The 69,932-nt window shown below is 29.5% G+C and overlaps 2 protein-coding genes across 3 annotated transcripts; both read right to left on the bottom strand.

Annotated features, from left to right (window-relative positions):
* Positions 1-14,895: 14,895 nt before the first annotated feature.
* Positions 14,896-60,670, bottom strand: LOC112683017 (inhibitory POU protein). The gene is made up of 4 exons (XM_025553853.1): positions 59,809-60,670; positions 29,730-29,789; positions 22,090-22,368; positions 14,896-17,566 (listed from the first exon to the last, which is right to left on the bottom strand). The coding sequence occupies exons 1-4, from the start codon at positions 59,956-59,958 to the stop codon at positions 16,787-16,789; spliced, it is 1,269 nt and encodes a 422-aa protein (XP_025409638.1). The 5' UTR covers positions 59,959-60,670; the 3' UTR covers positions 14,896-16,786.
* On the bottom strand, positions 31,297-32,913 carry LOC112683018 (THAP domain-containing protein 1-like). 2 transcript variants are annotated; one of them, XM_025553855.1, is made up of 3 exons: positions 32,566-32,913; positions 31,863-32,476; positions 31,297-31,403 (listed from the first exon to the last, which is right to left on the bottom strand). In XM_025553855.1, the coding sequence occupies exons 1-3, from the start codon at positions 32,716-32,718 to the stop codon at positions 31,376-31,378; spliced, it is 795 nt and encodes a 264-aa protein (XP_025409640.1). In that variant the 5' UTR covers positions 32,719-32,913; the 3' UTR covers positions 31,297-31,375. The 2 variants fall into 2 exon arrangements, with proteins under 2 accessions (XP_025409640.1, XP_025409639.1); XM_025553854.1 differs by having other exon boundaries at positions 31,858-32,476.
* Positions 60,671-69,932: the final 9,262 nt, after the last annotated feature.

The following is a 69,932-nucleotide window of genomic DNA, read 5'->3' on the forward strand; positions in this document are numbered from 1 at the left end:
TATATAATTGAATTTCAAAAAATGTATGCTGATAATACAAAATATGTTGATATAATAGTTTTAATAATTTGAAATCTAAAAAATGTAATTGTATAATATAAGTATATATTATACATAATTATACATCCTATAATATATAGTCACATAAATTGTTAACTCATGTTGTCAAGGCCATCGTACGATCAATTTAAAAAAAATTAATAATGAAAAATTGTTTGATGTTAACTTTTTATTTATCATTTACGAGTATATATTTACATCTGATATTCAGTGAGCTTTTCAACTAGGATTAATTTTGTCCATAGTGAAAACTAGCTTAATGACTCATGGTTGCACATCTTTTGTGAACTTGTGATATTTACACATTCTACGATTATACGATACAGATCAGTAAAACTTCAACGGATAATGGAGGTCTTGATTTTTTTTTAAAAATATTATCAGTAACTGTAATTTTCTCCGTGCACCCCTACGACACTTCAGTTACTTAAGAGATATGGTCGCATAGAAGTGCACTAGGGTAAAAATATCTATGTGGACCAACTATTAAGAGCCATAGTTTTCACTGCAGGACTTGTGTTGGTTCTATTGTTGAATTTTAAGATACAAAGTTCTCGCAATTCCCGTGTTTTATAATAATTTAAATTGTTCTACCAAAATAGTAAAAAATATTTAACATAAATTTACTAAAAAAAAATGTTGAATTCGTATAATATTTGTGTGATTTGAAAATGTTCTCTATTACAACAAAAATAGTTATATACATAGGTACTTCTTATTTTTTAGTTTTAGAAAGTTGGTATCAAATTGGTAATACGTATTTCATCTTTTGTATTTATAAAAAAAAAAAAAACAATTAATCACGTTACTGTCGAAAAAAATGTTATTAAACCGAACAGCTATCAAGAAGACTAAAATATCATATTTTCAGTAGATGTTTTGCGGAGGGAAAGGTTCAGGGGCTCTGGAACTTCCCCCTAGATACCGAGTTCAGGCTGTGGTATATTATTCGCTTTAAGACGATTGGATATAAAATGTTATATTATGTTTTTTAGTTTTTATAAGAATTACATTTTAAGTAAAAAAATTAAGTAACAAGTAAATTAAGTAACAAAATTTTTGTTTCTTAATATAATATAAGATAATATTAAAGGGCTTCCCCAGAAAACATTCTAAGAACTACCACTACATATTATTTATAATTAATTAAATTAATTGAATGGTCATTATTATATATAATGGCCCGTTTATTATACATAAATAAAGTAATAATAGTTTATTTTCAAAAATTTTTAACATAACCTAAGCTTAATTTAATTATTGGATTTTCAGTAGAGCAATTTTTTGTACATTTGTGTTGTATTTTTTTTCAATTTTATTCATCTCCAATTCAAATGATCAACCATCAGATAATAATAATAATAATAGTTATGCACTATTTTGATAGACATTTTGAAAAAATATTTCGATTACTTAAAAATTTGTATTAAAGTACTACGATTGATTAAATAGTATAGATAGCTCACTGCAATACAAAATATGCTGCGTAAGAAACTTTTGCCGATAGAGGGCGATAAGGAATTTTGTCAATTATAATGGAATAAAATAATATTATTTTTAATCGTTGCTAAACGTCGGCGGTCGGTCCTCGGTGAGACGTAAATAGTACTATTTATAATCAATGGTATTGACATTGGTTATAAATAGTGAGGACCCGCATTGTTTTGTCACTGTCGTAACACACTGTACAAACGTAATAACACGTTGTAACCAGTTTTAATTAAAGGTGTGTTGATAGTTTTGATATTAAATTAAATTTAAATATTAATATTCTACATACTCATAACTAGTCATAACTACTTACTATTTCGAAATATACTTATATTATCATGAAAACATAATTAAATAAATATTAAAACATTTAAAACATTTTTTTTTTTTTTAGTATCACAATATATTACAATTAATTATTTGTTTTGTAGTATTCTCAATTTAGGCTGTTGTTTTGTAGATTTACAAGTTTTTTGTACACATTTTTTTTTGAAAAAATACAAGGCAGTAAACGGTTATCGAATTAAATATACACAAATTCAACCATTAGCCGATGACTGTTGAGTATTGGCTGTATTAATCATTTATTTTGTACCAAGACAAACATTAAATACCTTAAAAATAGTTACAAAATATTTCAATTCGTTTAAAAATAAACTACGACAATGATCTTGGTGGTCGAGAGGGGCATTGAGAAAACTACACACATTAGCCAAACAATAAAATAAATTGGTAAATCCATATTCCCTTTATTTTTCAATATAGTTTGTACCATTGATTATAAATAGTATTTATTTAAATATTATTTACAATCTATGTGAGTACCTATTTATATTGTATTTAAAATAATTAATATGTTAATGTGAATATGTGATTACTATATGGCTAATTTATATAATATAATATTACATCGCTTATTTGTATTTTAAAATGTAACATGCTTATAATAGTCATAACCTTTTTCCAATGAAAACTTAATAGTATGACCTGTATAGGTATATTATAGACAATTTTTATTATATTTAGGTATTAAACATAAAATAGGCCTATCTATTATTAAAATGGGAGCAACCAAATGGCAGTCCCCACTTTTGTAAACTACTAGCGATTATAACGACACCCGCCAAAACTAATAACTGCGCGGAGCGCCTCGTAGCGACACCCGCCATTTAACCACGTATTTTGTATTGCAGTGAGCTATCTATACTATTTATAATCAATGGTACTACTCAAGTACCATTATCAGAAATATATAATAATAATCAAATAATGTTAAAAACTATTTCAAATTTCTTCAGTTAGGTACTTTAAAAAATTGGTTTATATTATGAACAATTAACTAATATTAATACCATGGTAGTATACTACAATAGTATACAATCTGGTGTAACCAATTATATCAGTTTTACGTTTTACATAATTTTTTATTTACACTATTAATTCTTTTTTTTTTTTACTGTAATTTAAATATTTTCAATAAGCCCTTAAACGGTATTTATGTACAAAAAAAAAAAATGTAGTATAAGTATTCAGAACTGAAAAAAAGGATTTGAAAAACATCATTAAATATTAAGGAATTAAAGTATTTGAATAACAGTACTCGAATACTTTAACTCAAATACACTACAACACTGCAGTTATGTAAAAGATGTTTAAAGTTCACATAGCCGATGTAATAGTATAATTTTGACAGTACCTTCCGAAGAATTTTTCATAAGGAGTCAACGTTTCTTGCATGAAGCTACTAAGGTCTGTTTGCAATTAATTAATAAATCAATGTCTACCGCACTATGATATAACGATACTACGAAATATGCTTCGATGATAATTTTTTGAATGACTCGTCTCTGAACTATGTCATTGTAATAATTTATTTGAAAATATGATGATCGATAAGATAACTATTGGAATGTCAGCTAGGAATTTGTTAACACAATTATTAGGGTGTACAGCGATCGGTTTGGTTGATAAATGTTTTCTGAGAAATTTTATAGCATGCTACGATTTATTAATTTATTGCTTCTGTTAAAGTTTAATAAAATAATAGCTATCGATAATAGTCATCTTTGGGTAATAGTTATTAACTAATTTCTGCTAAACATGTTTGCTTTGAACTCTTAGTAACCAAAAAGTCATTGTGGCTGTTTAACGACATCGATTGGTCGAAATGTTTAATTTAAATAATAATTGCGTTAAAAATGTATATTCATAATTTTCCTTCGATCTTAAAGATATTAAAGTTAAAAACTGTTTTAAAACTCATTTATGTATATTAAATAATTACTAATAATCTGACAACGTCATTTATGTATGAGTATCAAAAATATTGTTTACTGTTAATAATAGTTGATTTAATAAAAAAAGTTAAGGAATATTTAATAAAGTATCAATTAATCAATTACATTTTTATATTTTTTATAGCTAATTGTAGTGTATTTATGCATATAAATTAGCTTCTAGTATATTACTTTTTTTAAACATCATGATTTTGACTAACTAATTATACCATTTTTTTTCTAAATTTCTTTCTCTAAAAAGATTCTAAAATTAAGTGAAATAATAAATTCTGAGTAATAATTATATAATAACTATAGAGTGAACTTTACTGAGAAATTTAGTTTTATATCGATGGCTTCATTTGGAAAATTAAATTTTCCATAGAAAGCTCGAGTGACTTAAAATACTCTAAACTTTGATTCTGGAAAACGCTAAATTACAAAGAAAAATAAATTCATGTCTCCAATCAACTTTATACTTTACATAACTAATGAGACAACACCTGAGTAAAGCTTTAATTGTCACTGAAACAAGTTGGATTTAGATTTTAACGTTTTATTCTTTACCCTTAGAATGTCATGGAAAAGTTTTACCTGACAAACTCTTGTTTGACATTTTCAGGCATTGAATTCAAATTTCAGCTAATAAACCAATGTAAAATAAAAAGTATGTATAATATTAAATGTTCATCGTTTTATATAATTGTGTGGCATAGTTATTAATTATTTAATTTTTCGATTGTGAACACAGAAGGGAGTTATTAGAAAATATTTTTTCTATATTAATTTTGCCAATAAATTTTTAAAAATAAATAAAACATTCGTTTTACCTTGAAAATGAATTTATTTTCCGCTACAAAATTTTAAAGTTGCCAAATTTAGTTACCACGATTTGAAACGTTAATGGAAGATGCCAATCATATGTTAATATAATTTTAACTAAGGTTAAAAAAGTGAAAACTGTGTACTTCTTCAATCATTATTTTTTTTGTATTAGTTTTTTTTATTTGAATAGTATCTCTGCTTGGAATAATTTTTTCAACGTATTAAGTGCTCAATATATTAAAAATAAAAATGTTGAAATTGTTTGTAGGTTAAGTCGAATTTTATAGTAATATAAAACTATGAATTAGATAATTTTCAGAAAATGGCCTCATTTATGTGAATAATTATGAATTAAACAATAAATGGAATGAATAAATGGTAATACGAGTAATTTCATGTATAAATTTATATTATTGTTATTCTTATAAATTATTACTAATAACTTTCAAAATAATGTTTTTATTTGTATGATAGAAAATGTATTTAAAAATCATTCTTAAATAACCATTGCTTACTGTTATTGATTTTTTTTAATCATCAAAAACTTAAACGAAAATGTTTTTTTCTTGTCGATGAGTTGAGTGGTCCGTAACCCTAGTTCGTATAGATCGGAAAGTGCAGCGCCTAAAAAAAAAAACAGCTTTTTTAAATCGACGACCTAAACCCTTTCTGTGTCCATTGTGCGTACTTAAACAAACCGTCTATACTTCTACTGACATGGCAACAATAGACAAAGTCGAGCGTTGTGCACACAAAAACAGCTGTACAATACGAACACTCAAAAGTGTCGTACGGCGAATATGGTGGATTTTATAGTCGCGCGCAACAGACAATATCCACTGTACATTCTATTTTTTCGAGTGTTTCATTAAGCAAAACCTATAGTTTTAATGACGCGCTTTATCTTTAAAACATATTTTTTTTCTTTGCGAAAAACCGACAACCGCTTTAAAAGCCTATTTATAAACATATACCATATATATAATACATTCAATTTTGTTGTACAGAAATACATATTTCTAATCGTTGGATAACAATAATTATATTTTAATTACAAGTTATTCATGTCACAAAATATATTCAATATTTTTACATATTATTTATGTATTCATTATTAACTATATTTTACTGTTGAAATTAATATTTTAATTTTTTTTGTTGAGAAAAAAAACTTATTATATAGTAACTTCAAATATAATTGTTGTACTTTTACTCAACAATATCAATTTTAGTAGGTATACCACTATTTAATACAGTTTTACTCAGTATATTAAGAAATAAAAATGTGCATATTTTGTAAAATTTCATTCAGCTAAAGTTATATTACTTTAATGACTTTTAAGTAATATTCATCTCAAAATACTAAATAGACATAATATCAAATATACCTTGTTTTAACATCTTATACTCTGTTAACTACGATACTGATATTATAAAAAAAATCTACTTCTAGTAATAAATAATAGTAACATATATTATATAATAGTTGCTAGGAGATATATCATTATGTTTTTCATAATGTTTTTAATAAGATATAAGAAAATTCAGAATGAAATTTCACACACTGTATACAATGTATACTATACATCATACTTTTGGGCATAACAACTTATATTATGCTGAATTTCTCACACCTCCATCAAAATATTATAAACTAATTCAATTGTATTTTACTTTGAAATTTAGTTATTATTGTCATTTAAAGTGTATTAAATTAATAAAAATCAATAAAACTTATAATGTACTCTTATATTCAATTTTATAGCATTAAATTGTAATATTGTTTTAGATTTGGTCTTTCATATGAGTATTTAAAATTACAAATTTTTAAGATTTATTACAACAATTTTAAATTCAAAGCCTAAAAAACTTTAAAAAGAAATAATGAGAACTTTAACCTTGAAAAATAATACATTATCAGTTGGTGTTTAGCAGTGCTCAAAATACATTCTCTTTAGTAATAAAATAAATAAAATGACGTACTACTAACCATAATTTGTATGGATACATATTACTATGGCTAGGAAAAAAGTGAAAACATGAAAAACAAGCCTATACAGTTTTTAATTTATAGAAGTATATTATATATAATATGCTACCTTGAAATAAACATCGAGTAAAATAAATATGTAATCATTATGAGTGTTCAGATAAATATTACGCAGTTCTCAGTTTTTCTATTCATTACGTATATTATTCTTTAAATGAAAATTACATATATTTTTTATTATTTTTAGAAATTTAATATTTCTTTCGTATTATTATAATGTAAAAAAAAATAAAAATTCTGTACATTAAATGTATATAATAATTTTTAGGCAGGCATAAAAATATGTTTTTCGAGTAATTAAACAAGACATTTGCAAATTTTTGTGCTTTTCCTGGTACAACTTCTTCATGTCCCCCAGGAGGGCTGAAGTACCTAACGTTAGACTCGGTAAAAAACCACCCGATCCCCGGCATCTCCTTTTAATCCCTTTGGAAGAAGGGTTGAACCGGTAGAGTGGGCTGCGGATTGGCCTCCGGTTCTACTACTGAATCCCTATTCGCCAATTCCGGACATCCGCTCAATAATTAACAACTCCACCCTCTTTCACCTCACCGTATGTATCAACCCAGGTCGGGGCTGTTTTAACGCATAGTTATGCCAAAGGGTTATATCATTGCATTATCATCGTTTTGCCTTGGTTATTACCGTTGTAATTATTATTATTACAAGTTGTTTTAATTTAAAATGAAAATTCGTTCTCTTGTACTCCATTATTTTTTACGCCTCTCGTTTTAATAAACATAAAAGATTTTTACCACGTTGAATAAAAATAAAAACAAGCCTAAATATCTAATTCTCGTAACCATTGAATTTAATTTCCAGTCAGAAATAGAAGATAATTATTTTTATTGCAGTTCTTACATAAGTTTTCATATAGTGAATTATAAATTATGATTAAAATAATTCAATATAATTTATGACGTATAAACTTTTGAAAACCAACTTAAAAAGAAATAAAACTATAAAATTATAATGAACATTTCAATTAAACAATTATTTTTAAATTTCACATTTGATTTGCTAAATGAAGAAAATGGTATAAAATTACGCGTCAAATAATAGGATTGGTCGGTAGATAGAAAATGTCTAATGTTATAGATTTTGAGCAGACTTGTTTAGTTTTATCAATAAAAAGTATGTTTAAACAAAATAACAATTCAACATTTTATTAATTATGTGTTTATTTAATATTTTAAAAATATTTTCTTTCTAATAGCAAAATTTTTAACTAAATAGGAATGATTTTGAACAATATATATAAATTTAGGATTTCAGAAGAACAAATGGTAGTTATGTATATAAATGTAGGTATTATAATAAAATCTGATATTTTACTTATCATTACTATACTTATATACTTTAATGATATATATATATATGTTACCGGTAATATGGATAATCCGGTAAATGCCATAAATCACTTGGCAATATACATAATACGAGCTTTGCCTAGATATTATGTATAATGCCAATCGTGGAGTAGGCAATATGAAGAAAAACAAAATTGGGCATCGCCTATTATTAACGACTTTACTTATCGTTTATCATAAATGTGCTTTCATAATTTAACGCAATAAAGATTAATATTCTTTTACTACTACAATAATAGTTCTGAGATATAATATTGAACGTACTAATAATTTTATTAAGATATCGTATTTTTTCTCGTCATTTTCGTGTCTCGTTTTGGTGTTGCAACTATGCATATGATTTATACGAAGTCAAATTTTTATAACAATCTACAAAATTTTTTTAAAAATTTGGCCATTAATACTAGTTTGTTATCTGATGAACAATATAATGAGTTGATAAAAATTCAATCCACAAGAACTGGCCAAGAATTTTTAAAATGTGATTGTAAGTCCAAGTGTCAAAATAAAAAGTGTATTTGCCTTAAAAATAACATTTTGTGCTCATCAAAATGTCACTTTTCTACAACATCTTATAATAAGTAAATAGTAGTTTAAGAAAAATATTTATATAATAGTAATAATATAATACATAAAAATTAAATTTTGTCTGTAATATGAATAATAACGTATAATATTTATAAGAATCTTAGTGTAATATAACATATAATAAAATGTTTTGTACTTTGCCTGAAAAAAAAATTGGCATTTTGCATAATGCCTAGGTATTTTATAAAATACCTAGGTTATATGTAAAATAATGTTGAAAATCATGTTTTATTTATATTGCCTAAAATGGGTCGGCAATTAGCATAATGCCTAGGCATTTTGCAAAATACCTGAATTATCCATATTGCCTGTAATATATACAAATCTTATGCATATCTATTTTTATAATCTTAGTTATTCTATAGCTGTAAATAAGAAATTTGTTTTTGCGACCATTTATATCTACGATCTTGAATACTAACAACATGCATATTGACAGAGCTATTTTTTTTGCTTTTTATTTTTTTTTTTATTTAATTTTTATTGCTTAGCTACATTAAAAATAATTTTTAAAATGTAATGATATATTATTTTAAAATATATAGCAATAACCTTATATCTATATACCCAACTTGTAGTTTGCACTTGAAAGAGCGAAGCAGAACATATTTATCATTTATATAGAGAATAAAAGTCTAATTTTACTCTAAATGGTGTTTTTCTAGAAAATTTCGAAATATGTCAAAGAAAAAAAAACATTTATTCTAGAATAAGGACTTGAGAATATTTAGCATATCTAAAATAACCTTGGATTTTATTTTGGATGTGATAATATTTACGATTAAATTCAATAATAACAAGTCAAGGTAACGTCATAATATCAATATGGAGGAAATACGATGTAGCGGAGAATGAGCTATATTCAATTCAAAGACTTAAGTTTGCCAACCTGGAGTTGAGAGAAAATTCATGCACAATTACAATAAACTACTGATATTTAGAAGAACATTAGAAACTCAGAAAGTTGAATATTTATTTCATTTAATTTTTATTATTATCACATATTTTCATATCAAAATATGGTTTACCCTTTTATCATAAATAATAATAAAAAAAATCGAATTTCTTGGAAAATTTTTCTTTTCAAATTAATATTTTTACAAAGTTTTTACATACAATATTGGTATGCTATTTAAATATAGTTTTTATATACATTTTAACGCAATGTTATTTGTTATATAGATTCATTAGCAGCTATTTTGCAGAAATACTTTTATGAGTTATAATTTATTATTTTTCATATTTTAAGTTGAAAAAATATATATATATTTTGTTAAAATAATTATTTGTGATTTGATTTAATCTCAAAATATTACTTTTGATTAGTTTTGAATCTACCATTAATTTATCCAATGAAAGGTACTGTGATTACGGGTTTTAACTGTATCCTTATTTTTCATGTACAATATTATTTTAGTTTGTTTATACATTAAATATTATGTTGACTAAATGCAATTACAATATTTATTATTTCAGTGTATATTGAGTTAACTAAAATAACCATTAACTTTTTATTTGTAACTTACAATCGATATATTTTAATGTATTCCTAATGTTTTAATTATTTCAAAAGGAATGCCAGGGGAAATGTTTATTTTATTTTCAAAAGTTCTTGAAACACAGGAATTCGAAAAATTACAAATCAATTAAAATTATTTTCATTGTTGTTTAATTTTTTAAAAAATTGTTGTACAATAATTTATTCGGACATAATAGTACAAACATTTGAATGTAATTTACAAATAATGGGTGCCTATGTAATACGAGTAGATAAACGTACTGGTACATCTGGAAAATATACAGTATAAGGCATAAAGACTGCAAATCAGCAAATATTATATAATAGACAGTCATCGTACATCTCATCTACGATAACACGAAAAATGAATGATGTTTTTTTAGTCGCAATGAACATTTGATTGGCTATCGTATAGTTTTCGTATTTTTTTCCCCGTACTGTATATTGTAATCTCATGATTATATCAGTATAATATTGCAATAATTTGGATTTTATTTTAAACATACTATATTGAACAAGTACGGTAGATCCATAAAGTATATATTCTTAGATACTACTTGGTTACAAGAATAAGATTTTGTCAGAACGCAACCGAATTATTGCATAGTTTGTACTCGAGTGTGTAGAATAAAGAATATACTTGCTACGTCCGAACAATCATTTGTCAAATTAATTTCATCTATTATTAACGCGCATTGGCTAAAATGGTAATTATTGTTGTTTTTTTTACCGGTGGTGTAGTGTTCATTTCTAAAACTATTCCGTGCACAAAAAGGATTTTTATAAGGAACAAACGATTTCGTATCTAAGTGTCGGTTGTTGCGAAATCGGGGGTTGGTTAATCAAGACAGCCGCCGAATGTGTAATTAATTTATTTTACAACCTCCGACATTTTACTAGCCCCCGGGGTACTGAAGAGAAAAGAAAAAACTACACAAGTTCATTCATTGTCGACAAGGCCGCCCTTGTTCACAAAGATCGTAAAGCACACAAGAAACACTGGTTAACACAGCTCGAATAATTTTTTTTTTCTTAGCCAAGTTGTTGTTTTTTCTTCTTCTTTTATTGCGCAATAAAAAAACCCTTACGAAAAAATAAAAATAAAAATAATAATAATAAAATAAGGCAAATAATAAAAATAAAATTATATCCCACTCTGCGACCGCACAAATTGCTGCTTGCTTTGTAATTCTTATCAATTACATTTATATAATATTAAAAACATTTTGTTTTTCCAGTATTATTCTCATTGCCTTCAGCCATAACGTTTTATTTCATTATATTCACCTGTAAACATGTATAAACAACTCAAATATACATACTCTATGTACAGATGCCGCGACGATTTCGCAATTTGTTTTTAGGGGGAAAAAATGAAAATGACCCCTTCGACTGGTATGCGTTTTTTTCCATCGGAGGGTTACACATACAGTTCGTACGGTATACATTCGATATAAATTATAATTATATTAACCACCGGGGGATTTAAACCCCACATTTAAGTATGTGTGAGTTTATGTATGTTATTTTTTCTACGTTCGCGTATTATGTAGGGTTTACGGTTTACTTTTACAGTCCACTCAATCTGGTTGTACATAGCAGGTGGCTTTTGAACAGGTGAACACCTGCGATCTGAACTTTGCGTGGACAAACATCACGCAACTGTAGAACTATATTAAAATATTGTATACTCACCGCGTGACGAGTTTCCTGACCCTATATGATATAGCCGACGATCCTTCAAAGGTCACAGTCAAAGTGATCGTATGGGCGGTGTTATTATATTCGTATACAAGATATATAAAATATATATATAAATTTATGTATATTTTTTTTCGTGTCGGGTGACATATATTTTTAATTAAACATTTAATAACGTACATTGCGTACAACAAAACTATAAATAAATATACTCGTATAAGTATGTTTAATTTTGTTTATTTATTTTTGTAAAGTATAATAAAAGATTCCACCTCCTCCTCACTCTTTGTAACGTTAATATATTGATTATTGACGTTCTTCGTCTTTTCTCCTCTTTGCATTCTACTTCAACTCAACTGAGAGCTTTACAATTTACGGTAGCCAAACTTATACAGTTACAGTAGCTTAATATTTAACCTAGGCATAGGTAAAATTTAACCTTTACATAGGCGCAATTAGAGTTTTTTTTTTTTGTATCATTTTGATAAATTACTTATTTTTAATTTGTACTTGTAGCTCTTTTGTAAAAAATAAATAAATATTTAGGGGCTAAACAAATATTAGAGAGGTGTTAATCCCCTCTGGCCTCTCTTAATTGTGATTATGTTGATTTAACTACATTTTCGATGTACATATTGTGGTTTGCATATTGTGCATGTTCACATCGGCGTTTGTTTGAAATAAAAATGCTGAACATTTGATTAGTTATTTATTTTATTTTTTTTTTGCTTTTTTTTAATGTTTATTATTTCCATGGCCTTTCAAGACTATTTCACATTCCACTTTAACTGTACAAGTATCTACTATGTTATTCCATAACCCCTATGACGTTAATTTTCAATCAAATAATTATTTTATTTTGAGAAGCAATTTTGACGTTTTTAAATATATATCAGTCAAACATTAATAGATTTATATGAAATCCTTTTTTTTGTTTATGTATTTTATTTTCATCATTTTTTGATCATTGTTTATGTTATAAAGTGATTAAATAATATTATTCGGTAATACAATACATAATATTATTTTATAGTTACGTATTGTTAGTTACAATACGATTGAGGATTTAAATAACACAATAATTTTAGATTTACAAATATATTACGGGTATTATGACCTGTATTGTTAGAAATGTACTCATATCTGAAAAGTTTACCGATATCGTTAGTTAGTATGTAAACTATTATTAGTTGATATTTTTCCCCATATTATGTAACTTACAGTTTGCTATAATATATTATATGCACTTGTATTTGAAATTATATTTTTAATAAGTACCAATTAAATCACTGTTCAAGTATTCACATATTTAAGTGTAATGATAGCACATAATTTTATTCACTCTATTGTAATTGATGAGTATTTATAAACAGACAAAAAACATATCTTACTGAATTATAAAGATGTGATGAATCTAATAGTTGCTGGCTTAATACAGTTGTAAAAATATTACAGCAATTTGTTGTTTAAAATGTTAGCTGTGAAAATACAATACATACAGATTATATTATAATTAGGTAATAGAATTATTTGGAAAATAAATCAATGTACATTTTATCAACACAAAATATTTCATTTTAACTCGTATTTATTTTTTCAGCATCTACAACTATAAGGGTACAAGTCGTCTTATTACTATGTTACAATTTCTATTTTTACAAACCTACAACTGTACATATTTTCTATTATTACAATAATCTAAATTAGAAATTAAAAAATAAATAAATACATCCCGAGTCTGGATAAACAATTTTTGATTAAAATACGTTATTATCCACATAGAAAATTTGTTGATTACAATATTGATATAATAACAAAATATGTTGTATTTTACGTTATATAATACAATAATATTGTAAATGTCAAAATTTTGCTAGTTAATAACATTTCTGATGAAGTGTTAGGGTTCTCGGAGAAAGAAACTGCCGAGTCACGTTAGCGCTTGTTTTGACAAATGATTTCAACAGTTTCTCCATAGGGACGGGGTGAAAAAGACCGTTATAAAACGGAAAGTCTATTAATATATTTATTTATAATTGGACAATCTTTTGACATAGCTGATGTAACAAATAAAATAATATTTCAGTTTGATTACTGATTATTTTAGTATATTTTCTTATCGAGTACTGAAGAATGTATTTAAAATTAAAAAAAAAAAAAACCCATCCTCGTATATGAATATTTATTAATTATTAAAAATTATATTGCACATTTCCGTTCATTCATTACGCTGAAGAAAAGATCACAGTTTTGATTAAAATTATAAATTAAAATTACTTATTTACATGCATATAGGTTACCTATACTGATCATATTTTTTGTACAATTTTAATATCCTAGCTAGAATTATTTACAACAAAATGATTTTCACTTAAGTGCAACGAGACAACAATTTATTGTATAATATTATATTAATGACTTTGTATGAAATGCTTTGGTTACGTCCATAATATGGTCCAAATAAAAATCCATATTGATGGTTCAGAGTAACACTAGTAGCTGATACGTATTGATGTAGGTATACGAATATTTTTTTTAATTTAAATAAATTAAATAGATTTGTTGAATATTCATCATTAACATTTTATATGACATTCACTATAAAATAAGTATGAACAATAATGTTCAGGTAGAAGTAACGGGATTTAAACATTTATTGTTAGTTTTTTAAAAACAACGAAGTTCCTTATAAAAATTAAAATAGCACTGAACGACACATTATCCATATATAATAATTATAACATATTTCTACCGATATTTCATATATAATAACTTAGTATTATAAGATTAACTGATAAAAAAAAAAAAAAAATTATAAAAATTATAAAATAAATCGTTCTCATTTCCATATTATAATCAAAATTTTCATTTTAAATATATTTATATGTTGTAGTTATTACATACCTATTTTTATAATGATTAATATCATGAAAACTTAGAAGTTTGTAATGATAAATTTATATTGTCATTTATAATTTTTTTTTTCTTTTGAATTTAATGAGTATTTTTTTCTTTAAGAATCAGTACAATGAGTTGTTTAATTCAAATAAATATCATTTAAACTGGCTTTACATTTTACAATTTGTAACCAAGATAATTGTAAGTATACGGGCTAATTATTAGGATGGACATCATGTTAGGCGCTACTTGGTAATTTTTCATAATATTAATTTATTATTTATCTTTAATAGATTTGTAAATATTTTGTAAAATAAATAAATTGTATAGTTTTAATTTGATTTTTTACCGTTAAACTTAGAATATTCAAAAAGCTTACATGGACAGTAAGTTTCCGAAAATAGAGAATGTTGCTTTAACTCAAACCGTACAGTTAAAATAAAAATAATAAAATAGTCTCGATATGTCAATCGTAATTTTAGTATTATATCATAGACAAAACCAAAACTTGAATTACGTTGACATAGTTATTACGAACTACTGTTGAAAATGTAGTTTAAACGCAAATACTTTACTATTTCTACTAGATCTCATCATATTTTTGTAATTGCAATACAAAAGAATCATTATTTTAATTTTAAATTGAAGCACGTCTCGGGTTTTTTTTATTCTAAATCGTATTCAGAAATACTTTATGACAAAGCGGGTACATATTTAACATATTTATACAAAGTTATAAACACTAACTTATTATTACAATATTTGTTTCTGAAGTAATTCTGTTAATTTATTCGATAAAAGTATAACCACAGGAGAGTGTGTACTGGCAACAGGATAGTAGCGGCGTCAAAAACAGGCCAGGTAGGGCCATTGACCTTACCTGAAAATGCCTGATCTAATCTTATACATAATAATATAGTAATTTTTCATAAATAGAATTATTTTTAAGTAGTTTTTGTATATTATTAGTATAGTGATATAATCATTTAAAATTATAAAATATATTAATTAGCTCATATTAATTTTTTTGTCCTACCTTATAATCGTTGGCCATTTATTGGCTCTATCTAAAAAAGAATCCTGTCGCCACTACTGGGAAGGAATGTGTTTCAACATACACTGCATCGTTCGGTAATTTATACCTGAGACGATAACAACGGAGCTAATATGTACACGATGGTTGTACATATAATGTATTTTTTATATGCATTTTATTTCTTCTATACGAACGGTTTTCAATTTTATTCGTTTCCTATGTTTCGTGTTCGTCTTACACGACCAGCCGTTTTCATTACCGTGTAACTTGGTCACGTGCAAAAATATTTTCAACTAGGCGAAAGGTGCCTTCTCCTTTTTCACATCCAAGACATTACATTTTATTAAAACGACGTTAGGGCTGCGCGTGCTCCCGCAACGAATGCGTTGGTGGGATCTTATCGACTTGTTACAATATACAAACTGTCATAATATTAAATTATCATTGCCTGTAAGTGAACATCACGCGCATACGTTTTATGTATTATATTATTGTGGTATCTTTAGGAACATAATAAGGGGCATTCATACTTGTGCATAGTTCGAGAAGCTGATCTAAATCTGTACATTAGATTTACTAGACGTATAGTATAATAATTTACCATAATACTATCTATGAAACTACAGTTGGTGGACAGTTCATCACGTAATAGTGGTGATGAAGGGAGGACAGGAGAAGATCAAAACCCATTGAATATATAAGCACCACTGAAAGCATGTGTATGTGGAGAAATATAGAGGGAAAGTGGTAGAGAGATAAAGGATCATGTTGATAATCCGAAACTGTACATAATAATATTGATATCGTGTTGTGTGTGCTGCATACAGCGCGATTAGGGAGTGGCTATTTGAAATATTATATTGAAAACTGTTTTTTATTTATTTTTTTTATTATTTTTTTTTTCTCGCAAATGAAATGAGCACGTTTAGGAAGGGATTATCATTGTATCGCGGCCATTACGACGTCATTCCGTCAATGTTGGGCCGCGAACTTCATACGCTTTTGCTTTTGCCTCTGGTTGCAGAACCACACCCTGACCACGTTCTTCTTCAGATCCAATTTCTCCGCAATGGCCGCGATCTTCTCGCCCGACGGCCTCGGCTGCACCGCGAAGTACGCCTCTAGCGACCGTTTTTCGGGCGCCGCGATGGAAGTGCGTTTTCGTTTCTTCTCACCGGCCGGCAGAACGCTTGGCGCATCCGGGTCCCGGCGTTTGTTCTTCGCCTGCGCCTCCGCCTCCTCTAGCCACGCCTGCAATATGGGCTTCAGCGCGATCATGTTGTTGTGCGACAGCGTCAGTGACTCGAACCGGCATATGGTGCTCTGGGACAGCGCGCCAACGCCCGGTAGTTTGAGGTTGGCCAGCGCCTTGCCCACGTCTGCCTGCGTCACGCCCAGCTTGATCCGTCGCTGCTTAAAGCGCTCCGCGAAGGCCTCTAGCTCTCGTGGGTCCGTGTCCGTATCCGGGTGTTGCAGCCCGGTGCCGCCACCCGCACTGATCATGCCGGCTGCCGCGGCCGCGGCCGCAGCCGCCGCGTGATGGTGGTGATGATGATGATGATGATGCGGGTGCCCATTCGGCCCGGCGCCCGAGTGTGGATGATGGTGATGGTGGCCACTCATCATGCCCGCACCGTACACGCTGGGGTGCAGCGGACCGTGGCCGGACCCGTCTGACATTGGGGTCAGTGTAGTCATCGTCGACGACGATATTGGTTCTAGGAGGTCAAGACCGTCCATTCCGGGATGCATCTGAGAACAAATAATATCGGTAAGTTTATAAGGCGTTATTGGCAGTGAGTTCAATCAAAAGTTGTTAACTTTCTAATGCAGTTGTTCTCAATTAGAGTTAAACCATCTGGCTGAGAATTAAATTGGACCGGAGCTTTAATTTTTTTTTTTTTTTGAGGAGGGGCGAATGACATTACCCATGGGTTCTGACAAGACAAAAATATATCTAATATTTGTAAATGCCTGCATAGCTAAAAATTATGATTAATACAAATATTCTTCTCACTATATCACCATTTACGACTGAAGACTTAAATATAGTTGGTGACTTGGAATGATTGTTTTTAGTTTGTACTTGTAACTTATAAAAAATGTTTTATGTTTAATCCAATTGAAAATATAATATTGATTTTGAATACTTATGTAAATAATATAATAATAACATAATCGGTTTTTGTACAGTTGGTTTAACTATCCAGAAAGTAATGCATTTAATTTTATCGGCTCGTAGAAAATGTTATGTTCATATTTTTATTCGTATAGGAACTTATGAACTAATATACTTTTTTTTCATGTACGAACTTACATATACAACTGCTAACCAGCTATTTTCATTTGGGAAATTACCAAAGCCCTCTTTTTTGTATTAGCTTATGAAGAAAAAAAAATATTTTAATGATTCTTTTTTATTGTACACATATTTTTGTATTAATATCAATCCATATTTTCTCAACAAATACAAAATAAAGTGATTTATTTGATTTTATTTTTAAAGACCATCTTTTAACATATTTCTTTATGAAAATTATTGATATCAATTTAATTATAAGTTATTTAAATTAAATATTACATTTGATTTTAGAACTTTATAAGATAAGTGAATTTAATTTAATTAGTTTCATAATCTTGTTCAACTTTGGCTGCAGGCTTAATATTTCTACTTTGAAGACAACCGCGGACCATCTATTGGGAACCACTGCGCCCTAATAATCTAATATTCTGATCGATTTAAACATTTTGTGATCACCAAAAAAATTATGTATGTAGATATGGTTCTCGGGTTATCATGTATTTATCATATCAATGTTTTTCACGGAAACTCCTCGAAAATGTTTTTAGCATTTAAAAAGCTATGAAGTTTTAAAATCGTTGATACTTTACATGTATTTTAAAATCGTATGGGAACTTTATTGCAACAAACCTTATAATAAGGGCCCTTAACTTTATGCATTTATGTATATTTTTTTGCATATTTAATTGTTTTTTACATAATTATGAATCAGCTAATATTAATTTACTCAACTTGTATTTAAAGTGCAATTATTTTAATAAATTTCAGTAGCATTTAAAAGTCTATGATTTGATGTTGCGTGACATTATTTTTCCATGGTAATATTTGAGCAACCATATTGGTTCTTGCCACATTCGTACACCTCAATAATAACACAAAAATGACAAACAATTTGTGAAAGAATACATGTACTACGAGAAAAAATGTTGAGCTACCATGATAATGTGTACTGATGTTTAACGGGACCCCTAGACCCCCAAAATTGCAGGGCACGTTCAGCACCGCATTTGTACTAATCCTGTTATTTTCATCAATTGTTCACCCATATTCAGCGAAATTAATTTGTTTTTAGATTGATGATAGGGAGGGGTTATCGTCTTGGAAATAATGGCACCGCAGTAACTTCACGCGATTGTATTTGCGTCAGTGTATTATAATATTATAAGCGTTATATATGTTCTGGGAAAACCAAAGGCGTATACATGGAATTTGCATAAAAAAATAAATAAACAAAAACATGGACGTGATGAGATTGCCGAATAAATAAAAACGCAAAGCAAATGTGGCGGCGGCGGAAGCAGTAGTATATGCACGGACATACACAAATAGGATCTGTAAAAGTGCGGGAATTTGAATTTTATGCACGAGGACGCGAGAATGAAAAGAAAACTCTCAAACGTCAGATACGTATACATAAATATATATATGTGTATATCAACTGTGCGTAACCTTCACAAAGGGTAGGTGCAAGAGTAGATTCACCACGCATGGATTCGTCGGGGAAAAATTGTCACAGTCGAGTATATATTTATATGTACATACCTATACGTACACACATATGCATGTACTTCCGTCCCGATCTATATGTGCGTGACATGCTATTGTTTATATGTAAATAGTTATACTGTACGGTACTTGTACTGGATACATGGGGTCGTGTGTGTCGCACGCGTATATACACACATATGCGTGTACATGTATATATTTATGTTTATAGATTAGAGTCGTCGGCGAGAGATAGCTCGGTGGCGGCAACGGAAAACGGAGGGTGAATACTGTGGTGAGGGGTTCGAAAGGGATGAAACAGCAAACGCAATCGAATGAATAATTGATTTGGATTGTTATTATACACGCACACACATGCACACTTGCGAGTGCGCCCTTATTCCGGCACGCTCACTCACCCATTGTCACATACACACATATACACACGTGAACACGGCCCTTGTCATCGTCGTCGTTTACCCCTTTCGATTGGTTATACAACGGCGAGGAGTATATTATTATGATTATTATTATTATTATTTTATACACACACTCGATGCGCGTTTCGGTAATGAGGTAATCGCCAAGTATACACACACGCACACACGGCTATATATGCGTGTGCTATTTCCCCGCTGTCGACCGGTTAGTCACAGCAGTGCAGTTCCCGCGCGACGTATATTTCATCATTAACTCGCTCTCTCTCTCTTTCGCCTCTCCCTCTTGTGTATACCGTTGTACAGTACCCTTCGTCTGTTGTAGTACACGCACGCGTAAACACCTATACGCATTTTCCACTGTCGCGGGGATGAAAGAGATAGGATGATCGTGTGAGAATGAAGAGGAATGGGATGAATGGGAAAGAGAGAGAAGGAGATTTGCGTGTCGCGGACGAGAATTCCGCTGGGAACGTAAGTCCATGCGTTTTTTGGAGGGCGGCGCTGTAAGTCTATATACGTACACACGGGCGGAAGTTAATGGATCGACAACTTTGACGAAGTGCCGCAGAGGAAAAATGTTTCCTTGCAAGGGATGATTCTCAACAGCGATGGTCGTGTTATCTGCCCTTTCGCAACTCGAACAAAATAATACAGGTATACTCGCACAATACCTCTATGATATAAAATAAATTTGACGCCTGAAATAATTTGTAGGTATGAGATAGAATGTAAGTGAAATTATCGTTTTCGTCCGTATTGATGATTTTCTGTCGAATGGAAAATGTCCAGTCGATCGACTCGCCCCATACAAGGGGGAGGAAAAATGATTAACGAATTTTGCGTTTGACTCACTACCTACTAAAAACAATATAATATGTTGTTATTATATTTTGTAAAATCAAACACATACGAGCTATACACAGTGGTAGTATAAAAACTGTTACGATTTTCATAATCAGATAGGATCTATAGAAAGCTTCAAGCTAATCGAATTTCATCGTAAAACGATTTGTTTTTTTCAAAAATAATTAAGCGTACGATTGAATATTTTATTGACTATTTTTCAAAGTGATTAATGAAATAAGGATCAAAAATAATTGAGAAAAAATAACATTTTAACCATCCTGGGATCTTCAACTGAAGCATATGTACATAATCTTGTGTACATAAGAAAATAAGTATGTATAAATGACAGTAAATCATGTGTTACTAAACTAACAAGAGTTATGATGATAAATAAATAATTAACTGAACTTACTGTTGATTATTAGTTAAAAAAAGTTAACTAAAGCTATTCAATATAACTAAAAACATACAATAACATTTGTACAAAATAATATAATATTTTAAGCTACTAAACGAGACAATTCAAATTGAAATTTATACTCATTTTATTCGTTTAAATTAAAATTAGAAAAATATATTTAGTGGTTTTGATTAACAAAATACTAATAAAGTGATACTAAAATATGTGTTATGGATACATCTAAACAATAATTTTTTTCCTACATGTACTGTAATTTTCAGTAATTTTGTAATTTATTATTGATAAGGATTAAATAAAATAACTATTTTTACACGTTTAATGTATGAGAACAGGTTGTGATATTAAAAAAACTGCAAACAACTTTAAAGAAGAATTAAAACAATTTTCATTTGATTTTATTAAAATCCACATGAGTCAACATATGTTACATCAAACTAAAATTCAGAGATTTTTGAATAATCAGTATATTTAATTATACGAGTAAACTGTATAGAGTTGTTGAAAGATACCAATAAAATGTATTGGTGTCTTATTTAATAACTTATATTAAAATATTATGATAATAAATTATTTTACAAGCTGCAGAAGATGAATTTTTGTGTGTTTATGATATATAGTAATTATGTGCATGTGCTTCAGTACAATTTTTTATGAACTTTTTTTATTAGAAATTGATATTGTAAATGAGCAGTTTTTCGTAGTTTACGATATTAAAACAACAAATGTTTTCAACACTATTATATCTTAACCATAGTCTATTGCGTTAAATGTAAGTATTTACCTGGTGACCCCGATGATTTGTTTGGCTACCTGAATGCCCACCGGCCATTCCGTGATGGTGGTGGTATGACGACATTACGTCGTGCTTGAGCTGAGTGAGTGGTCCAGGTGATCCAGTGGATCCAGGCCCCAGTGATCCATTGCCTTGGCCACCACCATTGCCGTTACCGGGTCCCGGTGATTGATGATTATGATGGTGGTGGTGTTTGCCCATGTCCACTGCAGCGAGCACTTCAGCTCTACTAAGCAGACCGTCATTGAGACCACCAAACAAGTCACCCTGTGGAAAAGGAAATATTTTCAAAAGTTAATTTCGCATGGTTATTTTAATTGTAATTGTTAAAATCTTAAAGTACGTGATTCCCTCTTAATGTACATTGATAATTATTTGAGCGAAAACTTCTTTGACGCAGACAATTCAGAGACACGACAGTTAATGAATAGAATCTTTAACCCCTGTCCTAAACGGTTACGTTTTCTCATTATTCGTGGAATAAATGCACTGTACGTAAAGGCTTTCGCGTTAAGAGAAAATTTACAGTGGACTTATGATGCCCAAGTTAAGAAGTATGACGTTTACTGAAGACGTCAACGAGCGAATATGTACAGGGTTTACTCACCGGGATGTTTTTTTTTGGGGGGTGTGCGACAAGTACTGTTAGACTTTAGACATGAGTCGTCAATTATTTATGAGCTTCCCATTACTCTCGTACTTTTTTATACGGTCATTGAAAAAAAAAGGGGAAAAAAGTATGGTGTGGAATGAAATCATTTATTTGGATACCACGAAAGAGAGATTTTAATTACAATAATGAATAAAAATATGTACACATTTATGATATAAGATCTTATAATGAGGGAAAATAATAAATTGTTTTTGTATATTATATTATTTGATGGTATGAGAAAAGTAAAGAGCAAACAGCATTTTTCTCTCTCTGATTTTGAGAAGATAAACAACCTTTTATTTGGCTTTTTTGTATTAAGTATTTTGATAAGATGCAAACTACCAGTTGTTAAATATTGAATTTCTAAATGAAAAATTTTTAAGTATAAATTTTGAAATTTGCACTCCATAAAATACAATTTTTTGCCAAAATAAATTATTTGTAATAATTATTGTACTTTCAATTTTATATCTTATAAATAACATGTATAATATATAAATTCTAAGTTATAATTTTAGTCTATGAGCAATTATTCAAATATTCCAGTTATTAAATACTCAATAAGTATTAATATACTTATTTATGTTTGAGAAATCGTATACAGTAATTTTCATTATTAAATAGTCCGTAAAATAACTACTGTAATAGTATAATATATAATTCGAAAAACAACGAATACTTCACTAGATACCTCGAAATCTTGTGTTCGTTGTACTATAAAGTTTATCTTTTATCATTATTTAAATTACTAGTAATGATAATCACAATTATAATTTACAAATAAGTCTTCTTTAATAAATTTTCTTTCATAAAAATTATTATAACGGTCATGGTTATCTTTATTATACCGTCTTATATATTTTCAGTGTAAAAATAAATAAGTAATAATTATAAATCGAATGTGTATTTAAAAATTAAATATTAATTATTATTTATGATACTTCCAATAAAAATATTATATTTATAATAAATACATTATAATCCCATATAAATATCCGAGAAATGGGATACCTTTACTACCTCAATGAAATTATAAAAGGGCTAATGTTTCTCTACCCACTACTAGGACAATATTGTGTGGCATGTGAATACTTTTTTAAAAATTAAATGCGAATAATAATTTACACTACACGTCAGATGCCATTTAACTGTAGTTATAAATGGCATAAATTAATCGCTGAAATATATTCCCTTTAGAGCTATTTCGACCAACGAAATTATAATTATAATTACTCTTGGTCCTACGACGGCCGATATTTCTTAAAATAGTTCATTATACAAAACATTAATTTTAATAATAAAACGTGAGGCTTATCATAACTAATCAATTACAATTATAATATTTTTACATAAAATGCACATGTGTTTTAAATGCAGTAATTAATAATGAATAATTTTACGAAATTTAGATTCATCAGTTTATTGTTATTTTAATTTTAAATTTGTTATTTAATATTTAAGTTTATTATGTTATACATCAGGTATGGAAGATTTTTTATACATATACTGAGGATATATTTTTTTGTCATTCGTGTATTGATTGAGTTGTATCACCCATTTTTAAGTGTAGTACATGAACTACTGGTTTGTAGAAAGTAAAGAGTACGTTTTCAGCTTTTCACTTTTACTTTTATTATTTATACGGAACACATTAAACTCTGTCTCAATGTATTTTGTCCTATGGTCAGGACTAAAAATTAGTATTATTATTAGTATTAGAGATCGTGTCCATAAAATCAAGAATATAATGTGATAACAGAAAGTTATCACATATTTAAGTTCATTAAAAACAAGTTATGAAAATCAATTATGAAATAAAATGGTAATTACTAATCTAAATTGTTTGAAACTAATACATTTCTCATGACAGTAATACAATACTCAAAAAATATCTATATACTTTTACTGCATATTAATACTATTGCTATTTTTATTAAGTATAATTCTTCTATTATTACTATATCTGTTTATTGAAATACATTTCATATGTGTACTATTCGGATACAACTGAATTTTATTTTGTTTTTTATTATCACAATGCAGTCAGTTAATTATTGGTGATATTTAATTTAAAATTCATATACAACTATACTGTATACTGTATGTATTCATCATTTTTTGACAACAGTTTCATTTTTAACTGTTAAGATATCGACAAAGATATTTTGGTCCTTGAAAAATTTAATAAATGCTTCTTTTACACTTCTAAATCTATTACTAAGACTATATACGTTCTATAATAAGTATCATTTAAATTTAAACAGTATTTGTGCAATAGTTTATGATATTTATAATTCTTATCCAAAAATATCATAGTTTACTAATGTATAAACTAAAATCTGCAATATAGAATATTACCTAAAAAAATAGACTATACCCTACGGGAATAATTTGAAAATGAACAAGTATTGCCGTAATTATGAACCATTATTTCCTGATATTTACAAACTGAAGTTCTAAAGTCTTTTAAATGCGTTTTTAAACCTGATTTAGGAGCTTGAACAAGAAGTTTCTATAGAAGTTCCCTCGACGCTTCTTTATGATACAACTTTATAAGTAATTTTGGTTCTTATCGGGTTATCAGTTATTTTGATATTCCTGTGGTAATTTATGTATAAAATTTATTTTAGTTTTAATTTCTCTATCATTATAAGGTTTATGTTCAAAAATTAACAGCCATACATTTACAGTTACCAGTGGCTTCATCATAATTATTAACAGATTTTAAGATTTAATTTTTCTTAACTTGCTGTACGTATAAAATTATTTATTTTATAATTATTTAACAATTTACTTAAATTATTTATATTATAGTTTTAAGACATAAGCAATATACTTATAGATATGTCTAGTGTGTTATATTTATAAATTATAAATATTTTTCATGTTTAAATTTATTAAATTTATTGTACCTACACATTTTACAACTTTATAAAGACATTCGGTTAATTAAGAACCAATATTTTTTTAAATTATTTCAGTATTGAAATCACACAATTTATTATCAACAATTTATATAAACGTTAAGCATGGCAAGTGCATTATGATTTATAATGAATATGGATTTATGATTTAAATTGTAATTTTTGGTCAATGGAATACGGAAAGGTATCATAGATTTTAAAATCTGTAAAGCAATCGATTTTATCGGGTTATAATTTATGAAATAACTTTAATATTTTCTAAGAATAACTAATATATCATTATAAATAATGAAATTTTTTTATTTTCACTTCATTGTAAAATTATAAATACAATGTAAAATTAGTATAATTTTAGAATCTGACTGTATGTACGATATTTTGTGAAAAAACAAAAATACTTTATTTTGAAATAAAATGTATTTTTTCATCATTTAAGATTATAGATAATGGTAAATGAATCTCATGGTTTTGTTTTTTGCCTTCGACATGTTTAATTTAGGAGGTTTGCAAAGCAGTAAAAAGCTTTTAAAAAGGGCTTAACTTAAAAAAAAACCCTCTTTGCGTCATGATAAAGTTTGTAGATTTTGTATAACCATAATATAAAAACGTAAAAATAAATAAAAACTCCGAAAAATACGAGATGATAAAATTAAAAACAAATAAAGAAAAACATATTCCACAGTCACGGAATCTCCCCGGTTTTCCTACAAAATAAAAAATTTAAATGTTACTAATATTTTGTTTTGCCCGATTTAATTTACAGTATGTAAACGCTAACTGAGAATACTCAAAATCATTATATTATATATAATACAATTACATTTCAAACTATCAAAAGTTATTAGATGCTGAATTATAATACAGTTTTTTTAAAAATACGATTGCACGTCTAAATTTTTCAAAATTATTTCCATATGCCTCAAATAATAAAATCATTACATTTAGTTTTAATTTAATAAAAATGAACAATCAAAATATGAGAACTATTTATTATAATACACAAGATGACTGAATGAGAGGTTAATTCAGAGTCAGTTTATCGTTTATAACAATTAACGTTCACGAGCACTGGCGACCAAGACGATAAATATTTCATGTGTTAACCCTTGTTGTTGGAACGTCAAGAGCGTATTAATATTTGCCAGTTAGCCCCTTGTTCGCACCACGAGATGGTTTCCACTTGCTATCGGTGCGTAGGTGGAACGAGAAGTGTGTGGCGTGTTATCATAAATCGTCACGTATACAAGGTAAACCGCAACAACCTAGACATTTCGGATTATCAGAGAGAGTCGTTAATATAATATGTTACCCGAACATACAAACACACACACACACACGCACGCGCTATGGTTATAACCCGCCCATGGTTATAATCGACAAACGTTGGTGTTTCTTTAGATGTCTGACGATAAACGTGGTTATATTCTCTCCATGGCCGTTCGCGCTATATGCATGCAAAATCGTGTTCACGATGACATGGCTGATAATGTTTTTGGTTTTCGGTATAGGCAGTAAAAAACGGCAGTATAGGATTATTTAAAATAATTCTTCGTTTAGACATGTACATAATGTATTGTCAATCGACATTGATTGGATTAGATGTGCGGAAAAACAGTGTTATAGTATTGAGTAAAAGCGTTGTGACGGTGGGGGGGGCTTCATGAAATATTTATGACGTACTGGATCGCTTTTTTTTTTTACCTTCCACCTCGATTTCGGAGAAAGAGTTTTATAAACAAACGCACATCGTCAACTCGTTTTTGAATATATACAAATATACGATAAAATAGGTACTGTCAACACTTGTGGGTTCAATGTCCTTATTGATACGAATGCATTACGTCGGAGGATTATAGGAAAAGAGAATATTATATTTATAATCAAAAATAGTTACTTACATATTGATAAACTATAAGTTCCAGATATTATATCATATTCATATATAGTATTCACGCATAAATATATCTTTATGGTATTGTAATGCTATTACATATTAATCCATTTAAAATTTTTTTCTCTATTTGAAGAAATTTTATGGGTAAAAGAATAATTTTTGATCATTTTTTATTACAAAATAACTAAATAATTATTCTTAAAATATTTTTAACGTACTCATAGTTATACAATGTTTTACGGTTAAAAAAACAGAATTCTTTATCGGTTCTTCACAGAAAAAAACATTAATACTATCGTTTAGTGACAGCTTTCATTTTTGTATATTGTTTTATTCATCTTTGTTCGATACAAAAATAGTTTAGAAAAACGTGAAATTATAACTAAAATAAGTATTTTATGTCTACAATAAATCCTATGAGTACGATGAGTACGATTGAATGTTGTTACTTGTAAAATTATTTTTTCCGCTCTATGATATCATAAAATATTTTCCTCTGTAAAAACCATAGTATGCCGTTTAAGTATGACATTAAATTAATGTATCATATAACCAGGGTTTATTCTTAAGCGCAGTTTGGCTTATTTTGCGTACTCGGAAAAGGTAGATGCGCACTTGATAATAAACTTTTGCGTAATTGATTTTTAATTCAATGTTGTTTAGTGTTATTTTATACATTACATTATGATTTATAAACAAAGTAAAAAGAAAATTTATTAAAAAATTTAAAAAAAAATACTTTGAACACGAATGTAAATTATTTTATATATTTTAAATACATTATATTTTAAATTACTTCACATAGAAGCTACAAATTTTATCATTTTTAACTATAATTTGACAGTATATTTTGAAATCATAGTTCTATTTTGATAGGCTTATTTAAACAAAATGCGTATTTGATAAAAATCCTTAGAATAATCCCTGCATATAACTAATATACATGTTGCATTGTCGGTATCATTATTATTTTAAAATCAGTCTTCGGTGAACACACACACATATATTGGTATAGTAGATACGTTAGATACGTTAAGTTCGTGAATACGGATTGGGTCGATATAGGTATATGTTTATATATATATATATATATATATATTCGGTCAAATTTCGTGTAAAGAAATCCCAAGAGGAGATTTATGAATCCGACTTTGTGTAATCGGACTAGCGAATGTGAATCGCACGGCGTGCTATTTAGACATCATCTCCGGTTTGCTCTATTTGGAAGCTTCCCAAAGCGTTTTCCTTTGCAGGCATTACGCCATCGGAGAAATTCTGCCTCACGTATCTGGGATAGTAGTTAGCGGGTCGGGTAGAATAAAGGGCGCAGATACTACCGGGAGCTCATTTATTATTTAACGGAGCCGCGAACGGGACGGTTTTAAGGCCGCTTGTGTGTTCTCTTCCCCAGCCGTCGCTCGACCCACCGAATAAAGTCCTTTTAATTCCTGTTCTCGAAGCCACTTTGCGACGACGAAAACCAAAAAGCCTTGCATTTTACTGATGATTTTTAGTTTATAGTCTTCGTCCTCCCTCATTTTTACTCCCGAGAGTTTCGTTCTCACTCGAGGGACTTTTTTTTTTAATGTGTCGGCTAAATTGTTTCGTCCTTGGCAAAAATGGAAGAATTAAAAAGATAAAAATACAAATAAAAAAAAAAAAGTAGAGAAAAAAAACGACACCCTCAACTGAGCGAAGAAAGAAAAATACGGTTCTTATTAATGTTCTCTTTAATACAATACTGTCTGCAACGTTTAGGACCGCTTTTAACGAAAATAAAAAAAACTTTTTTAACAAGTGCTAAGTCGATTATATAAGCCTCGCTTTCCTTGACAACTGAAATAATAAAGCTCACCTAACAAATCTTGACAAGCAGGTGGATGTATAAAACTGTAATTAGAAAATATGACATAACTTGATTGTAATGTACATGTATTGTTGATAAATTGATTTCTATATTGTTATTAAAAGATACTTTTTTAACTTTTCTAAAATAATAAAATAGTTATCTATCCTTAAAGCAACAACTAATAAACTGCATAATACGGTAAGTATACGATTAATTTATTATTTAGCAAGTTTATCATTGCACTTTGATAAATATATTTTACACGAAATTTCGTAAAAATACAAAAAATTCATAAAAAAAACATACATTGTGCCGTGGAGACCAAGTGTTGCACATGAATGAGGATGCATCCTCCAGAATCCGGCTCTGAAAATATATGAAAATCAAAGTTAGATATATAGAAATACTTCAAAAAACTTCATTTTTGTGGACACAAGTAAATATTTTTTATTCGGGTATATTGTATTTTTATTTTATAAATTATTCATGACAAATTCACAAAATCCCAGATTTGTTTGGACATTATGAACGGATATTGGTATAATTATTATTTTCAATTAAACTAACATGTTGAAAAATAAAATAAATATTTTATTCCTAAAAGTTATTTTACATATGTATATATATAGGTGTGGTGATGTCAAATGTGTAAATAAAAAAAACTAAATGTCATTTGAGTATAAAACGATTAAATATGCGTTTTCCAATTTAAACATTTTTTTTTTTTACATTGAAGTAGTACTTGCTCTACTCGTTCATTACATCCATCTAAATAGAAATTCCAATACCGTTGCAATTAATTTTCATTGCAAAAATTAATAATACAAAAGTTGTAGTATGACTGTTGTAGTATACGAGTTTCGTATAGGATTATATTACAAACCTATAGAAAACTCGTATAAACATATTGCAATATGATAATACATTTTTATCTCTATAATATATTTATTGGGAACAGATAAAACAGCTCAAATAAGGCCTTTGCGCGTCCGCGCAAACCGGACAGTAATGTATTATAATGCCCTCCAGACCCGCGTTACCTTTTTCGAGGCCTTGGGAAAAACTTATTTTACCCACAAAAATAGGCACTTATACCCTGTAGGCCACAATTAAAGGCGATAACATGTAATCAGACTCGGTGATACTGCACGCGATATGGGATAATAACTGATTAAATTTAAGAAATTTGATAAAATAAATTTCCTACGTATCCCGGTTTTCATATTGTGCGGCATGGTGCATACATGACATGATAAATATACTTTTGTTGTTTTGTTAATTGGTTTTTTATTACACGCCAACGGATTTCTCTAGAAATCACACTTGCCAGGTAATCCACATATTTCACGTTTTATTCTATGAGATTTCCGTACAAGATATTTTTCAATGAAAATTTTAAGCGTGAGGCCCTGGACAAACGCCACGTTTTGCCTTCACCTAACGCCGACCCTGTGCCCGTCATTATATTGATAATTTTAAACCAGACAGCACCCAACCGTCCCGCCGGCAACCGATTTCCTCGGTAAATCGACGAATACCATCGTCATCACGTCTCTATTCGTTTCTAGGGGCTGTCGGAGTGTGTTCTGCAGGTGTCCGTCGCGACACACGTACAGCCTAGAGTGCCTCGATAGAGAGAGTGTGGCCATACGGACTGATAAGATATGATAAGAGATTTGGTCGCCATTAGTTTGCTAAATACTATTACCAATTTAGTATTTAGTATGACATAGTCATTACATTATAATATTAATTATTAAATAATGTACTAAAATAAAGCATTTGGGAGCTTTATAATTATTTATAAATAAAATAATTAATAGGTAGGTATAGGTTAGGTAGTAGGTACAATTAGTTATTTGATTAATTTGAATAATCATTCAATGTGTGTTTTTTATTTAATTTTACAAATTATGCCTCAATAACTGTCCTCTATTTTTTTTTCTTCAGGCTTATATGGTAACCTTAGTAATTGCACATCTGTAAATTAAACATATATATAAAAATAAAATCAATGTTTATGAAATATAAGTGTAAGCAAAGCATAATAAAATAGTGCTAATATTGTGTAACAGACAAGTATAATTATTATAAGCTCTTCTATATTTAAAACAATTAACATAAACTGTACTTTTATATATTTAAAAAATCAAAACAAATTATATCTTATATGTATATATAAAAAATAAAAAAGCAAAGTCTATCTAATAAAAATAATTAATACCACTAAAAATAAGTAAAGCATAGGAAAAATATCAAGCATGGCAAGCAATAGACTTGCTTCCATATTTATTTAGTAGCTTAGTATTTTTTCTTCCTGCTATTTTCAAGCGAAACAGAATGAATCTACTTATTATATGCATTTCATGCTCATCTTTGAGTGTTTCAATTTTTATTTGTAAAAATTTAAAAACTTCATGCAAAATGCCAGTACCAAACTTTAAATGCTGAAGTCTTCTCCTTATTGTTCTTAAAGATGGTAGAGGAATATTTTGTTTAAGTAATTCTTCATACCCATTATTGCCACAACTAAATTTTAGCTTTAATGCCTTCATTACAGTTGAATTGGACCATTTCATAAATTTTGTGGAATTTCTATTTAATGCATTTATCTGGTCAATATTAAAAACTGAATTTAACATTTGAGTATTTTTTGTGTCATTACTTATTTTTAACTTATTTTTCAAATATTGCAATTGTTTTTTATATCTATTTGCTTTACTAACTGTTCTTTTGTATTCCTTTTCATACTCCAACATTTTTTTTAACATACTTTCATACTTCATTTTATTCTGATTTTCTGAATTATTTGATTCCAAATTATTATCTAAACTTACATCATCATTATCACGAGTTTGTTGATATGAAGTTTTTAATTTTTCTTGTGGCTTTGAGACTTGATTATTTATAATAGATGTTACTTGCCTATATGTAGGGGGTTTTCTTTTTGTTTTTTCTTTTGTGAAAGAAAATATAGTTGGCACAGCATCATTTTTCAACCGCCGACTTCCATCTTCACGTGTTTTTTCCCACATATCTTCTCCAAAGTGGATCTAAGAGAGTAAAATAATAATAAATATGCAATTCAAAATATTTGTAACTTTTTATGTAAAAAAATATTAAGAAAATAATTGAAACTCACTTCACATAAACAAGAATAGTTGGTAGGAGACCAATTATCCCTCTTCATTTTAACTAACCATAATTTTCTTCTAACTTTGTCCTTAGGAAAATGCTTCATTAGAAATCCTTTTGTAACAGAATTGGAACAATTGATTGCAGCACATCCAGGCATTTTCAATTCACGCTTAAAAAATTCTAAGATCTAACTATTCTTTATATATCTTGAAAAAATCCAAATTAGATTGCATCTATTGCATTGACAACAATATAAAAACACTGTTATCATAATATAGTTAGCAAACTAATGGCGACCAATTCATTCGGCCAATCAAATTTGTGATAACGTATGACCACACTCTCTCTATCGAGGCACTCTAGTACAGCCTAAACACATCCAACCGACGTTACGTGCTATCAACTTGTGCCAATCGCGTGTGAATATCTTTTTGTTCTTGTGCGTGAGCGTAAACCAGGCTATTTGCACCTTCGTCACGCCAACCTATCTCGTTCGGGTTTTCCGTCACGTTGGTCCCGTCTGATACGCACAAGATCATCGACCACGTGTCCACATGAGTCTTTCGAGTATCGTCGTCCTGGTGCGTATTCCTGATTTGTTTGCGATCGGCCGCGGTTGATTTGTCGCCGTTGCCATGCCGTAACTCTGTCATGCGGCCAGTTCGAGTCTTCAGCATTCACCATTAACGGCGCCATTCCGCTTCGACCGGTTCCACTAATCGTCATCCGTTCCAGGAGTGTCAGGTCACGTTTTTTTTTCTTTTCTTATTAATGTGTGATTATTTTATTCGTATTTGTTCATTTTTATTATGTAATAATGTTATAGCGATTAAGCATCCTCACCACTAACTCTACATTTAGATATTTCGTTATTTATTATTTACGACGCATGTTAATATATGTCAAATAGTTCTTATTCAATTCATATTGTTATTAATAAAATCAGTTTACTTACTTATATACGTATATATATATATATATATATATATCATCCTCATTTTTTTCTCGTTTTCATTCCTCATACAATACACTTTTTTTTAATCTTTCCTACCATCTCTTCCAGCCAAAACTAACAGCAATACGACCAACGAAATACACTGAATAAATTTATTTATTCGTTTTAAAGGTCCTAGTCGACAATATTGATGCATATATTAGCAAACGGAGCCAAGTTCATGCTTTAAAATTGACCGTATACTATACAGGTACGTGTAAGTTTATTATTTTATTTATACTTTTTAATTTTATGTATGTATCAAATACGTGCGAAGTTGAATTGTATCGAGGAAATAATCGGTATACCGAGGAAACGTAGGCACTCTGAAACGCCCTCCGCAGCAGTATATAATTCGGACGTTTTAAATACATCGCCAGGCGTTTACACACACACATACATAAATATATATATGTATTATATAACTATACAACCACTCGAGTGAATTATATTACATATCCCATACAGTTAAATTGTGCATAAATCAAACGTATATATTTATACGTGATGTACAATTACACGAAAAGGGGTTTCCGTATACCGTCGGTGGCGGTGGCTGGATTTGCGTCACGTGTCATTTTCCCACTTGGAACGTCCGAGCTCCGGTGATGTGATAATCACTCGCACGTGTATTGCATTACGCGTGCACTCGTAACACAGACGTTCGTAGGGGGATGGATGTGGGGTATAGGGTATAGAGAGAAACTTCGCTTCAAAATTCAGTTAGTACTTGACAGACGGTCGTACGCAAAATAATTACCATTACAATGCCGGTCGACTATATTTCGTGTTTTGACACATCGCACGGTTGTTATTATTTTACCTCTCCGGAGAAAAAAACCGAAAAACCGAAAAAATAAAAAAAAATATTCCTCACACTCATACAATATATAGCTCATATATAAATATATATAATTAGAAACAATGAAAAAAAAATGAAACATACACCAAATTAAATCCAAAGTAATTAATGTAATTGCATCGGTAAGCGTACAGAATAACAATAAATCATTATAACACCGTTATATACGAGATATACGCCGCCAACATTTTTAGCGGACTTTTATTTATACTCATTTTTTGAACCCTTACAAAAAACGTTTTTCAGGTAAATATAAGTACGTACGATATATAAACATTATAATTTAGCTGACCGCATGCGTAACGTTTATGTTAATCTGATGTCGAAGGATGTGAACATATTATACTCGATCACTTGATGTGGACTCAGATGATACGCAAATCAGGCACGTAGTCAGAATATAATTTTGAATGGAGGGGAAAGAGTAGTCTAAAAAATATTTTATTATTTCCACCCAAATTTAGAAATTCTTACTATAACAAATACTTTTTAACAGACTGTACAAACATTTAAGATAAAAATAAATCTTTTATTTATTTTTAATTACCTTTCAATGAAGTCTAATAACTTTCTTAAGAACTTTTAAAAAGGAATTTATTTACATTTAAATATTATGAAGGATAATCATTTATAAGTACAGAAAAATGTTTCATGTACAACCCCTTATGTCCACCCCCAGATACGTACTAGATGTGGATAATATTTTATGTATAAATATTATTGTTACACATACTCGTATGCGAACAGCGTAGTATAAGTCGCCTTCAACGCCAACAACATTTATTCCAACACCGACAATGTTATTAATGATAACGACGACATATACAATGGTGGTAAAAATATGTTCAAAATTAAATGACTATAAGCACCTTTACGTTTTAATAACTGAATGCATATTAAATGTTGACCAAAGTTAATGTTAAACGTTTAATTTGTATTATTTACTGATTAGTACATCATATAATATATTATGTTAAATTACCGTAAACGTGATTACAGAACTGATGACATTTTGAATTCCGGTATGAATTTTTGATCAGATAAAAAACGTAGGTGGTCATAGAGTACACGTATTTTTCTCTAATTTAACTCTAAAATAACCAAAACAATCGAACAGGTCCCATTATAGTTATTTTAATACAAGTAATTAATCAAACTAATATATTCTTTAATGAAAAATGTGCAAAGGTGCAGATTTAATCAAAAGTTGTACGTGTGTATTTAGAAACTATAAAGTTTCAAAATTTAAATAAAATACATACCTGTTTGTATATAATATTATTATATTATTATCCTGAAATAGATACGTAATAATAAACAATCGAGTTGGTCAATACAATGTGTGGGGCGGTTATTTCAGTTATGATGGTTATACTCGGTCGAAAGCCGATAGAAAATAAACTAATGAATGCAATACTATACAGTGTAGTATAGAACCTATTATCAACATTTAAACTAAAGTTAAAAAGTTATTTTTATTTTTATAATTATAATCACGTCGTGTGTAATTAGATTGGGAAAGTATAGAAAAAAAGTAACTCAAGTGATTAACCGAAAACCTAAGCATAATTATATATACTTCGAATTAAAGTAACAGGTGTTTAAAATTATAATCTAACACACAGGTGTGAGCGTACAGTTTAAAAGTTTAAAAGGTAGGAATGGCGGACGTTATCCACATAGTATAGAAAATTCCACCGTTTTAGTCGGAGCACAAGGGAAAGTACATTAAATTCAAAATATGGTTTTAAAGAGAACTCTATAATTAACTACTATCAAGTGTTTATTTTGTTTTCGTACTTTAAACACTCATAAAAATTTAATTATGAGTGAAAATGTTCAATAGTATATTATAAATATGTGTAAGGATATTCCATTATTAGTTATTTACAACAATTTTAGATCAATTTAATTTGCAAATTCCATAAAATGATAGGAAAATTATTTAAAAAAATATTTTCAATAATTAAGATAAATTATAATTTAAGTTTCCTGTCTAAAGTCTCTAGTATAAATAATAAACATTTTTTAAATTATTTTGAAAATATCTTTTATAAACTAATGACAAACAACTATTAATGAAAACAAAATAAAATCTTTTAGAATATCTAAACATTAAATTCTCAATTTATTGATAAGGCAAGATGTAACTTTTTGAGCAATTTAACTATTATATTGTTCTGTGTAATAACCTTTTTAAATTACTGTTAAAAAACAAACTGATTTCTTGCTTAGCTCAAAATCTAAAGATATGGGTATACTAATGTTAATAAAACTATTATATAAGTTCCATTAATATATTACATAGATATAACTTCAGAATGAGAAGATTTATTTATTAAATATACTAAAATATATTTATTTTAATATACGTAAATACAAAACAGTTTAATGTATAATATATACATTAATACGTAAATTAAAAATATTAAAATAAAAATTTTGATGTAGATTTGTCATAATACGATATTATAAAATTAATGTATGTACCCAACACAGTGGCGTAACTAAGACTTCGACTGGTTATGGCAAAATGATCCAGTGGGCTTTGGTCTAACAAATATCCATCCTTGCTAATAGGTATTAAATAATTAAAAGCATATTTAATATAAAATTATGAATATGGTCACTTTTTATTATACACTATGCGTGTATGTATCTCACTTTTTTGTATCATTAACACACGCTTAACATGTCTAACAGGCTTACTGGTACACAGTATCAGTTATTTTTTTAAATAGTAAATTAATTTAATTTTACTAGAACATAATTTCTTTCTAAAAATAATGGTATTTTTAAATGTTATAATAATGGTGATATAAATTTTTTTTTGGAGTTCTCAACATTCCACGATGGACTCTTTAAAGTCATAATCCCGTGGCTCATAGCCCGTCTTGCCACCCTATCGGAATGCCTTTTTCCTAACGTACTTTAGCCCGCCGACCACTATTATATAATATCAAACTAAATAAATAATACATATATGTAGGAGGTATATAATAAGTGATGATTTCTTGAAATAATTGTGTATTGTAAATCATACATCATGAATTAGTGAGTGAGTATTTATTTGTTTTATTTGTTATTCGATAATAATATATCTTTTGGATTTTTGAACGCACATATGACAATTTACAGAATAGAAATAATATTCAACAACATTTTTGGGTATTATTTTTTAGTATTAATTTTCAATAACAAAATTATTTCGACTGTCATTGCTTTTATATTATAATAATAAATGATAATAAAACAATCGTATGCTTGAATAAAGCAGCTATGCAAAACAGTTACAAAAACAGTAGCTTTACTAACTGCTATGTATCTATATAACTACATAATTTGTGTCAAACCACTATTTTTAAGAATGTCAAACATTGAAACATTGTTTTAAAGTAAACATTTAAAAACATTAATGATTAAAATTGGTTCGTTGCAAACGGCGTATTGTTTGAGGATACATTATTAGACACGCATTGTTCACAAGGGCGGAGTTGAGCAAAAAAACGGGGAGGGTGATCTATAATTATTTTAGGAAAGGAAAACTCAAAAATTATATAGTACTTATAATGTATATATAAACAGGTATACAAGGAAATTTGATGATTGAAAAAAGAAAGAAAAAAATAAGAAAAAAAATCAATTGCCTATTGTTTAGGAGCATTGTTGTAGCATTTTATCTATTTGGGAAATAATCCTTGTTCAACAGTGATAAGCACTACCAGGTAATAATATTTCACCAACTACGTTTCTTATAGAGATAGATATTGGAATGTCACTATTTTATTTAATCAATAGAATGTGATCATAATAGTTGTATTTAGTAGAGTTCCCATAAGGTATACTACATGTACGCCGTATACTCTCAAAATTATTTTGAAAGTTCATGGGTATACCACTTATACTCTCAATTTTCAAGCATTTCACAGAAAAGTACTAAATATAATCAGTTTTACAAGTTTTAATTTTGGCCTTGTTTTGTAATAGACATATAGTTTTCCCTCAAACGATTAGTAGTTGGTATCAATTAGTTTAAATAATTTAAATTTCTATTTCTATAAAAAATAAAAAAGCATTAAAATTGTGTGTTAATATTTACAGCACTAAAAATGTTGTTTTATCTTATATATTATATATAAATATAAATAAAAATGAATGTTTATCTGTATCTCTCTTATGACTTCTTAAATCGTTCATCTGATTGCGATGAAACTTTAGGGAATGGTTGGACGCATGTCCTCGAAGGTTTTTGAGTTGGAAAAATTACGCTACAACGTATATGCTATTCGAATTCAAACATTTGCAAAACATAATAACATTTTATTGGATTAAAAAAATAAAATAAAACAAAATACATTTTGTACATTAGGTGTACCTAGGTAAATGTGTTCGTTGTTATACAGTTGAAATTACTCAGCGATGGTTATCTAAAAAAAATAATGGAAAATACTTTCGAATTTACCCTTCGTTTTGTCTGTATAACATATCATATTTTCTCTTTCTCTCGACATATAGCGAATTTATGAGATGAGAATATAATGGAGAAATAATTGCAATATTTACGTTTACTTTAGAAAGGAATATCGGATTGCCGGTGTCGTTGGTTCTGAAACGCGTCCCTATTAACAACTCCGGGTTTATTATCCCTTCGTCGCGCGGTGCAAATTGACGACGTATAATAAAACGGTGTTCGCGAGTGGTCCGTCCATCGGTGTTACGCTCACAGAAGTACTGCAGCCTCGGCACGGTCAAATAATCACGCATAATTGGACGCGCGCGCCCGCGCTAAGCACTCTCGCGGCATCAGTCCGTTACTTAAATGGAGATTTATTTCGCGGGTACGGTTGTACACGGATCGTAGAAAGGTTCAGGGGAACGGGGGGGGGGGGGGAAGGGAAGTTATTGGTGGAGACGGATGACGGCTGCGGGTTGCTGGTATATATATATATAGTATACCGTATACATATACAGTGCAGCTAAAAGAGAAAGATACGACGGGGACGATTAATAAATTATTAAGCGACTCCGCCAACGACATCAATCACTCTTTAGGCGCCGTAAGGTACGGTGGTGCGACGCGCTTAAGACCCGCGGTGCCGGTAATTTGACGTTATTGGCCTTGTATTATACACCGGGTCCGTTTTTCTTGGAGCGCGCGCGCGTCTTTTCATTGTACACATCCTCCGCCACCGCAGCAGCCCAATTTAATCCTCGCTTGTCGCTCGGGATTGCGGGCAATATATTCGTTTCCGCTGTAATGCCGGGATCGCACTGTTGTTAATTTCTTACGTTCTAAAATCGCCCGGAACACATATCGTTACAAGAATACGCGTAATAGTACGCAAGTTTATGTTCACGTCGATGCTTGCAAATTTCGTACTGTCGTATACGCGCGTTTGAATATTGTTCGGTAACCAAAAATGATCTCCGATCGCGAGTAGAATTGTTAACAAGATAGTACGGATTTACTTATATTAATAATATATGCTTATAATTTGCGATGTGCTCCGCAAAGAAGTGTTAAAAAAGTATCAAAAGACACTGAAAAAAAAGGACAATGGATTAGTAGAAGAATAGTATTGGAGCAGCATTCAAATTTTGAACTCAGAAATGAAGATACATTGTTGTACAAGACTTCTTCGAGGATGGATAAAAATAATTTTTCCATTATTTATATATAATGAACTGGGATAAAAATGAAATTTTATTCGATTTCCGTCCAACATGTCGGACTGCTTGTAAGTTCGAATATGCAGAAATATGCATGTTTACTACCGTAAACAATACAAAATATTTCATATTAAATGTGAAAAACAAATTTTGTTCGGTTCGGCTTTTTTACGAGAAAAAACTATGCACGCGGGAAAAAGCACGCAAGATAGTGTGAACCTGGCATAATACACATATCCTTGCTCGTGGATACGCATACGTTTAGGTGTACATTAATAAAATACGTGTTTATATACATATATATTTACATCATAATAAGCATCGTGACTCCTTCGTCATCACGATATGACACGCCGCCCGCCGTGAGCTGACGCATGTCACGACGATCCTGATTTATTTTTCATCTTTAAGGTTAGGTAAAAAACGGGACGCGTATTGTGTATAAGATTAACGACAAAAAAAGTTCGTACATAAAAAAAAAAAAAAAACAATAAATGGTGCGAGATTACATTTTTTTGTTCATCTTATGTGTACTGACATTCAACACTACTGGAACCTGCAGTGTTTTTTTGGATATCACACGGTGAATTGTTCAGTTATTGAACAATACCAACTTATGTTTTAAACTTAAAAATCATGATTCATTTGATAATTATTGTTTTCAAAAATGATTTTCATTTTATCGTAAACGCTCGGTACGATCACTAGGATATCATATATAATATTTTAAAATTCATTTGTTTTTGTATGGGTTTCTTAGATAAGCTTTAAAATAAAAGTAGACGTACCAAGTCTGATCTGTAAAATCATAATATTGAGAAAAAAAATTTATGAATCTATTATGATCGCAAATAAAACGTAAGCTATTCACTCACTGTTCCGTTCGCTCTACTTTTAGATAAGATTAGTCAAATATTTTACCGCGAATAAATAAGAAAGAAAATGAAATATCGTCTGAAATGAGAATATTTCTTACACGCCATCATAACGTTGTCAGTTTTCGCTATAACAGTGGATCGGTTAACGCGATCGTCGAATCTAAAACACGACGTACTCAGTCGTTTTACTCAATGCCGTCGCATGCTTTTGCGAGGTCCTAGACAAAAGCAGTAAAATTTTCTTACACCTAAATATATCTAATTGTTATAACTTAACAAATTTTAAGCTCCTCGAATTTATTTTAAGGCAATTGCCTAAGTTACCTGCTCGCTAGCAACGGTTCTACTAATACAAATCACCAACACAAGTTTTAGATGCGGTGAATGATCGGTTCCCTTTTGCTTCTGTTTTATCATAAATAAAATATATTGTGAGACGCAAGGCCGATTCCCGTGTTATTGATGTTGATCGGAATACTAAATATACTACACACATGTGTATACTCGTATATATAATTGTAGTTGTAAATCGCACAAGAATTCTAAATAATATTATTATAAAAATTGATTTTCAACGGCAATGCACGCATATCTACATTCCGATTAGATATTTTTAAAATAAATGACACGAGTTTTATTGTACAATACTTATTTCTGGTAAAATATAATTGTATAAAAATAGGTTTAGATTTATTGCTTACGTTCTTTTTTTAAACGTAAACGAATTAATTTTTTTTACTATTATTATTATTTTTCTTTTATGTGTGGCCGCGTGGAAATGACTTCGCATATTATACAATATTACGTATTACGTATTACATTCAATTCTTCGTATATAATATAGTATTTTATATGATATTCATTATATACAGATGCGTGAACCTATGTTTAATATAATATTTAGGATACAACACTGCAAGAACGTACAGAAAGTTTTAGGGAAAAAATGAAAAACAATTACAATCATTCGAGTGTTTATTTTTATACTAAGTTTTTATTAACCTGACCTACTGATAATTGTCGTAATATATTAGTTTAGTAAAATCTAACAAAATTGTATAGGTAAAATTGGTTATAGAATTCAATCTGTTATAAACAATATAGTTAAAAATACTCTTCAAAAGTATTTCAAATAGGTATTTAAAAACTTCAATTTAAAAGTGTTAAAATATTGATTTAAATACCTTTGCTAATATGTATTTAAATACAAATGCAAATACATATATTCAAAAAATATTTCAAATACTTTTAAATACATTTTTTTTAAATTTTATTGTTGTCAGATTCTTAAAACATTACGAAGAAACTACATTAATATCTAGTGTACTCATTAACTAGTGACTAACTTGATTAATTAATTTTAACAATTATTAACGAATAACGGGTGTCAAAGAATGTAAGTAGGCTAATGTGAGATACTGGAATTCAGGGTGTTGCCGTACTACGATACTGTAAAATATAAATAGCCAAATAGATATACGATACATGTGAAAAATTATTTTCCCCGTAATATCTTTAAATATTTTTTGTCGATAACAAACAACATTTATAATCGTCAATTCGTCTCTTCGACGATAAGTAATTTTTTCAAAATCGAAAAACCAAATAATAATGTTGTAAAAAAATTTTTTATTTAATATTTCTAAGTATAAAATATAATAATATGTATTTGAAATATGGCTCTCCAAAAGTATTTAAATACTAATATTTAAATATTTAACAAGTATGGTTATAATTATAATTATACTTTAAAGTATATTCTTTAGTCATTGATATACGCATTATTCATATGAATACATTTTGAATACAACATAAAAGTGTTCACGTCACTTTACATATTCAGGCAGTAGTGCTGAAGACACATCAAGCTCGATAATTGCAGAATATTGTAAAAGTTTCCGATATAAAAAAAACTGGATGTAGGAATGATCATATATATTTGTAGAATTTGCAACTGCTACATAGACGATAATCGAGTCATACTCTAGGGAGAAGGGCTTAATTTTTTTTTCGCTCAGTACAGTTTACATTTGAATAGGTATACAATTAAGCCACGGCGTCGACACGTTTGAATATATGCACAACTTAGACTTTTCTCGAGGGCTTATGAATGATTTGACGACGTCAAGCCTCTCCACGGTATGTCCATATAATATAGAATATACATACTGTATATATATATATATATATACTTTACCATGTTGTATACCATATAGTATTATTGAGAAAACTGCACACGATCGAATACAAATCTCTCGGTATGTTTTTCCGTGTATCCAAGTACTATTTTTCCGGAATATAAACATGTAAATTAGGTATATACGCGCGTGTACGTGTGATGTACGTGTTCCCACGACGGTCGCGCAACATTTTCGCGCGCTCGGTCACTTAGTGCGATTGAGTTTCGCTCGAAGTGATCTTGCGGTGTACCATCCGTGCAGTGCACGCGCAGAGTATAATGTATAAAACCGATCATTCGGGTACCTTTATACATACACGCTGAGGTCCTACCCGTTGTATCGCGCGTGCGGTAATGATTATATACCTATGCACCCTGTGGTACTGCATTGTATCCTTGTGGTCGGTGCGTAACGTCATACGGATATAAAACTGTGTATTATATTACGTGTACGCCGGTCGAGGGATCGGATGGGGCTGCGTAACAAGATCGAGACCGCACATAAAAAGTTCGATTTACACGTCTGTCGGCGGTGGTGAGAGGGAGGAACTAGGCAGATAACCAACTCACGCACAGCGGTGCACCCGCCGTCCATGTTAAGACCCCGAAAGCGCGGCCGGACTATCATAATATCATCGTAGCTGGTGTACGCCCAACCGGAAAGCAATAGTATACAATATATATAAATATATATATCCGATTACGCGTGTTATATATATATTATTTTATCGGACCGCAGCCACCGACGCGTTTATATCGTTTAATAAATTGGAAAATCCAACTGGGGGGCACACGTGCGGAATACCAAAAACCGTTTACGCGCGCGTCTTGCCGCCAGGCGATCCGAATAAATTCCGCATCGGAATTGAGATCACACCACCGCGCGGCCGATCGCTTGGACCTTTATACAATATACGTATATATTCAAGCGCACCCTCAACCTCACCGTCGGTAGGGGCGGTCCGCGGAGGTAGTATATTAAAAGACGTCCGACCGCAAATGTATACGGTGCTCTCGTATTCCAGTCACGGAAACCGATTCGCGCGCACGTTTGGGTCGTCGGCGGCTGCGGCGGCGGCGGCGGCGGTGGTGGTGGTGCGGTGGCGTCGTCGTCACCGTAGATGTCGGTCGGGGGTCGGGGGTTGTTTGGTTGGTGATGGGGTTGCCGGGAAAGCGCTCGCCTCTACCCCGCGATGACCGTCGAGCCTTATAGCTACGAGTGTTCGGCGGCGGCGTCAGTGGTGGGGAGGACGAGTGGGGGTGGAGCGCCGATGGACCAATTGACGAGCGGCACGCGTGGTGGGACTCTCCGTCATCGATCTCCGGCGCCATTTGCTGCCCGCCCGTCGTCCGGCCGACCGCTCAGCCGTTGTGCCGTCATCAGCGTCGTCTTTTTCGTCCGCGACGTCGGCGGCGGGGCTCGTGCGGCACACGGCGCGACGTTTTATCGGGACGCCGCAAATTGATCGTTGCGTACGCGACCGGCGGTTTAACGTAAGTGCCCTGTGCACGGTACGCCCCTCGCCTGTTCACGTCCCACTGACCCGCGCACCGCTCTATCACTTGCATTCCCGCACACCATCCTCAATCACTCTCACCCTCTTTCACCATCTATATCTCTCTGTTCCTCTGTCTTTCTCTGCTCTCTCACAACTACTCTGAGCGAGCTCTCTTCCCATTTTACAATTATCTCTATTTATTTATATATAACCGCTGTCCGTCCACATAGGACCCCATATCATCATCAATACGCACATCGGGATATATTCTGTATAGCACCATGTCGTTTCGTCGCTTTTGTCCGTCCCGATTTACTACTAATGATCGTATGTTTTAAGTACTTACACGTGTAAGTTGAACCACCCATTCGATAACCCAACTCGTCGGTATTAAATTTCCCTATAAATCTCACTACATGATATAATTATACTATTTTTATTGTATTATAGTCACACGAAAATATGTATAGGAAGTTTCCCAAAATAATACGTAGATATATTTAACAACATGTTGTAAATAACAGGGTCAAAGAAAATAGTCAAAGAATGGCATTTTTATATTATTTTACTATCGGGTGAGTCCGTTTTCGACCAAAACCTTACCCTTCCTAACCTTCTCTTTTTGGCCGATTCACTTTTCGACCGATTCACTATTCGATCAAAAAAAAAAAAAAAAAATTTATATAATAAATTTAAAATAATAACATAATGATATACATTATTTGATTATGATGGAAACTACTATAATATATTAATATTTAGGCTTTTACTCACGTAGCGAGGTTTAAGGTTCACATACAGAGCATAATTCCATTTGAAACAGTATCAAAGTTTGTGTAAAAACTAGGTTAGGATTAGACTATAATTCCCCTTGGGGCTATGCCCCATTCCCCCGAAAAGTGCCACGTTAGGTTAGGTTAGGTTAAAAACTAAGATACAAAATATCGTTCTCTTTTATATTAATATTTTAATAATTATTGACAATAATTGTATATTATTATTTTATTATTTTAAATTTATTATATAAATTTTTGTTTTGGTCGAAAAGGGAATTGGTAGTAAAGGGAAGGGTACGTTTTTTTTTCGAAAACGACCATGCCCTTACTATCTGCCTATTAATTAAAAACACCTAATCGTTATTAACCGTCTATCTGTGTTATACGAAATGGGCAAGTAACAAAATATTGAAAATATTAATATTAAATTGAAGCTATATTTTCTTATTAATTAAAGAAATTATTGTAGTAATAATTTATTGTTATTCTGATTTAAAAATAAAGGTCTATGCTTTTTGTTGTATGTAGGCTCTTATCTTTATTGAACATCTGACAAATAAAAATATAATTTCTACAAGATCACTATAATGAATAAATAGTTTATAATATAATTATTAAGAAAATATAACTATACATATTTTAAAAATGATCAAATTTAATAACTTGCTTAAATTGTATAAAAAATATTTTAAGTAAATACATTTATATTTTAATAGCATTTATAATTAATCCTATTAAATATTTTCAATTTTTATAATTCAAATACCAACATAATATAATACCAATGTTCCTATTCATACTTGTGTTATATAGAAATAACTACAATTATCTATGAACTAAATAACAAATACACCAGACAATAAAAATAGTTTATACTGTATGATGTATTAAATGTTAATTATTATTAGGTATTATATTAATAATTTTATTATAAGATACTCAATTTTAATTAACTGTATATGGTATTAACTGTAACTACAGGAAATTGGCAGAATTTCAGGGATTGTTTATTATAATCACCTTATAAGTAGCCATTAATTGACCACGAGGGTATATTGTAATTTAAAAGAATTTATTCAGGGTTTCATCGTAAAATATACGCAGGTATATTATATGTACATATACATAATAATCATTATTATAAGAGTTTATACATACATGCAAAGCAATGTATGAATATTAAATAAATGAAAAAAGAATGTTCTGTCCATCATACACCCGTTTTTAAATCGAATTCTTCTGAGCGGATTTTGAATAGGAGATATACCTACTAAAATACATAAGAATTTAATATCTATCTTAAAAATCATTCCACATGAGTATGAAAAAAATTCATCTTGAAAAATGATCCGATAACTGAATGGAAAAAATGTCTCCTTTTAAATTCGAATATCACAATTTTCGTATTCTTATATCTTTCCATTTCAAAATTGTACATATAAATATAATCATATCAATTATAGGTATTACTAATAATTGCTATATAATAACGCTGTATTTATTAAAATTTTTTTAAATTTCAAAAATAATAATTATTTATAAAAAGTATACCTTTATTAATACCTGTTATTATTACCTTTATTTATTATAATTTTTAAAGTATAAAAAATAATCATACTTGTATTTTTTTTAATACTTGTGATATTATCTTATATCTCATTTCTACTACTAACTTTTATATTTTGGGAGAAATTTAATTTTACTATTATTTTTCCTATAATAATATCATAATGTTTAAACTAAATATACCGTCTTTTTTAAAATCCCACTGAACATTCAATGTTGCAAAACATCACAGCGACGTTTAATTCCATTGTACCAGTTACATTACCTGTAAATGTGTATATGATGTAGCATAAAAGCGTTATATTTTATTTGACCAAATTGCAATTGATTATAGTGATGTGTTTGTGTTGTCGAGTGTTTTTCATAATTATAAATAATAATTTTGTCTTTAAAATGGTATTATTTTCGAGAAAAAATCCTAAAAAAACAAGACTATAGTCTATATATCCAGCAATATCTAAGGTTGTTATGAAATATTTAATGGATATTTAACAACCTCTCTATGCAAACCTTTTGTGTGTGATCCTTTTTAATTTTAAATTTGATGAAAAATAAACTAAATGTTGAAAGTTATTTGAGGCTAAAACCATCTAATTTTAATCCAGATATCAACTTCAACTTTCGTGTGGAAGATCAAAATCTTAATGAATTTGTTTTAATTTTGACCAATTTTTTTTTTTTTTGCTGAAAACAACAATCATTTTTTCTTATTATAAAGAATATAGAAAAATATTTGTTGTATATATATATATAGATTACTTATTTTTATTTGTGTGTTTTTTTTTTTGACTCTATATTAAGAGTTAGTGGGTCTCAACTTTTTTTTTATAAAACCGATAATCCGGACAACTAAAAAGGTTGGAACCGCTGATATAGCTTATCGTACTTCTACGAAGACTAGATATTCTATGTCTATACAAAAACTATCCATAAGTACACGTGTTTATTAAGTATTAATCCCATAAATGAATATCAATTTATAATTATTTCGTACTATTGAGTATAATATAATATATTATGATTTTAAAAGACGTTAAAGTCTTAACTTAATTTATGTTATCAATTTGTTATATACAATAGCGTTAATATGTATGCAAGCATTATATCAATAAATTCTTGTGAATAAATTATTTGTTTTTATTTCAATGGTTCTACAAAGAAAATAAAAAGTTTACTTCATAGAAGTATTCAACTATAATTATAATATAGTTATTATAAATAATTATAATCTAAACTGCACATACGATATTAAACATACAATAATGTATAAACTATAATATATTTGAGTATAATACTTAGATAGACTGGACAAATTAACACTATATAGGTGTATTTATAATATAAACGTATTATTAATGAATTATGTATTATTATATCATAATCAGTTCACAGCCGAATTATGTTATCGTTCGTCCAGTTTTACTCGAAGATTTAAATAAATTGATATACACTTTTAAAATTTAGTTATACACATATGGTGTTAAATCATAAAACGATATATCATTACCAAGCTAAAACTTTAAAAATTATAGGTATAATCAGCGAAATACAATACTTAAGTGGCATGACAATATTTATTATTGAATTTCAATAATTCCATATGTTTACTTTTTAAATAAAAAACGATTCTGCGAAAATGCTATCATATTACAAATGATGATTGGATGACCAATAATCACCTGCGGTGGATCTAGTTAGGTTTTATTGAAAGCAGTTACTAGTAATTAATATACTTTATATCTGCAGCAGTGGCGAAACACGAGTATTTAAGTTGGGGAGACATTAAAATAATACGTTACAGTCCCCCCCCCCCATTTATGACTTTTTATGTATTTATGATAAAGGGGACACGGTCTTTTATTTTTTATTTCATATTTTTTTTCATATGAGTAGTTTACTATTCCATCATTCAACATTTCATTAATTAAATCATCAGGCATAGTGGCGAATGACAATAGTACAATATTTTAATATTTAGATACGAATATCACACCAGAAATAAATAAATCGTAAAATAAAAACCAACCAATAACTACGATAACAAAATTGCGTTGAACGATAACGCATCAACACGAAAAGCTATGACCATTACAATAATGTACCTAATGAAATAATAAATACGAACGCGAGACATGTCTCATAGCGCAATGATAATCCCCACTCAATAACCTATTCCCTCTGCACAGCGTGCCTTGAAAAATGAGACGCTGCGACACGTCATCTCATAATATTAATTTTTATATCTATATTTGGATGTTTATAGAATTAACTACTACACCACAACGAACGAGCGTGCACGGTCCACAACTATTTTAAGAATACTAATACGGTATGGCACAAAAGTAAAACTATGATAAATATTGAAGTATATATTATATAAAAATAAATAAAGTATAATAAAATCAAATTATGTATCCGTATTAAAAGTGGGTAGACATTATCTCATTGTCTCCGATGACGCTTCGCCACTGATCTGCAGCTTATGATTCATAGTACATTTCTATCGTAAAATAATACCAATTTTATTGTTTAACTCTAAAATTTGAAGAATAGGGCAAACGCAAAAACAAATGAAAACTTTAAACACTTAATTAATGTGAAGTGAATACTGTCATAGATGTTTTGATCAAAAAGCTGCAGTGTTATTATTGAATACTATGAATATTATTGTTTATTTTTATAATTTATTAAACAAAACTTCGATTCTATGTCAAATTATTTTGTATGCTAAGGTCTGGAGTAGCACAATAATCATAGCGATGCTACAATATAACGATACTTTATTTGTAGCGATTAACGTAATGTGTAATAAGTGGCGAATCGGAAATTTTCACTACTCAATAATAATTAAATCTTGATAATCTTTTGGATATATTATTTATGTTATTATTTAATAGCGATACAGAGACACTTTTTATGTTGGATTTATACAGAGTTCTTTTAAAAAAATGTATGTTGTTTATTACTTAAATAGAGAAAAATGCACTTTTATTTTAATACATTTTCTAAAAATTTGTCTGTCTTATTTATTAATCATATAACTTTTTTTAAATCTTTAAGCAACTTGTGAAGCATATTTTCATTACGTTCCAGCTTATGACCAGTTTACCAACTACTTATTTTTATTTTTCAGTTAGACAGTATTTTAGTTTTTATGTTAACAAATAATTTAGTTTTGGCTCGCTGTTCAACGTTTATCGAATAAAAGATAACTTATTAAAAAAAAAAAACTATAAATATACAAAAAATTTTTACAAGCGTTATAAAGCTCTAAAAATTAATACAAATTAGGGGTTATGTAGCGAAAAAATAGTACACTATAAAAAAAACCATAGCATCCCTAACACTGGTTTATGATTACCTATAACTTACAGTCGTCACAACGTTGTATCATATGTTTAACCATTTTCATTTTTATTGACCATTTTTATTTAAATCATATTAAATAAGAATTAAAATATCAAATTCATTTAAATTATTTTTATAATAATTATAGTCTAATGTATATGAAACAAACATAAAATTCACGATTCATTAAAAAAAAAATTGGTTTTTATTTTATTTTTATTCATCTAATTCACTTATCTATCACCCTTTTTATATTGTTGCTGACATAAACATGCCATCAAAATTATACATTACATACCTATCGAGTATATATTGCATAACATTTTTATATCATTAATTATCATATGCATATTATTATACAATGTACTTATATTTCATATAAAACATGAATTAATTAAATTTTATAATAATACCACGATCTCTGGAAAATTGAAAATTTCATATTTTTTTTCCCCATAAAGTAATATTATAGATACAGATACCGATTTTCGAAGATCAGTTATTAAACTATCTCTAATTTAATTTAAATGGTAACCAATCTTTTTATCTGACCAATATTTAAATAAGTATTTTTAAGAGTATATAATATGATAAAGGTGCATTGAAATATTTTAAATTATGATTTAAGTTGTATAAACCCGGTCAATAATTTTAATGTTATATGATTATATATAATGGTTAGTTATAAAATAATAATTTTTAAACTTTATATATATAAATAAACTTAATATTATAATAATTAAAATTCTGCACTGAATATTTCGTGTGAATGAAGTTACTAATTGTTAGTCGCCATAAAGTTAAAAAAAAAAAATAATAATAAATAATAAATACACAAATAAAATTATAAATTGTCTGCATCATCAGTTGTGTGATAAAATGAATATTACATTATTATACGTTGACAAGTATTGCTTTATGGCATTATATAAATATTATTAAATGCATGTGTGTGAATCGGTTTTAAAACTACATTATATCAAATCACTCTCTATTAATGGCAATTTTAAAAGAAAATTATCTTACGTGATATATGAATGTAAAAATGGTGGGAAACTTTTTTGATTTTTAAAAATGGATAAAAAATCCCTCTAAAAACACATCCAAAATTGTTATTTATAAAACTTAACAATACACAGTGCTAATATACATATTTCAATATATTTTATATATTATAAGCAATTATATATTATTAAATAATTAAAATTATATACATAATCGAAAAATAGAATTTAAATAATTATGTCGTACCTTATATATACATATATTATATGTGTGTGTTCATAATAAATCGATTAAAATTAAAAAAATAATTCTTATATTATTATATTTGTAATAGGTACTTAATAAATAATAATAGGTACCTATTAGGTATGCTTTTGTTATACTTTCAAAACACTACTGCTTTAAATGTGTACAAGAAAAACAGGAGGGTTAAATATATTCATGTTTCGAACGAAAAACTTTACGTCCCCTCGAATATTATAATAATATAGGAATAGCAAAGAATGTATGTAATATGGTATACTGTTGATGTGTGTGTTAGTTTGTACATATAGGATCGAAATCGATAAACGAATACGGACGAAAGTTCACAAATAAATACAAACTTTTCACGTATATATTTTACCCTCATATATCGTGTCGAACACGAAATACTCGTTTAACTTATCTTCACTCTCATAAAAGTCGTATCACATTTAGTATTATTTTTGTTCCACCGATATACTAAGTTATTTTATGAATACCTATATGATTGATTTGATTACATTCAAAACAATATATAACCACCACGGAAACCATTAAATATATTTATTTAAAAAAATAATTATACATACATATTTGATATTCAAATTTTTTACATCAATTTCGTAAAACGCATGCTTTGCGTTTGTAACTAAATAAAAGTTACGTCCTATTCGAATATATAGATAATAGTGTTGTGATTCAACATACTGCAGGTATTCAATGTAATTATTAAAAAATAGTAATAACCCAAAATCTATACAAAACCTTATATATACTCGTAAATGTAATGACTACACTGTTGAAATATATAATTATAATTAAAGTTTTTTTGGACATTAATATACACTGCAGCGTGTATAGGATTGTAGAGGTCGAATTTTAGAGCTCCAATAGCTAAAAAAGTTTTATGGTCGTAAAATTATATCTCTAAAATCTTAAATATTTCCAAACCTCATTTTTTAATGATAATAATAATTTTTTTCTTTTAAAATTTGTACTTTGTTCACTCTAACCTATACTTTAAATTAAAAAAAGTAATGTCGAAATAATATTCATACCAAAGCAATACACCATTAAAAATATAAACATTATTGATTTTCTTTAAACTTCATTTACTAGTATTTTTAACATTTATTTTAATACATGTCTACGGTTTTGAGAAACTCTTATTCCAGGACTTATAAATTCACCGAATCTTAATTTAATTTTTTTTTTTCATTTACACATAATTCTGTTCTAATATACTGCAAGCATTTTTAAATCGAAAAAATAATATACAAGCGATGTACTAATTTTAACTTCAACTAACATTATTGATAGAGCTATAATGACTATAAATCGACTAATACTTAAATGTTTTTAATGTCCAAAATTTAGCTCAAGACAAGTATTCATTCACTAGATATTGCTGAAGAGTTAAACAAATTATTTACGACACACTGACGTTTTTGATAAACTCAAAATTGTATTAATAGGTACTGTTACTTATACTAAAAACCATTTGATCCACTCCAGTACCTATTTATAATGATTTAAATTAAAATGTTAAACGTATTTTTAATTTATAAATGATAGTATTACATAACTATAATAGTAAATAATATAATGCATTTAGTATTAAAATATATACAAATACTACCGGCTTCGCTGGGAACATTCTTGGCCAGAATATAGGTTTTAATAGTTTATAACCTTACACAATTAAAAGCAAAGTTTGGTGTAACTATTGGTTATAAATCAAATAAAACGAAAGAATAAATTAAGTAATAATAAGTAATAATTTGTTTATAATTTTTATAGGTAAATATTAAATATAGTAAAGCCTATCACGCCGTGCTGTGCTGTTTACTAAATTTAGACATATACTAATATCTTTACAACAATATTCAATTTATTTTAGATCATTATTTATTTTTTATTCGTTTTATCGAGAAAATCTGACAATTCGATTTTTCAATTATAAATGCTATTTATTGAAGTGCATTTGGATTACACAATATTTTTTGTTTTTCCTTTTCTGGTAAAATAAATCAGGTTTTCTGACGCGTAAGCAGACCACACAAAACCATGTAAGTCCATGTGAGATGCATGAATTTTCAAAATACAGTCCATACACTTGTAATTGTCCTTGTGCTTTGTTGATGAAAATTACCAAAGCGAGTCGTATCGGAAACTTGGAAACGTTTGAATTTCAATGGCATATCTGCTAGAGTAATTGGGATGAGTGACAATATATTGTCAATATATATATACTATAGTACATCTTCGTCTTTAAATTTTCCGTTTAAAGTTATAGCTTCGATTATGTTGTACAACAACTTTTTCACTGAAAGCCTGGTACCATTACAGAGGGAACTGATGTTTCATAAAAAAATGATGGACAAGAATTGGAACTCAATTTCTAATGTTAGAACGGTAGCAAATCTGGCAAACCAAGTGAATTTAAAAATTTAGTTGGATTGTGCCAAGTGTAATACATCTGCACCTTAAAAAACCTCAAAAAATTTCTTCTAAATTAATATATTGTACAGAAATCAAAAAGAAGGAGTGAGTGTCGTTTTTAAAGGAGAAGATATTGGAAATTATTTTCAATAAAATTGACACGTTCAGTTCAACATTTTCTAGGTGTGTGACTGAGGTTCTTTTCCGTTTTTTCAGTTGTTATAGCAACAACCAAACCAAAACTGTTCGTTTTGGTTTTATCAGTTCTACTGATGTTTTCATTTACTTTGTTTCGCAACAAAGATAAACTATGTTAGGTTAGTTAGACTATATCCTTCACCAAGTTCTAATCTATCTCTGTACAAAATTTCATCAAAATCGGTTCTGTAGTTTCGGAGTCCATTGGACACAAACCGTTGGACATGTCGAGTAGTTTAGGAAAACATAAGGTATATATAAACATTCATTTCTATATATCTTTTATTTTAGTATTTAGATATTTTAGTATTTTAGATTAGAAAACTGACACAAATCCCTAACGTAAAAATGTTAGGTTGAAAAAAGCATAAAATATTCGTATATTCGTTAATGATTTTTATTGATTTATAATGTTTATTAATTTATATAAATCGTAATCGGTGATTATTAAAATTAACAAATTAAATAAATCAAATATTTCCTAGGTAATCAAAAAATAAAAAAATTTGTACGTCTAGTCCAAGATTGTTTTGATCCTTTAAAATGCGATTTTTGAAAAATCCTTTATCATTGCATGGTGAAAGTTTAGAGGAACCAATATTCCAAATTTCAAGTTCGTACGTTGAGTAGTTTTTGAAATACAGCGATCAGTGAGTCAGTGGTATTTGAATTTCATATATTTATACTGGACCGACTTACCAATTAATAAAGTAATAATTATTACTCAGTAGATATTACGTTATCACAAACGCAAAATTTAACCACTATCGCATTATATTTGTGTATGCATAAATACCTGTGATATTTTCTTAAAAATTGCATTTTGGTTTTTATGTTTGATAAATTTTGATATCTTTTGATTAAATTGTATATTCCCTCTATTCATTACTTCTCGCATCAAACGTTAATGGAAAAATATTAGATTACGTGTGTGATGTTATATTTAACGTATTGTTTATTATGTGAGTGTTATATTTTTGTATCAATAAACTAGATTTATAAATATTTAATAATTCTAAATAACTTACCTTCAAAACTTTAAAATTGTGATTTTTGTAACTATGTACCGAATTATAAACTTTGACAATACTTTAACTTTTAAAACAATAAACCATGAAATCTGAAACCAACTATCTAAAAAATGTGTCAAGTAAAGTTTAGAAATAATTTTTTTATGTTTATTTATTTTTAGCGAATTTAAATTATTTAAATAAATACAATTTATTTTTAATGTTTTATTCTAAGTATGTATATTTCATACATTATTTTCTTTCACTCAATTTATAGAACTCATAATGACTACATTGCTTCAAAAATTTATTTATAGGTGATTTTAGGAAGTAAAATTAAATACTTGTGTATTAATGATTGTTATTTTAACATGAATTCAATTTAATTGTTTAAAACGTAATGTCAATAATTATTTTGTTTTTATTAGATTTATGCGCACGTATATGATTGATGTTATTTATGAAAGGAAAGAGTTGCAAGACTTACAGAAAGAATATGATACTGTAATTCAACAGATAATTAAACTTCATTGATAAGGAAAAACTTATTGAGGATTTGCAACCAAATTAATCCCCTTCTGTACCTTAAGTTGTTTCAGATTCAAACGATAATGAAATCGGTATCTGATGATTAAAATATATACTTTATATAAAATAGGTATATTTGTTTATTAGTTAGTAAGTTTTTATTAGTAGTTCATTAGCTAGTAAAATAAATCTTCTATTAATATTTTTTTTTCTAATTTTGTTTATTGAGACGATCATAATGTTTTTTGTAAAAACCTCAATGTAGAGGGGGATCAAGGTATCTACATGTATTTATATGACTATATGTACGACATTACCATTTTTTCTCCCAGAATATGAGGTTTGAGCAGATTGCTTTTCCTTGTCTTAATGAAGTGGGTACTAATTGGAAATTCTGTGACGCAATTAAACAATAGTATGGCTCATAGAATTAAAATTAAATACAAATTTATAGGGTTTAAATTTTTCACAAGTAGATGATTAAATCATAGCACTGAACTTGCTCCAGACAACTTGTTGGGCACATAAGAAATATTTGTAAAAAAGATGCCATCGTATAAGCCACAGACACAGGAATATAAGCCCCGTCGATCTACATATTTGTTTATGATATACATATAATATAATATATTATATATACGAGTATATGTAACATTCTATTTGTATAAACTAATCATTGGTTATTAATTTATTCATATTTTGTATTTTATAAATATTATAGTACTAATATTCAGTGCCAATCTAACCAGCTCTATAGATTTTGAAGTCCGGTGCAGAATTTGGTCGGACTCCATATAATTTAATAGATTAACTCTAAGAAAATGTTAGAAACCTAAATTTTATTATAGTTTTTAAAATAAAGTAATTTAAATTAAACTTAATTCTTGAGTATAAACGGTACTTAGACTATGTATTATTGAACATAGTGAGATAAATATGACGTAATAATAAAATATCATAATACAATTTACTGAAAAATAGAGAGAGACTTATAAATTATAATAATAATATTTTATTTAGTACTTCATCGTACTTCACACATATTCATACAGTAAAATTTTATAATAAACTAAGATCACAATCTTTAATACACAACACCCAGTAGACATCTACTTTGTTTATCCAAAAATATTTCCTAAATATACATGATCACAATAAAAACGCTTGATGATAAAAAAAAAGTCATCAATAATTACTGTGAAATAAGTTCAGTATAACAATTAATATTAGATCAAACTTAGAAAAAAAAAGTTGCTGATAAAATAATTTGAAATAGTATCTTCGTAAGTATAATTGATTAAGATAGTCTTTAGTAAACATTTGATGTGTCATATTCAACATTTTTTTAATTATCTTCCATTTAGAAAAACTACTGTGATACTTTAAAATAATATTTTAAAAGCTTTTCTAACCAGTCGAAGTTCATACAAAATATTAGAATGTATATTAATATAAAAATTTAATAATTTAATAAAGTTAGATCGAGTTTTCGGTGATAGAAATTTTTGATTTCCCAATCATAAAATCATATCATGTATCTAGAATTGTAATAATACCTGTTCAATATTTAGTTCAATATATATTAAACGAGTTAATTTTGTGTGAAAAAATAAAGAAATATCTGCAATCAATGATACAAAAATACCGAGCAATTATGTGTAATTTTAGAGGACCATAACAAGTTCCCACTAGTTTCATCGTTTGTTTAATACTAAATAATTCACAATGTATTAAATAAAATATTAATTTTTTTTTAAACTTATAAAATGGTTGATACATATTATTTTTAATTACACCTAATTATATGTGTCTTTAGTTATGATCATCTTTAAATATACCAGTGTTATGAACCCCTCTGCAAATAAATGCTGACTACGCATTTACGACAGTCATCGTACGACCGACCGGAGTAATGCGCAGTCAGTCGTGTTTCTATCTAACTACAAAACAGTGTATAATTCTTAAGTTAAATAGTATTAAGTTATTCATTGCCATTAATTAATAAACCGACTCAATAAATCAAATGGTATTTAATGTGTATTTAACATCCACACGTTGGATAATAATTCTTCCTCGAACCCCACACTACCGAATAACCGTCACGGCGGCATTATTCAAGTGAACGAGGCATAACTCAGGAGCTCATAACACCAGCAATAATTATAAATAGCTTTGTAGATAGGTTTCATAAAAAAACAAGATGTTTATAGTATTTGATTCAAAATTGTATTATTAGTGCTCGATTCTTTTCTTATAAAAAAATATTTGTTTATTCTTCCACGAATGATTACAATAGAGTACATGAAAAATACTAATTCATAGAAACAAGCAGATTGATTCAATTAAAAAAAAAACTCAACTTGCACACTATGCGAACTATCAATATACTTATGTATAGTTTATACCGATGAAACTATTAATAAATCGATATTATATTGAGATTTAGCAGTTAAAATAAAAATAAAAAACGTGGCATACCTAGTCATTCAAAATAATAAAAATATTAATTTTACAGTGCAATAACATAAAAACTTATTTATTTATTTATTATTGGTTTATACGAACGATACGCTTGATAAAATACAATGAATGTAAATTAATATAGAATTTGAAAGAAAATTAACTAAAACTAATGTAAATATACAGAGAAAAATTAATCAAAGGGGAAAGAAGGGTCGATAATGGCGTTCAACATTAGACATCGGAGAGGTTCATTGGCTAAATAATTAGTAAATGCAAGAGGCAAGTAAAATTAAGTATTGGGATCTAGAGTTTCGTTGGTAAAAAGAACCTTTTTAAAGACCATTTAAAAACGGAATTACCGCAGAGTACCTACGATCAGCTAAAGATGAAAGGCCTAATAAGGAAACAACAGGAGTATATTCATGAGGAGCGCAAGGAAAATGGAAAGAGAAGCTAAGGAATTTTAGGAACTTACGTTGGACCCGCTCGAGTTGTTGAATATTACAGGCAGCCTGAGGAACCTTGATCAGGACCCCATATTTAATTCTTATTTTTCTTTTTGGGGAACAATATTTTTCAAAGGTCACTAGTGAACAACGGAGTGAATGTAGGATCATAGAAATTGAAATGGGGTATATAAAGAAACATAGATCTATGCAGGACATCACAGAAAGCATTGAAAGCTGATTTAGAGTCAAGGCGAGAGGAGTTGGAAAGCCAGTCAAATGTAGGCAAGAAAGAACGAATGAAATCATAATTAACTTTACGAAAGTTATGGAAAGAATAGTTACGACTCGAGATGGGAATGGGTTGGTGATACGGGAGTACTATATTCGTCGGTAAATGGTAACAGTCATTATCTTCACTGATCACAGTTATGGGTGCCTATAACATATTGTTTGCCTGCTCCCTATATAATACGTGTACAAATCACATATTCATACAAACACGTTTAGCTTTGTCGATGCTATTACATATACTGGTACCAACAATAATATATTTATACACACTACATGCATACGTAGTGTTGTTATAAAGCAGATGCAATATTTCTTGTTTAGGTCGGATACATCTTTACGTGATTTCAGGTTGGTTCTAGGTATTTCATTTTTTTTATAGAAGTGAGGGTTGTTCAAGGCGATCTACAATGTACATTTTCGGTACATTATATATAATGCTACGGCATATAACTATTGGCGTTGTATTATAAAAGTACAAATAGGTGATTTGCGTTAATTTTTGTATGCACTGTAAAAGGGCATTAAAACTCACATTTATCAATGGGGCAGTTGATCTCTCCCTCCAATCAACTGTTAACCACAGTTTTACTAATCCTATTACGGGTTTTCGGAACAATGTGCGTGTCCTTGTTAAATTTTACTGTTTTGTCTTAGAACTAGATAACGACTTCGGGGACAAGACATTATGTGGTTGAATCGTACGCAGTGCGTGATTTATAAACACGTATATTATTATGTAGGTAATATCGCGACGTCGGAACGAACGAGTGGGCCATGCGCACGTGTGCGATAAGGATTATGACAGTTACATGTTACGAATAGAATGGAAAATTGATTTGGACTTACCGACGGGTTGGCCATGCATCTGCGCATCGGATCCGCGGAATTCCGGTACGTCGGTGAGTACCGGCCGGGAAAACACGGTCCAGTGGCGGTGATCGGCAACGGCGGTTTGCCGGCCATCATCTTTTCCGATCCGTACATCATGGTCATCATACCATTTGCGACGGAACAGCGAGTAGGCGACCGTTAGCGACGGTGTACGCGACGACGACAACAATATACGTTTCCGGGGTGGCGGCGGCGAGAGAATCGGCCGGTAAACGCCTGCGTGCGGCTATATATTATATATTATATTATCGCGCTTCGGCGATGCGGCGCGCGTTTAAGGACACCCGCTCGCGTACCGCGGTACCTGTGCGCACCGTAATGCACTCGTGTGATTTTTCGAAAATACTATTCGTCACTACCCGTAACCCATTACCGTACACTTCCGGGACGCGAACGGTGACATATTTTCATATTATCGCCGTGGAAGGGACCGCCGGTTCGGGCGGCGCGAATAAATCGGAACCGAAGGAAAACCAAAAAATGTTAAAAACGATCGATGTCCGTCCGGGGACCGCGAAGGCTGGCGAACGTCGACGGACGATAACCCGTAATAGTTATAATTATTGGTTTTTTTTATTTTTTTATTTTTTTTTTATGTATTATTGTTGTTATATGTTTTTAACTATTATATTGTTATTACAATAGTGTGTCGCCGTCGGAGCACGTGACGCGAGCGGTGAACGTGAACGCCGTACGAGAGTGCTGTTCTGTACCGATCGCGGGCGACGTGCGTATATCGCGCGGCGGGGCTGTGATGCTTCGCTCGTATCGCCCGGCGGTCTGCGCGTCCGGCGGCACTGTGATCGCGGTCGTCGTCGTAGTCGCGCGCCGTGGGCAGGATCGTGACGCGCGCGCATCGGTGACGCGGCGCGCAGGGGCGTCGCGGAACGGTCGCGCGTGCGCCGCGCACTTGGCCATGGCGGCCGCGCGTTGTTCGCCTGGCCCCGACCGCGCGGAGCGCACGCGTCCACCGGCCGCCACCGCCGCCGCCGCCGTCGACAGCCGGGGTCAAAACGTAAATATGATTTCGGCGTGCCCGCGTATAATACGCACTGATGGGTGTTTTAAACTCAACTACCCGCCCGGCCCGGAACCCCCGCCCTGTACCGCGATGCCGCCACCGATACGTATATACGTGGGTATATAGAGTGTACGCGCCCCCACCGCAGTGCCCCGGATGTTCTAATTAACAGCGACGCGCGGGTATTTCACGTGCGTTTCCGCGAACTTTTACCCCAATTCCTCCCCACACGTCGAGAAAAATACTTACGGAATGTGGGGGGGCCGTCACCATCACCATGCGTATCGTACGCGGACAAGTGCGCGGCGGCACATACTTCGCTTTAATGAGGATTTATCGCGGTTTTATGCACACGGACGGAGACCGCGCGTCACCGCGGCGATTGTTGTTAAGATTATGATCACACGTAATTGTACGTGTACGCGCGCTGCAATATTGTACGGGTACGACCCTTCGTCGGCTCTGTACGTGTACGGTTATTTCGGCGGGGCTGGTGGTGATAATACGATGATTATCATCGTACACGCCCGCACAACACATTCGGTCCGTAAAAAACAACAACCCCTGATCGCTGTGCTCCCTCCTCCTATCGGAGTTGTGCGTGTATTCCCCGCGATTTTTTTTTTTCACGTTTATGATAATTTTACTTAATATATGAAATTACTGTTTAATTTGAAATTTTCAGTTTTTCACTGTTTTTTAGTTCTTCTAATCATTGACCTATTTATTTTATAAGTTTATGGTTATAACAGTATTTAACAGTAAGTTTTCTATTTGATCTTGTAAATTCGATCACGTTTCTATTATCTTTGTTCTTAATAACGAAAGATGTTTAATTATGAGAGCTGGTACTGCATAAATTTAAACCTATAGTAGAGAGTAGTGAAAGATTGCATTGGTAACGTTATTAGAGACTTAGATCCTTTGAGTATATTTGTTTTGGATAATTTTAGCCCCTTAAAAACGTAAACCCTAATTACCCTTATGATTTATCTTAACAAAAGTAAAAATGCGACTCGTCAATTAGGATACCGATAAAAATTAACAATTTATCTGTATGGATGAAGAAAAAATGTGTTCACCACAGCTCCGGTGAGCATCTAAATACGTGTGCAAACATAAAAAATATGAAGTTAAGAATATTTTTTGAAATAGAATATTAACCTTAAAATTGGTTTTCTGCCGGATCGGCAAAGACAATTTTTTTTTTGCACGGGAAAAGCGATTTGCTATATAGTTCTATGAGTTACATATATTGTATACTTGTACGTGGAATTGACGAAAAAATTATGCCCTATGTCATAATTTTACATTAATGATGGTAAGTATATATTATATACCTAATGTAATTATTTGGATATGAATAATTGCGTACATTGTATGTTATATAATATACTTAATAATTACAACGGAATCTCAATAGTTTGAAGAAAAATTAATTTAAATTCAATTTTCTTTCGATATAAAAGTAAACACAATGATACTACTAAAAATAGTTTATTAGACGTGGGCGCAACTAGAGCCCAACTATTGGGGATACTAAAATTGCCAAAAATAAAATTGAATGGTGTTTCACTGTAATTGTTATAAATTATATAGATCTGAAAAAAAACAGGAATGCTAAATTTGAATTCAATGTTACTAAAAACTTTCTTGCGCTTCCCTAGTTGCTTCTCTGCTGTTGGACAATAAAAATTATCATTTACTATAAATTAACCGAATCGAAATGTTGTGTTTAAACTGTCAAGGTTCGAGTGTCTTAGTGATAATTTGATGACCTCGTTTCCTAAATGTCAATTTGTTTCATTATTTTTCTCTATAACCATTAAAATTGATAAAAACACCTGAAAATAAAAACTATATATACCGCGTAGCAATATTGTATTATGACTATTATTATTATCGTTTGACAAATCGGTCAATTTTCAACAAATCTGTAAATATTACATTTTTATTTTAATATATAATAAAACTGTGCACGTATACATATATACTTGGGAATTGCAGTACGTGAAAACGTTTCAAGTTGTATATATATATAAATGTGGTGTTACACCAATACCATTTTATACTGTTACTACGGATATTGCTTTTTAATGGAGTTAACCGGACGCGCGTTCAAACCATCAATCGTGCTTGACGCCGACCACTGCCGCGTCGTTCTTTACGATTCCCCGGGCGCCCCGCAGCACACAGCTACGTACCTTTTACCTCGTACCGTACGGCGGTGCACTGCGTGCGCGGGCCCCCTTAGATTTACGATATCCGTCTGGTATTATAATTTTGGTCTATAAAAAATCCCGAAGGAAGAAATTCGAAGCAATCGAGTACAAGACATTTGCGGAGTGAAACGCGGGGGAAAAAAAAAGGAAAAGAAAGAAGAGAAAAAAGTAAAATACGGCATTGTAATGCTCGCCAACCGAACCGACTCAATTATTAATATTCTATTAGACCCGGAGTATTGTGTGCGCCATACCTGCCGTGCCCGGGAGCATAAAACGGCTTTAATATCCACACCGGAACGGCTCCGGGAGGAAAGAAGAAGGAACCGAGGGGTGTGGGGGAAAGTGTAGATTTTTATATTCCTTTTTTTCGCATTTTACTTTTTCGTACCGCCTTTTTGCGCTACATGAGCGCGTATAAAAACGGACCTAGGGCATTCGTCTCGTCGATTGTGGCTCCGCGGGGAGAAATTTCTTCCGACTACAAAAACCGGATACATGGGGGGGAATATGAGGACGTTGAATTACTCCTGGATCCAAAATATCCTTCCTGTTTTTGCCCTTTTAAATTGCCGAATTCGTTGGCAAGATGCATTGCTGTCCGTTTTGCGCGCTCGAAACACCGAGCGAAGCAATAAAAAGCCCCGAAGTCGCGTGCACAACGGATATAATATATATTTACATTATGGAATATCTCTATCTCTCTTTATCTTCGAAGCGGGACGCATTGTGTCGGTTTAGTTTATGGCCTAGCTACTGAATATATATATATATATATATAGTGCTCAATAATTTAACGACTCATTTTACTCCCTGCGTTTATTCTCGATACGGGTTTACAGCTAATTCTACACTAATATAAAACGGAATAATCATATTAGTGCGGTTGTATAGCACTTTATATTATATTATACCTGCAGTATAAATCAGCAAATGTACTCGTCTTCTCCTGCTGACCACACACGTATACGACAAAAAGTTTTGTCCGCATGGCCAATACGAGTAATATAATATTATATGAGATAATGATTCCTTGTTTAAGAAAAAAAAAAAGGCGTACGATACGAATAATTTACATTAATTGTACGATATTAATAGTGTTTGAAAAATTCTTAGTAATACAAATAACATAAATCCAGTCCACAAAATATTGATTTAAAATGTAATGATTCAATACTTTCGTGTGTATTTCTCGATATACTATACGAAAAAATATTGTACATGGTATAGTCGTTTAACTAACCGACTTATTACGTAGTACAATTTGTACCAGCGGTTTACATTTTTTTTTCGCGTACCACTTGAGTATATTATCAATCAGTCACGTACCACTAAAGATTAAAAATAGAACCATACAAACTTAACATAGTTGAATACATTTATTTTGAACAAAAAGACAGTAAAATACCGTGATAAAATTATTATTTAATCATTTATTAATACAAATTTATTAGCGTTTTTAAATATATGAATTAAATATCAAATTTTTTAGTTGCCGTTATACCACCGTGCGGTCTTCCGCGTACCACTAGTGGTACGTATACCACAGTTTAAGAACCACTGATCTATATTACAGCTGTAATTTAATCTATTTTACCTGATAATTAATTTTTAATTAGAAACCGGTTGTATTTTACAATAATTGTAAATTATATAGTTATAATTATTATAACAACACAGACTAAGCTTTTATTTATTTATTTCTATGTATAAACTATTTGCTTATTTATATATAAATTTAAGAGTATTAACCATTTAATAATTTTTATTTTATTTTTTACGATTTTAATATATTTTAATATTTTAATATTATATAATATTTTTATATTATAATTATAGATTTATAATCTTTAAAAATTTATTGAGATTATTTAACATGATGTTCTGTATATACAATTTTAATTTAAAAATATACAACCCATTTACCTAATTATTAAGTATTATATATTTTTCATATTTATCTCAAAATATTCATATTATTAACAAGACTTAATTTTAACATGATTATATCAATAAAACATTTTTGAAAAATCACTTATTAAGTTTTAATAAAGATTTTATATATTATAATATTCATATTTTTTAAAGCATGTTAATGTCTTATCATATTAATATTAAATATCTACCTCTGAATAATCACACCCTGGACCTAACATAATAATAATATTATATACTAACTTATACTATATTGTTATGATGATTTGAGTTTTGATAAAACACGCAAATGTGGTTTGTTTGTCGTGTCAAAACAATTGTTCATATTGAAGGGTTGTCAAATCTAACACAATCTGTTCGGAAAAGAAGTGTACTACCCCGGACCCCTTTTTACCTAATGAGCGGAAGTAGTGGTTACCGGCCGGAAGTTATGATATTCATTATCGTTATTATATTTTTACGTCCCTAATTTTAGATCCCATTGCAAATGATTATGTAGAAAGGGTTATTTACTCGTGGTTTTATAATAGTATAGTAAAAAAAAAAAATACAAATACAAAACTGCTAAATAACTTCTATTTTTTCGAACATATATTTTACATTGAAAATATAAAAATGTAACTGATTGATTAAATGTTAGTAATATTATTCTTACTATTTAACTTTTGCAAGTAAAAAGACTAAAAAATAAGGTTTATTAGGTAAATGGAAAATATCTATTAATCTTTAATTTAACATAATCTTTGTTTATAGTATTATTATACATATTTCGCGGTGTTGAATAATTGATCTCAAAATATCAAAACTTAGATTGTAATATTCAATTACGTTTATTTGAGCTACAATCTTTATAGCTGTTGTAACTTTGACAGAATGTACACCGTATAGACAAACAATTAGAATAGAAATTATTTTTTTTTATTTTTATTTATTTTTTTATATAACATTACCAGTTAAACAACATGTGTAAATGTAATTTCGTTATTATAGCAAACTCGGTTTTACTACGCACTATACGCATGTATCAATAACATTCATCCAAACAGACCTGGGGCGAGACTTAACCCTCCATCAATGAGGATATAGTCACTCGGTGATTTGTTTCACTTTAGCTTCCCCCTTACTCAAATACTGATTCAATTATTCTAGCCCTATTGTTACAGTTCCTACAAATAAATTTAAATGTAAAAAAAAATCAGTATACGCTATATTCCAATTTGACTAGTATAATAAAATCGAAATGTTTCAAAGAACATCATTGGAAATAGAAATACATACTTTAAAGCATTTATTTTTTACGCTCAATAATAATAAAAAAATAATAATAAAAATACAATCATAATAAATATATTATATTTTTTTTGTAACGTTAATTATTCAATGGTTTATAAAAATTATTTATACGTTTTTTCAAAGTTTTTTTTAAGTTTAAATATTCGTTATAAGTCTATATCTAGAAAAATTCTTTGGTACTTTTATGCTATATAAAACTTATATATACTTTTATACTTTTATATATATATATATATAAATATAATACATTGATTCTTAAAAACGATTTGATTCGTAGTAGTTAATAAAGAATCTTTATGAGTAAATACATAATATGCGATTTTATATTTTTTTTTTAAGAAAACGTTGATTAATAATTACGTAAAACAATATCCAGAAACATTTTAAGTTTATTTCCAATAAAAGAAAGCTTTAGTATATATTTACTTTTAAATGGGTTTTAAAATTCCGAATATTTTGATTGTTTTTGAATCTTATATATTTACTTTCATTACAAATATTACAGCAATATGTTTATCAACAACTTATACACCTGATATTAATGTAACGGACAGTTAATTTTAATTCAATGATTGTTCAATTATTAAGAATATATTAAGAATTATAATACAGAACATCGTATTAAGTAATAATTACATTTTAATTTTAAAATTTTAAATCTAAGGTGATATTTTTTGATCAAATAATTATGATTAAATACATTTAGAAAAAAGTACTCACTTTATATCTACCGACGAGATATCTTTAGTATTTTAATTTAATCTTAAGTAATGTGAAAACTATTAATTATGAAATCAGTATTAATCTAATACAGCGATGTTCATTTTATAATTAATAGTTGAATTGTTTTAATAACGCTATGAAATTAATCAATAATTAACATGCTCTATTCGTACAATCAACATAACAAATTCGTGATTAAACTATAAAACATAATTTAAATGTGATGATATTATTTCACTCTATACAATGTTTAAGATACACGTTTTCATGTAGGTATATAATTTATTGATAAATATTATATATATTTAAAGTACCTATTTTGTATACCTTAATATACTTAACTTTTGTTTAATAGTTTTTACACAAATCAATATTATTATTATTTATACGATTAAACGCCTTTACAGCTTAATGGTTTCTGTCAGATCACGACATCACGTCATAAAAATAAAAATAAAGGATTTATTTTCAAAAATCTTTTCGATACATTTCAGGCTAATTTATATGATTGTAACAGAGTGCATAATTTATGACGGGCAAAGCTATACCGACACCAATAAAATTGCGCCGGTGATCCCGTCGAATTATGCCAGTGATTTTCCGAATAAAACGACAGTCCAAAACGGATTCGGAGTACCACCGCCGCCAACACCGCTGCCGCCCTCGGACTGACAAGCGGAAGAAGACAGAGTGAAGGGTTATCTCCAGTTCAGGTGGTTAAAAATTAAAATGTTACTGTCATGATTTCGGATGACAGCAAGGCCAACGAGCCACGTCGAGTGCACATAGAGTAGCAGTGGAAGTGCCGCTCTATCGCCGCCTCGGCTAAAAGCCCCGGAGATCGATTCACTCTAGTCCCCTGCGCCATCGGTATTTCCGCTGTATGTTATATTACAGCGAAGAGAAACAACGTAGTACACTATCGTGGTGGCGGTGTCGGAGGAGACGATCAATTCCGGTGGAGAATGTCTAAGCAAATTTGGATTTATTGGCCGATCTGAGCATGTGTGCGTGTATGTGTGTGTGTGTGTGTGTGTGCGTGTGAGAGAGAAAGAGAAAGAAAGATAAAATCACTTATTGGTGTAGTGTGGGGAGGGTGTGGCTTTGTCTAAATCTACAACAGGCGAGTGAAACTAGAAAAAAACCAAACAAGAGAGCTCAATCAAACAATAGCCTTGCCAAACGGGTAGTTCGGGATAAATCATTATGTCGTTTTCATTGAAAAATAATCTCAAAAGTCCATTAGTTTTTACTCGAAACAAGGGATGTCTTGAGCTGTGTGAGAAGCTGATCAAATCTGATTTATTAAATTACCTTTTTTTTTTTTATTAAAAATATTAAACATTGTAAAAAAAACACTAATTAAATTTTATCATTTGTTTTGATAAAATAAAGACATATTAAATATACTTAGAGTTAATTTAAAATCAAATTTTAAATTATTCCCATTATATTTATTTATTTTTTTTTTTTTATGTAAAAATTTATTCAAAATGGTATTTTAGTGAAAAAATAGTTAAAATTCTCTTAATAACTATGATAATAAACATATATGTTATCATCAATATTTCTTCAAGATAGATATTTCAATACTGTTAGTTAATGCTATCTATATCTAAATGATATATAATTAAAAGTAAAATATAATAATATGATGAACTCGTGAGTTTCAAATGGAAAATAAAACAAAAACTGACTATTTACCTTGTCTAATTGGTAATAAATAGTGTGCAATCATTCTCATCATTCTCTCGTATGGCAAATTGGAAACCAAAATTAGGTTTTTTGTAAATATAGATTCAATTTTAGTAAGACATATATATATGACGTATGTATTTTTCCAAGCAAATATTCAATAATGAAAAATATAAAATTGTATTGTTAATATTTTATAGTGCACAATTTAATATATTTATATTATATAATTATAATAGTCTTATTGTATTTCTTTAACTTTACAGAAAAATTCGAGAGAAATAATTTTAAATGTACATAAACATGTTGAAGTCCAAGTAATGGCATTCATATATACCGAGCGTCCAAGCCATAGTTTGATTAATGTATGAGTGAATTGATATTCAAAACTTTATACAATAATGTTTTATTTAAAAAAAAAAAAAATCCAACATAATACTGTATAATCACGGCTTATTATGTAAATAAATTATTTTGCTAAAATTAAATTTTATAAAAATAGATATTGTAATACAAATGTTAAATTATGTTTGAATTTTAAATATACTTCTTTGATAAATTATATGATTACAACAAGATGATAAATTATTTGAACCCTTGTTCAAGTTTTAAAGTATGTTTAAATTCATTTTAAAATATGTTTTAAAACATGAAGTCCCATCAATGGCTGGTCTCTTCACTCAAACCCCCTGTCTGAATCGATGTAAATAGTAGTAATTATTCGACTTGTCTGTTAATTTACCCACTATTTGTCTTTTCTATACTAACTCTCTTATCACTTGTGCTTATTGTAAAACGTAATTTTACAGATTGTACAATTCTCTAGCTTAAAAAGAAAATATGTTTTAATTTTGTTTTAGTCTTTAGCCATTCTATTCGAAAAAGGTTTTATCAAACTGTTAATACCAATGTTAACTAGACTATTAAAAAGTTAATTTAATAAAAAGTATGTAATAATTCAAATACTTTAAATCAATGAACGTTACAACATTTTTTAATTTAATAATTTGTCTAGAATTATAAACATTTGATGCAATTGTCCTATAAATACAATTCATTATAATAAGAGTTTCATTTAAAATAAATATTGTTCACGAAGCAGCATCCTCAAATTCTTATTTAATTGGGTTGTTATTATTTGTCAATTTGTCAATTTCTTAAATCTAATAATGTATAACTATGTAGGAATA

This window comes from Sipha flava, unplaced genomic scaffold, assembly GCF_003268045.1.
Source record: "Sipha flava isolate LNK unplaced genomic scaffold, YSA_version1 217_pilon_pilon, whole genome shotgun sequence".
Taxonomy (NCBI): Eukaryota; Metazoa; Arthropoda; class Insecta; order Hemiptera; family Aphididae; genus Sipha; species Sipha flava.

Coding starts and splice junctions, on each gene's coding strand:
- LOC112683018 (XM_025553854.1), bottom strand. CDS start 32,718: ATGCCTGGATGTGCTGCAATCAATTGTTCCAATTCTGTTACAAAAGGA. Junction 32,477..32,565: donor ACTATTCTTGTTTATGTGAA/GTGAGTTTCAAT, acceptor TTACTCTCTTAG/ATCCACTTTGGAGAAGATAT. Junction 31,404..31,857: donor ACTTCAGCATTTAAAGTTTG/GTACTGGCATTT, acceptor TTTAATTTACAG/ATGTGCAATTACTAAGGTTA.
- LOC112683017 (XM_025553853.1), bottom strand. CDS start 59,958: ATGATGACCATGATGTACGGATCGGAAAAGATGATGGCCGGCAAACCG. Junction 29,790..59,808: donor GATGCATGGCCAACCCGTCG/GTAAGTCCAAAT, acceptor ATATATTTTCAG/AGCCGGATTCTGGAGGATGC. Junction 17,567..22,089: donor CAAATCATCGGGGTCACCAG/GTAAATACTTAC, acceptor ATTTGTTCTCAG/ATGCATCCCGGAATGGACGG.